The sequence below is a fragment of the Telmatherina bonti genome (assembly GCF_933228915.1).
Source record: "Telmatherina bonti genome assembly, chromosome: 14".
NCBI classification, from domain to species: Eukaryota; Metazoa; Chordata; class Actinopteri; order Atheriniformes; family Telmatherinidae; genus Telmatherina; species Telmatherina bonti.
This window is the reverse complement of record NC_136612.1, coordinates 3949030-4019790: the sequence shown is the minus strand read 5'-3', so window position 1 is coordinate 4019790 and position 70761 is coordinate 3949030. Positions and strand designations below refer to the sequence as shown.

Genomic DNA, 70761 nt, shown 5'->3' with positions numbered 1-70761 from the left:
GTGTGTTATAAGTCTGGTGTGTTAGATGTGTGTGTTATAAGTCAGGTGTGTTACAGAGATGTGTGTGTTATAAGTCAGGTGTGTTAGAGGTGTGTGTGTTAAAAGTCAGGTGTGTTAGAGAGATGTGTGTGTTATAAGTCAGGTGTGTTAGAGGTGTGTGTGTTATAAGTCAGGTGTGTCAGAGAGATGTGTGTGTTATAAGTCAGGTGTGTTAAACAGATGTGTGTGTTATAAGTCATGTGTGTTAGAGATGTATGTGTTATAAGTCAGGTGTGTTAGAGATGTGTGTGTTATAGGTCAGGTGTGTTAGAGATGTGTGTGTTATAAGTCAGGTGTTTTAGAGAGATGTGTGTGTGTTATAAGTCAGGTGTGTTAGAGATGTGTGTGTGTTATAAGTCAGGTGTGTTAGAGATGTGTGTGTTATAAGTCAGGTGTGTTAGAGATGTGTGTGTGTTATAAGTCAGGTGTGTTAGAGATGTGTGTGTTATAAGTCAGGTGTGTTAGAGATGTGTGTGTTATAAGTCAGGTGTGTTAGAGAGATGTGTGTGTTATAAGTCAGGTGTTTTAGAGAGATGTGTGTGTTATAAGTCAGGTGTGTTAGAGATGTGTGTGTTATAAGTCAGTTGTGTTAGATGTGTGTGTGTTATAAGTCAGGTGTGTTAGAGATGTGTGTGTTATAAGTCAGGTGTGTTAGAGATGTGTGTGTTATAAGTCAGGTGTGTTAGAGAGATGTGTGTGTTATAAGTCAGGTGTGTTAGAGATGTGTGTGTTATAAGTCAGGTGTGTTAGAGATGTGTGTGTTATAAGTCAGGTGTGTTAGAGAAGTGTGTGTTATAAGTCAGGTGTGTTAGAGATGTGTGTGTTATAAGTCAGGTGTGTTAGAGATGTGTGTGTTATAAGTCAGGTGTGTTAGAGAGATGTGTGTGTTATAAGTCAGGTGTGTTAGAGATGTGTGTGTTATAAGTCAGGTGTTTTAGAGAGATGTGTGTGTTATAAGTCAGGTGTGTTAGAGTGATGTGTGTGTTATAAGTCAGGTGTTTTAGAGAGATGTGTGTGTGTTATAAGTCAGGTGTGTTAGAGAGATGTGTGTGTGTTATAAGTCAGGTGTGTTAGAGTGATGTGTGTGTTATAAGTCAGGTGTTTTAGAGAGATGTGTGTGTGTTATAAGTCAGGTGTTTTAGAGAGATGTGTGTGTGTTATAAGTCAGGTGTTTTAGAGAGATGTGTGTGTGTTATAAGTCAGGTGTGTTAGAGATGTGTGTGTTATAAGTCATGTCTGTTAGAGAGATGTGTGTGTGTTATAAGTCAGGTGTGTTAGAGATGTGTGTGTTATAAGTCATGTGTGTTAGAGTGATGTGTGTGTTATAAGTCATGTGTGTTAGAGAGATGTGTGTGTTATAAGTCAGATGTGTTAGAGATGTGTGTGTTATAAGTCATGTGTGTTAGAGAGATGTGTGTGTGTTATAAGTCAGGTGTGTTAGAGATGTGTGTGTTATAAGTCATGTGTGTTAGAGTGATGTGTGTGTTATAAGTCAGGTGTGTTAGAGATGTGTGTGTTATAAGTCATGTGTGTTAGAGAGATGTGTGTGTTATAAGTCAGGTGTGTTAGAGATGTGTCTGTTATAAGTAATGTTTGTTAGAGAGATGTGTGTGTTATAAGTCAGGTGTGTTAGAGTGATTTGTGTGTTATAAGTCAGGTGTGTTAGAGATGTGTGTGTTATAAGTCAGGTGTGTTAGAGATGTGTGTGTTATAAGTCAGGTGTGTTAGAGATGTGTGTGTTATAAGTCAGGTGTTTTAGAGAGATGTGTGTGTGTTATAAGTCAGGTGTGTTAGAGATGTGTGTGTTATAAGTCATGTGTGTTAGAGAGATGTGTGTGTGTTATAAGTCAGGTGTGTTAGAGATGTGTGTGTTATAAGTCAGGTGTGTTAGAGATGTGTGTGTTATAAGTCATGTGTGTTAGAGTGATTTGTGTGTTATAAGTCAGGTGTGTTAGAGATGTGTGTGTTATAAGTCAGGTGTGTTAGAGATGTGTGTGTTATAAGTCAGGTGTGTTAGAGATGTGTGTGTTATAAGTCAGGTGTTTTAGAGAGATGTGTGTGTGTTATAAGTCAGGTGTGTTAGAGATGTGTGTGTTATAAGTCATGTGTGTTAGAGAGATGTGTGTGTGTTATAAGTCATGTGTGTTAGAGTTGTGTGTGTTATAAGTCAGGTGTGTTAGAGAGATGTGTGTGTTATAAGTCAGGTGTGTTAGAGAGATGTGTGTGTTATAAGTCAGGTGTGTTAGAGATGTGTGTGTTATAAGTCAGGTGTGTTAGAGAGATGTGTGTGTTATAAGTCAGGTGTTTTAGAGAGATGTGTGTGTTATTAGTCAGGTGTGTTAGAGATGTGTGTGTTATAAGTCAGGTGTGTTAGAGAGATGTGTGTGTTATAAGTCAGGTGTTTTAGAGACATGTGTGTGTGTTATAAGTCAGATGTGTTAGAGATGTGTGTGTTATAAGTCATGTGTGTTAGAGATGTGTGTGTTATAAGTCAGGTGTGTTAGAGAGATGTGTGTGTTATAAGTCAGGTGTGTTAGAGATGTGTGTGTTATAAGTCAAGTGTATTAGAGAGATGTGTGTGTTATAAGTCAGGTGTGTTAGAGGTGTGTGTGTTATAAGTCAGCTGTGTCAGATGTGTGTGTTATAAGTCAAGTGTGTTAGAGATGTGTGTTATAAGTCAGGTGTGTTAGATGTGTGTGTTATAAGTCAGGTGTGTTAGAGAGATGTGTGTGTTATAAGTCAGATGTGTTAGAGATGTGTGTGTGTTATAAGTCAGATGTGTTAGAGATGTGTGTGTGTTATAAGTCAGGTGTGTTAGAGATGTGTGTGTTATAAGTCAGGTGTGTTAGAGATGTGTGTGTTATAAGTCAGGTGTATTAGAGAGATGTGTGTGTTATAAGTCAGGTGTGTTAGATGTGTGTGTTATAAGTCAGGTGTGTTAGAGAGATGTGTGTGTTATAAGTCAGATGTGTTAGAGATGTGTGTGTGTTATAAGTCAGATGTGTTAGAGATGTGTGTGTGTTATAAGTCAGGTGTGTTAGAGATGTGTGTGTTATAAGTCAGGTGTGTTAGAGATGTGTGTGTTATAAGTCAGGTGTATTAGAGAGATGTGTGTGTTATAAGTCAGGTGTATTAGAGAGATGTGTGTGTTATAAGTCAGCTGTGTCAGATTTGTGTGTTATATGTCAGGTGTGTTAGAGATGTGTGTGTTATAAGTCAGGTGTGTTAGAGAGATGTGTGTGTTATAAGTCAAGTGTGTTAGAGAGATGTGTGTGTTATAAGTCAGGTGTGTTAGAGATGTGTGTGTTATAAGTCAGGTGTGTTAGAGATGTGTGTGTTATAAGTCAGGTGTATTAGAGAGATGTGTGTGTTATAAGTCAGCTGTGTCAGATGTGTGTGTTATAAGTCAAGTGTGTTAGAGAGATGTGTGTGTTATAAGTCAGGTGTGTTAGAGAGATGTGTGTGTTATAAGTCAGGTGTGTTAGAGAGATGTGTGTGTTATAAGTCAGGTGTGTTAGAGATGTGTGTGTTATAAGTCAGGTGTGTTAGAGAGATGTGTGTGTTATAAGTCAGGTGTGTTAGAGATGTGTGTGTTATAAGTCAGGTGTGTTAGAGAGATGTGTGTGTTATAAGTCTGGTGTGTTAGATGTGTGTGTTATAAGTCAGGTGTGTTAGAGGTGTGTGTGTTATAAGTCAGGTGTGGTAGAGGTGTGTGTGTTATAAGTCAAGTGTTTTAGATGTGTGTGTTATAAGTCAGGTGTGTTAAACAGATGTGTGTGTTATAAGTCAAGTGTGTTAGAGATGTGTGTGTTATAAGTCATGTGTGTTAGAGAGATGTGTGTGTTATAAGTCAGGTGTGTTAGAGATGTATGTGTTATAAGTCAGGTGTGTTAGAGATGTGTGTGTTATAAGTCAGGTGTTTTAGAGAGATGTGTGTGTGTTATAAGTCAGGTGTGTTAGAGATGTGTGTGTGTTATAAGTCAGGTGTGTTAGAGATGTGTGTGTTATAAGTCAGGTGTGTTAGAGATGTGTGTGTGTTATAAGTCAGGTGTGTTAGAGATGTGTGTGTTATAAGTCAGGTGTGTTAGAGATGTGTGTGTTATAAGTCAGGTGTGTTAGAGAGATGTGTGTGTTATAAGTCAGGTGTTTTAGAGAGATGTGTGTGTTATAAGTCAGGTGTGTTAGAGATGTGTGTGTTATAAGTCAGTTGTGTTAGATGTGTGTGTGTTATAAGTCAGGTGTGTTAGAGATGTGTGTGTTATAAGTCAAGTGTGTTAGAGATGTGTGTGTTATAAGTCAGGTGTGTTAGAGAGATGTGTGTGTTATAAGTCAGGTGTGTTAGAGATGTGTGTGTTATAAGTCAGGTGTGTTAGAGATGTGTGTGTGTTATAAGTCAGGTGTGTTAGAGATGTGTGTGTTATAAGTCAGGTGTGTTTGAGATGTGTGTGTGTCATAAGTCAGGTGTGTTAGAGATGTGTGTGTTATAAGTCAGGTGTGTTAGAGATGTGTGTGTGTTATAAGTCAGGTGTGTTAGAGATGTGTGTGTTATAAGTCAGGTGTGTTAGAGATGTGTGTGTTATAAGTCAGGTGTGTTAGAGATGTGTGTGTTATAAGTCAGGTACGTTAGAGAAGTGTGTGTTATAAGTCAGGTGTGTTAGAGATGTGTGTGTTATAAGTCAGGTGTGTTAGAGATGTGTGTGTGTCATAAGTCAGGTGTGTTAGAGATGTGTGTGTTATAAGTCAGGTGTGTTAGAGATGTGTGTGTGTTATAAGTCAGGTGTGTTAGAGATGTGTGTGTTATAAGTCAGGTGTGTTAGAGATGTGTGTGTTATAAGTCAGGTGTGTTAGAGATGTGTGTGTTATAAGTCAGGTGTGTTAGAGATGTGTGTGTTATAAGTCAGGTGTGTTAGAGAGATGTGTGTGTTATAAGTCAGGTGTGTTAGAGATGTGTGTGTTATAAGTCAGGTGTTTTAGAGAGATGTGTGTGTGTTATAAGTCAGGTGTGTTAGAGAGATGTGTGTGTTATAAGTCATGTGTGTTAGAGAGATGTGTGTGTGTTATAAGTCAGGTGTGTTAGAGATGTGTGTGTTATAAGTCATGTGTGTTAGAGTGATTTGTGTGTTATAAGTCAGGTGTGTTAGAGATGTGTGTGTTATACGTCAGGTGTGTTAGAGATGTGTGTGTTATAAGTCAGGTGTGTTAGAGATGTGTGTGTTATAAGTCAGGTGTTTTAGAGACATGTGTGTGTGTTATAAGTCAGGTGTGTTAGAGATGTGTGTGTTATAAGTCATGTGTGTTAGAGAGATGTGTGTGTGTTATAAGTCATGTGTGTTAGAGTTGTGTGTGTTATAAGTCAGGTGTGTTAGAGATGTGTGTGTTATAAGTCAGGTGTGTTAGAGAGATGTGTGTGTTATAAGTCAGGTGTGTTAGAGATGTGTGTGTTATAAGTCAGGTGTGTTAGAGAGATGTGTGTGTTATAAGTCAGGTGTGTTAGAGATGTGTGTGTTATAAGTCATGTGTGTTAGAGAGATGTGTGTGTGTTATAAGTCATGTGTGTTAGAGAGATGTGTGTGTGTTATAAGTCAGGTGTGTTAGAGATGTGTGTGTTATAAGTCATGTGTGTTAGAGTGATTTGTGTGTTATAAGTCAGGTGTGTTAGAGATGTGTGTGTTATACGTCAGGTGTGTTAGAGATGTGTGTGTTATAAGTCAGGTGTGTTAGAGATGTGTGTGTTATAAGTCAGGTGTTTTAGAGACATGTGTGTGTGTTATAAGTCAGGTGTGTTAGAGATGTGTGTGTTATAAGTCATGTGTGTTAGAGAGATGTGTGTGTGTTATAAGTCATGTGTGTTAGAGTTGTGTGTGTTATAAGTCAGGTGTGTTAGAGATGTGTGTGTTATAAGTCAGGTGTGTTAGAGAGATGTGTGTGTTATAAGTCAGGTGTGTTAGAGATGTGTGTGTTATAAGTCAGGTGTGTTAGAGAGATGTGTGTGTTATAAGTCAGGTGTGTTAGAGATGTGTGTGTTATAAGTCATGTGTGTTAGAGAGATGTGTGTGTGTTATAAGTCATGTGTGTTAGAGTTGTGTGTGTTATAAGTCAGGTGTGTTAGAGATGTGTGTGTTATAAGTCAGGTGTTTTAGAGAGATGTGTGTGTTATAAGTCAGGTGTTTTAGAGAGATGTGTGTGTTATAAGTCAGATGTGTTAGAGATGTGTGTGTTATAAGTCAGGTGTGTTAGAGAGATGTGTGTTTTATAAGTCAGGTGTTTTAGAGAGATGTGTGTGTGTTATAAGTCAGGTGTGTTAGAGATGTGTGTGTTATAAGTCATGTGTGTTAGAGATGTGTGTGTTATAAGTCAGGTGTGTTAGAGAGATGTGTGTGTTATAAGTCAGGTGTGTTAGAGATGTGTGTGTTATAAGTCAGGTGTATTAGAGAGATGTGTGTGTTATAAGTCAGGTGTGTTAGAGGTGTGTGTGTTATAAGTCAGGTGTGTTAGATGTGTGTGTTATAAGTCAGGTGTGTTAGATGTGTGTGTTATAAGTCAGGTGTGTTAGAGAGATGTGTGTGTTATAAGTCAGATGTGTTAGAGATGTGTGTGTGTTATAAGTCAGGTGTGTTAGAGATGTGTGTGTTATAAGTCAGGTGTGTTAGAGATGTGTGTGTTATAAGTCAGGTGTGTTAGAGATGTGTGTGTTATAAGTCAGGTGTATTAGAGAGATGTGTGTGTTATAAGTCAGGTGTGTTAGATGTGTGTGTTATAAGTCAGGTGTGTTAGAGATGTGTGTGTTATAAGTCAGCTGTGTCAGATTTGTGTGTTATATGTCAGGTGTGTTAGAGATGTGTGTGTTATAAGTCAGGTGTATTAGAGAGATGTGTGTGTTATAAGTCAGGTGTGTTAGAGATGTGTGTGTTATAAGTCAGGTGTATTAGAGAGATGTGTGTGTTATAAGTCAAGTGTGTTAGAGAGATGTGTGTGTTATAAGTCAGGTGTGTTAGAGATGTGTGTGTTATAAGTCAGGTGTGTTAGAGATGTGTGTGTTATAAGTCAGGTGTATTAGAGAGATGTGTGTGTTATAAGTCAGCTGTGTCAGATGTGTGTGTTATAAGTCAAGTGTGTTAGAGAGATGTGTGTGTTATAAGTCAGGTGTGTTAGAGAGATGTGTGTGTTATAAGTCAGGTGTGTTAGAGAGATGTGTGTGTTATAAGTCAGGTGTGTTAGAGATGTGTGTGTTATAAGTCAGGTGTGTTAGAGAGATGTGTGTGTTATAAGTCAGGTGTGTTAGAGATGTGTGTGTTATAAGTCAGGTGTGTTAGAGAGATGTGTGTGTTATAAGTCTGGTGTGTTAGATGTGTGTGTTATAAGTCAGGTGTGTTACAGAGATGTGTGTGTTATAAGTCAGGTGTGTTAGAGGTGTGTGTGTTATAAGTCAGGTGTGTTAGAGAGATGTGTGTGTTATAAGTCAGGTGTGTTAGAGATGTGTGTGTTATAAGTCAGGTGTGTCAGAGAGATGTGTGTGTTATAAGTCAAGTGTTTTAGATGTGTGTGTTATAAGTCAGGTGTGTTAAACAGATGTGTGTGTTATAAGTCAGGTGTGTTAGAGAGATGTGTGTGTTATAAGTCAGGTGTGTTAGAGATGTGTGTGTTATAAGTCACGTGTGTTAGATAGATGTGTGTGTTATAAGTCAGGTGTGTTAGAGGTGTGTGTGTTATAAGTCACGTGTGTTAGATAGATGTGTGTGTTATAAGTCAGGTGTGTTAGAGATGTGTGTGTGTTATAAGTCATGTGTGTTTGAGGTGTGTGTGTAATAAGTCAGGTGTGTTAGAGAGATGTGTGTGTTATAAGTCAGGTGTGTTAGAGATGTGTGTGTTATAAGTCAGGTGTGTTAGAGATGTGTGTGTTATAAGTCAGGTGTGTTAGAGATGTGTGTGTTATAAGTCAGGTGTATTAGAGAGATGTGTGTGTTATAAGTCAGCTGTGTCAGATGTGTGTGTTATAAGTCAAGTGTGTTAGAGAGATGTGTGTGTTATAAGTCAGGTGTGTTAGAGAGATGTGTGTGTTATAAGTCAGGTGTGTTAGAGAGATGTGTGTGTTATAAGTCAGGTGTGTTTGAGGTGTGTGTGTGTAATAAGTCAGGTGTGTTAGAGAGATGTGTGTGTTATAAGTCAGGTGTGTTTGAGGTGTGTGTGTTATAAGTCAGGTGTGTTAGAGATGTGTGTGTTATAAGTCAGGTGTGTTAGAGAGATGTGTGTGTTATAAGTCAGGTGTGTTAGAGATGTGTGTGTTATAAGTCAGGTGTGTTAGAGAGATGTGTGTGTTATAAGTCAGGTGTGTTTGAGGTGTGTGTGTGTTATAAGTCAGGTGTGTTAGAGATGTGTGTGTTATAAGTCAGGTGTGTTAGAGAGATGTGTGTGTTATAAGTCAGGTGTGTTAGAGAGATGTGTGTGTTATAAGTCAGGTGTGTTAGAGATGTGTGTGTTATAAGTCAGGTGTGTTTGAGGTGTGTGTGTAATAAGTCAGGTGTGTTAGAGAGATGTGTGTGTTATAAGTCAGGTGTGTTAGAGGTGTGTGTGTTATAAGTCAGGTGTGTTAGAGATGTGTGTGTTATAAGTCAGGTGTGTTAGAGAGATGTGTGTGTTATAAGTCAGGTGTGTTAGAGATGTGTGTGTTATAAGTCAGGTGTGTTAGAGAGATGTGTGTGTTATAAGTCAGGTGTGTTTGAGGTGTGTGTGTAATAAGTCAGGTGTGTTAGAGAGATGTGTGTGTTATAAGTCAGGTGTGTTAGAGGTGTGTGTGTTATAAGTCAGGTGTGTTAGAGATGTGTGTGTTATAAGTCAGGTGTGTTAGAGAGATGTGTGTGTTATAAGTCAGGTGTGTTAGAGATGTGTGTGTTCTAAGTCAGGTGTGTTAGAGAGATGTGTGTGTTATAAGTCACGTGTGTTAGAGAGATGTGTGTGTTATAAGTCAGGTGTGTTTGAGAGATGTGTGTGTTATAAGTCAGGTGTGTTAGAGATGTGTGTGTTATAAGTCAGGTGTGTTAGAGAGATGTGTGTGTTATAAGTCAGGTGTGTTAGACAGATGTGTGTGTTGTAAGTCAGGTGTGTTAGAGAGAAGTGTGTGTTATAAGTCAGGTGTGTTAGAGAGATGTGTGTGTTATAAGTCAGGTGTGTTTGAGGTGTGTGTGTAATAAGTCAGGTGTGTTAGAGAGATGTGTGTGTTATAAGTCAGGTGTGTTAGAGGTGTGTGTGTTATAAGTCAGGTGTGTTAGAGATGTGTGTGTTATAAGTCAGGTGTGTTAGAGATGTGTGTGTTATAAGTCAGGTGTGTTAGAGATGTGTGTGTTATAAGTCAGGTGTGTTAGGGAGATGTGTGTGTTATAAGTCAGGTGTGTTAGAGATGTGTGTGTTATAAGTCAGGTGTGTTAGAGATGTGTGTGTTATAAGTCAGGTGTGTTAGAGAGATGTGTGTGTTATAAGTCAGGTGTGTTAGAGAGATGTGTGTGTTATAAGTCAGGTGTGTTAGAGATGTGTGTGTTATAAGTCAGGTGTGTTAGAGAGATGTGTGTGTTATAAGTCAGGTGTGTTAGAGAGATGTTTGTGTTATAAGTCAGGTGTGTTAGAGGTGTGTGTGTTATAAGTCAGGTGTGTTAGAGATGTGTGTGTTATAAGTCAGGTGTGTTAGAGAGATGTGTGTGTTATAAGTCAGGTGTGTTAGAGATGTGTGTGTTCTAAGTCAGGTGTGTTAGAGAGATGTGTGTGTTATAAGTCAGGTGTGTTAGAGATGTGTGTGTTATAAGTCAGGTGTGTTAGAGAGATGTGTGTGTTATAAGTCAGGTGTGTTTGAGGTGTGTGTGTTATAAGTCAGGTGTGTTAGAGATGTGTGTGTTATAAGTCAGGTGTGTTAGAGAGATGTGTGTGTTATAAGTCAGGTGTGTTAGAGAGATGTGTGTGTTATAAGTCAGGTGTGTTAGAGAGATGTGTGTGTTATAAGTCAGGTGTGTTTGAGGTGTGTGTGTAATAAGTCAGGTGTGTAAGAGAGATGTGTGTGTTATAAGTCAGGTGTGTTAGAGGTGTGTGTGTTATAAGTCAGGTGTGTTAGAGATGTGTGTGTTATAAGTCAGGTGTGTTAGAGAGATGTGTGTGTTATAAGTCAGGTGTGTTAGAGATGTGTGTGTTATAAGTCAGGTGTGTTTGAGGTGTGTGTGTAATAAGTCAGGTGTGTTAGAGAGATGTGTGTGTTATAAGTCAGGTGTGTTAGAGGTGTGTGTGTTATAAGTCAGGTGTGTTAGAGATGTGTGTGTTATAAGTCAGGTGTGTTAGAGAGATGTGTGTGTTATAAGTCAGGTGTGTTAGAGATGTGTGTGTTGTAAGTCAGGTGTGTTAGAGAGATGTGTGTGTTATAAGTCAGGTGTGTTAGAGAGATGTGTGTGTTATAAGTCAGGTGTGTTTGAGGTGTGTGTGTAATAAGTCAGGTGTGTTAGAGAGATGTGTGTGTTATAAGTCAGGTGTGTTAGAGGTGTGTGTGTTATAAGTCAGGTGTGTTAGAGATGTGTGTGTTATAAGTCAGGTGTGTTAGAGATGTGTGTGTTATAAGTCAGGTGTGTTAGAGATGTGTGTGTTATAAGTCAGGTGTGTTAGGGAGATGTGTGTGTTATAAGTCAGGTGTGTTAGAGATGTGTGTGTTATAAGTCAGGTGTGTTAGAGATGTGTGTGTTATAAGTCAGGTGTGTTAGAGAGATGTGTGTGTTATAAGTCAGGTGTGTTAGAGAGATGTGTGTGTTATAAGTCAGGTGTGTTAGAGAGATGTGTGTGTTATAAGTCAGGTGTGTTAGAGAGATGTTTGTGTTATAAGTCAGGTGTGTTAGAGGTGTGTGTGTTATAAGTCAGGTGTGTTAGAGATGTGTGTGTTATAAGTCAGGTGTGTTAGAGAGATGTGTGTGTTATAAGTCAGGTGTGTTAGAGGTGTGTGTTTTATAAGTCAGGTGTGTTAGAGATGTGTGTGTTATAAGTCAGGTGTGTTAGAGGTGTGTGTGTTATAAGTCAGGTGTGTTAGAGATGTGTGTGTTATAAGTCACGTGTGTTAGAGAGATGTGTGTGTTATAAGTCAGGTGTGTTAGAGATGTGTGTGTTATAAGTCACGTGTGTTAGAGAGATGTGTGTGTTATAAGTCAGGTGTGTTAGAGAGATGTGTGTGTGTTATAAGTCAGGTGTGTTAGAGATGTGTGTGTTATAAGTCAGGTGTGTTAGAGATGTGTGTGTTATAAGTCACGTGTGTTAGAGATGTGTGTGTTATAAGTCAGGTGTGTTAGAGAAGTGTGTGTTATAAGTCAGGTGTGTTAGAGGTGTGTGTGTTATAAGTCAGGTGTGTTAGAGAGATGTGTGTGTTATAAGTCAGGTGTGTTAGAGGTGTGTGTGTGTTATAAGTCAGGTGTGTTAGAGAGATGTGTGTGTTATAAGTCAGGTGTGTTAGAGATGTGTGTGTTATAAGTCAGGTGTGTTAGAGAGATGTGTGTGTTATAAGTCAGGTGTGTTAGAGAGTTGTGTGTATTATAAGTCAGGTGTGTTAGAGATGTGTGTGTTATAAGTCAGGTGTTTTAGAGAGATGTGTGTGTTATAAGTCAGGTGTGTTAGAGATGTGTGTGTGTTATAAGTCAGGTGTGTTAGAGATGTGTGTGTTCTAAGTCAGGTGTGTTAGAGAGATGTGTGTGTTATAAGTCAGGTGTGTTAGAGATGTGTGTGTTATAAGTCAGGTGTGTTAGAGATGTGTGTGTTATAAGTCAGGTGTGTTAGAGATGTGTGTGTTATAAGTCAGGTGTGTTAGAGATGTGTGTGTTATAAGTCAGGTGTGTTAGAGAGATGTGTGTGTTATAAGTCAGGTGTGTTTGAGGTGTGTGTGTGTAATAAGTCAGGTGTGTTAGAGAGATGTGTGTGTGTTATAAGTCAGGTGTGTTAGAGGTGTGTGTGTTATAAGTCAGGTGTGTTTGAGATGTGTGTGTTATAAGTCAGGTGTGTTAGAGAGATGTGTGTGTTATAAGTCAGGTGTGTTAGACAGATGTGTGTGTTGTAAGTCAGGTGTGTTAGAGATATGTGTGTTCTAAGTCAGGTGTGTTAGACAGATGTGTGTGTTATGAGTCAGGTGTGTTAGAGATGTGTGTGTTATAAGTCAGGTGTGTTAGAGAGATGTGTGTGTTATAAGTCAGGTGTGTTAGAGATGTGTGTGTTATAAGTCAGGTGTGTTAGAGAGATGTGTGTGTTATAAGTCAGGTGTGTTAGAGATGTGTGTGTAATAAGTCAGGTGTGTTAGAGAGATGTGTGTGTTATAAGTCAGGTGTGTTAGAGGTGTGTGTGTTATAAGTCAGGTGTGTTAGAGATGTGTGTGTTATAAGTCAGGTGTGTTAGAGAGATGTGTGTGTTATAAGTCAGGTGTGTTAGAGATGTGTGTGTTCTAAGTCAGGTGTGTTAGAGAGATGTGTGTGTTATAAGTCACGTGTGTTAGAGAGATGTGTGTGTTATAAGTCAGGTGTGTTTGAGAGATGTGTGTGTTATAAGTCAGGTGTGTTAGAGATGTGTGTGTTATAAGTCAGGTGTGTTAGAGAGATGTGTGTGTTATAAGTCAGGTGTGTTAGAGGTGTGTGTGTTATAAGTCAGGTGTGTTAGAGATGTGTGTGTTATAAGTCAGGTGTGTTAGACAGATGTGTGTGTTGTAAGTCAGGTGTGTTAGAGAGATGTGTGTGTTATAAGTCAGGTTTGTTAGAGAGATGTGTGTGTTATAAGTCAGGTGTGTTTGAGGTGTGTGTGTAATAAGTCAGGTGTGTTAGAGAGATGTGTGTGTTATAAGTCAGGTGTGTTAGAGGTGTGTGTGTTATAAGTCAGGTGTGTTAGAGATGTGTGTGTTATAAGTCAGGTGTGTTAGAGATGTGTGTGTTATAAGTCAGGTGTGTTAGAGATGTGTGTGTTCTAAGTCAGGTGTGTTAGAGAGATGTGTGTGTTATAAGTCACGTGTGTTAGAGAGATGTGTGTGTTATAAGTCAGGTGTGTTAGAGAGATGTGTGTGTTATAAGTCAGGTGTGTTTGAGATGTGTGTGTTATAAGTCAGGTGTGTTAGAGAGATGTGTGTGTTATAAGTCAGGTGTGTTAGAGAGATGTGTGTGTTATAAGTCAGGTGTGTTAGAGAGATGTGTGTGTTATAAGTCAGGTGTGTTAGAGAGATGTTTGTGTTATAAGTCAGGTGTGTTAGAGAGATGTTTGTGTTATAAGTCAGGTGTGTTAGAGGTGTGTGTGTTATAAGTCAGGTGTGTTAGAGATGTGTGTGTTATAAGTCAGGTGTGTTAGAGAGATGTGTGTGTTATAAGTCAGGTGTGTTAGAGATGTGTGTGTTCTAAGTCAGGTGTGTTAGAGAGATGTGTGTGTTATAAGTCAGGTGTGTTAGAGATGTGTGTGTTATAAGTCAGGTGTGTTAGAGATGTGTGTGTGTTATAAGTCAGGTGTGTTAGAGATGTGTGTGTTATAAGTCACGTGTGTTAGAGAGATGTGTGTGTTATAAGTCAGGTGTGTTAGAGATGTGTGTGTTATAAGTCAGGTGTGTTAGAGATGTGTGTGTTATAAGTCAGGTGTGTTTGAGGTGTGTGTGTAATAAGTCAGGTGTGTTAGAGAGATGTGTGTGTTATAAGTCAGGTGTGTTAGAGATGTGTGTGTTATAAGTCAGGTGTGTTTGAGGTGTGTGTGTAATAAGTCAGGTGTGTTAGAGATGTGTGTGTTATAAGTCAGGTGTGTTAGAGAGATGTGTGTGTTATAAGTCAGGTGTGTTAGAGATGTGTGTGTTATAAGTCAGGTGTGTTTGAGGTGTGTGTGTAATAAGTCAGGTGTGTTAGAGAGATGTGTGTGTTATAAGTCAGGTGTGTTTGAGGTGTGTGTGTTATAAGTCAGGTGTGTTAGAGATGTGTGTGTTATAAGTCAGGTGTGTTAGAGAGATGTGTGTGTTATAAGTTAGGTGTGTTTGAGGTGTGTGTGTAATAAGTCAGGTGTGTTAGAGAGATGTGTGTGTTATAAGTCAGGTGTGTTAGAGGTGTGTGTGTTATAAGTCAGGTGTGTTAGAGATGTGTGTGTTATAAGTCAGGTGTGTTAGAGAGATGTGTGTGTTATAAGTCAGGTGTGTTAGAGATGTGTGTGTTATAAGTCAGGTGTGTTAGAGAGATGTGTGTGTTATAAGTCAGGTGTGTTTGAGGTGTGTGTGTAATAAGTCAGGTGTGTTAGAGAGATGTGTGTGTTATAAGTCAGGTGTGTTAGAGAGATGTGTGTGTTATAAGTCAGGTGTGTTAGAGATGTGTGTGTTATAAGTCAGGTGTGTTAGAGAGATGTGTGTGTTATAAGTCACGTGTGTTAGAGAGATGTGTGTGTTATAAGTCAGGTGTGTTAGACAGATGTGTGTGTTGTAAGTCAGGTGTGTTAGAGATGTGTGTGTTCTAAGTCAGGTGTGTTAGAGAGATGTGTGTGTTATAAGTCAGGTGTGTTAGAGATGTGTGTGTTATAAGTCACGTGTGTTAGAGAGATGTGTGTGTTATAAGTCAGGTGTGTTAGAGATGTGTGTATTATAAGTCAGGTGTGTTAGAGAGATGTGTGTGTTATAAGTCAGGTGTGTTAGAGATGTGTGTGTTATAAGTCAGGTGTGTTTGAGGTGTGTGTGTAATAAGTCAGGTGTGTTAGAGAGATGTGTGTGTTATAAGTCAGGTGTGTTAGAGATGTGTGTGTTATAAGTCAGGTGTGTTAGAGATGTGTGTGTTATAAGTCAGGTGTGTTAGAGATGTGTGTGTTATAAGTCAGGTGTGTTTGAGGTGTGTGTGTAATAAGTCAGGTGTGTTAGAGGTGTGTGTGTTATAAGTCAAGTGTGTTAGAGGTGTGTGTGTTATAAGTCAGGTGTGTTAGAGATGTGTGTGTTATAAGTCAGGTGTGTTAGAGAGATGTGTGTGTTCTAAGTGAGGTGTGTTAGAGAGATGTGTGTGTTATAAGTCAGGTGTGTTAGAGATGTGTGTGTTATAAGTCACGTGTGTTAGAGAGATGTGTGTGTTATAAGTCAGGTGTGTTAGAGATGTGTGTGTTATAAGTCAGGTGTGTTAGAGAGATGTGTGTGTTATAAGTCAGGTGTGTTAGAGATGTGTGTGTTATAAGTCAGGTGTGTTAGAGAGATGTGTGTGTTATAAGTCAGGTGTGTTAGAGATGTGTGTGTTATAAGTCAGTTGTGTTTGAGGTGTGTATGTAATAAGTCAGGTGTGTTAGAGGTGTGTGTGTTATAAGTCAGGTGTGTTTGAGGTGTGTGTGTAATAAGTCAGGTGTGTTAGAGAGATGTGTGTGTTATAAGTCACGTGTGTTAGAGAGATGTGTGTGTTATAAGTCAGGTGTGTTAGACAGATGTGTGTGTTGTAAGTCAGGTGTGTTAGAGATGTGTGTGTTCTAAGTCAGGTGTGTTAGAGAGATGTGTGTGTTATAAGTCAGGTGTGTTAGAGATGTGTGTGTTATAAGTCACGTGTGTTAGAGAGATGTGTGTGTTATAAGTCAGGTGTGTTAGAGATGTGTGTATTATAAGTCAGGTGTGTTAGAGAGATGTGTGTGTTATAAGTCAGGTGTGTTAGAGATGTGTGTGTTATAAGTCAGGTGTGTTTGAGGTGTGTGTGTAATAAGTCAGGTGTGTTAGAGAGATGTGTGTGTTATAAGTCAGGTGTGTTAGAGATGTGTGTGTTATAAGTCAGGTGTGTTAGAGATGTGTGTGTTATAAGTCAGGTGTGTTAGAGATGTGTGTGTTATAAGTCAGGTGTGTTTGAGGTGTGTGTGTAATAAGTCAGGTGTGTTAGAGGTGTGTGTGTTATAAGTCAAGTGTGTTAGAGGTGTGTGTGTTATAAGTCAGGTGTGTTAGAGATGTGTGTGTTATAAGTCAGGTGTGTTAGAGAGATGTGTGTGTTCTAAGTGAGGTGTGTTAGAGAGATGTGTGTGTTATAAGTCAGGTGTGTTAGAGATGTGTGTGTTATAAGTCACGTGTGTTAGAGAGATGTGTGTGTTATAAGTCAGGTGTGTTAGAGATGTGTGTGTTATAAGTCAGGTGTGTTAGAGAGATGTGTGTGTTATAAGTCAGGTGTGTTAGAGATGTGTGTGTTATAAGTCAGGTGTGTTAGAGAGATGTGTGTGTTATAAGTCAGTTGTGTTTGAGGTGTGTATGTAATAAGTCAGGTGTGTTAGAGGTGTGTGTGTTATAAGTCAGGTGTGTTTGAGGTGTGTGTGTAATAAGTCAGGTGTGTTAGAGAGGTGTGTGTGTTATAAGTCAGGTGTGTTAGAGATGTGTGTGTTATAAGTCAGGTGTGTTAGAGATGTGTGTGTTATAAGTCAGGTGTGTTAGAGATGTGTGTGTTATAAGTCAGGTGTGTTAGAGGTGTGTGTGTTATAAGTCAGGTGTGTTAGAGATGTGTGTGTTATAAGTCAGTTGTGTTTGAGGTGTGTATGTAATAAGTCAGGTGTGTTAGAGGTGTGTGTGTTATAAGTCAGGTGTGTTTGAGGTGTGTGTGTAATAAGTCAGGTGTGTTAGAGAGGTGTGTGTGTTATAAGTCAGGTGTGTTAGAGATGTGTGTGTTATAAGTCAGGTGTGTTAGAGATGTGTGTGTTATAAGTCAGGTGTGTTAGAGATGTGTGTGTTATAAGTCAGGTGTGTTAGAGGTGTGTGTGTTATAAGTCAGGTGTGTTAGAGATGTGTGTGTTATAAGTCAGGTGTGTTAGAGAGATGTGTGTGTTATAAGTCAGGTGTGTTAGAGAGATGTGTGTGTTATAAGTCAGGTGTGTTAGAGGTGTGTGTGTTATAAGTCAGGTGTGTTAGAGATGTGTGTGTTATAAGTCAGGTGTGTTAGAGGTGTGTGTGTTATAAGTCAGGTGTGTTAGAGATGTGTGTGTTATAAGTCACGTGTGTTAGAGGTGTGTGTGTTATAAGTCAGGTGTGTTAGAGATGTGTGTGTTATAAGTCAGGTGTGTTAGAGATGTGTGTGTTATAAGTCAGGTGTGTTAGAGATGTGTGTGTTATAAGTCAGGTGTGTTAGAGATGTGTGTGTTATAAGTCAGGTGTGTTAGAGATGTGTGTGTTATAAGTCAGGTGTGTTAGAGAGATGTGTGTGTTATAAGTCAGGTGTGTTAGAGGTGTGTGTGTTATAAGTCAGGTGTGTTAGAGATGTGTGTGTTATAAGTCAGGTGTGTTAGAGGTGTGTGTGTTATAAGTCAGGTGTGTTAGAGATGTGTGTGTTATAAGTCAGGTGTGTTAGAGGTGTGTGTGTTATAAGTCAGGTGTGTTAGAGATGTGTGTGTTATAAGTCAGGTGTGTTAGAGATGTGTGTGTTATAAGTCAGGTGTGTTAGAGAGATGTGTGTGTTATAAGTCAGGTGTGTTAGAGATGTGTGTGTTATAAGTCAGGTGTGTTAGAGAGATGTGTGTGTTATAAGTCAGGTGTGTTAGAGAGATGTGTGTGTTATAAGTCAGGTGTGTTAGAGATGTGTGTGTTATAAGTCAGGTGTGTTAGAGAGATGTGTGTGTTATAAGTCAGGTGTGTTAGAGAGATGTGTGTGTGTTATAAGTCAGGTGTGTTAGAGATGTGTGTGTTATAAGTCAGGTGTGTTAGAGAGATGTGTGTGTTATAAGTCAGGTGTGTTAGAGAGATGTGTGTGTTATAAGTCAGGTGTGTTAGAGATGTGTGTGTTATAAGTCAGGTGTGTCAGATGTGTGTGTTATAAGTCAAGTGTGTTAGAGGTGTGTGTGTTATAAGTCACGTGTGTTAGAGAGATGTGTGTGTTATAAGTCAGGTGTGTTAGAGGTGTGTGTGTTATAAGTCAGGTGTGTTAGAGATGTGTGTGTTATAAGTCAAGTGTGTTAGATGTGTGTGTTATAAGTCAGGTGTGTTAGAGAAATGTGTGTGTTATAAGTCACGTGTGTTAGCGAGATGTGTGTGTTATAAGTCAGGTGTGTTAGAGGTGTGTGTGTTATAAGTCAGGTGTGTTAGAGGTGTGTGTGTTATAAGTCAGGTGTGTTAGAGGTGTGTGTGTTATAAGTCAAGTGTGTTAGATGTGTGTGTTATAGGTCACGTGTGTTAGAGAGATGTGTGTGTTATAAGTCAGGTGTGTTAGAGATGTGTGTGTTATAAGTCAGGTGTGTTAGAGAGATATGTGTGTTATAAGTCAGGTGTGTTAGAGGTGTGTGTGTTATAAGTCAGGTGTGTTAGAGATGTGTGTGTTATAAGTCAGGTGTGTTAGAGGTGTGTGTGTTATAAGTCAGGTGTGTTAGAGATGTGTGTGTTATAAGTCACGTGTGTTAGAGATGTGTGTGTTATAAGTCAGGTGTGTTAGAGATGTGTGTGTTATAAGTCAGGTGTGTTAGAGAGATGTGTGTGTTATAAGTCAGGTGTGTTAGAGATGTGTGTGTTATAAGTCAGGTGTGTTAGAGAGATGTGTGTGTTATAAGTCAGGTGTGTTAGAGAGATGTGTGTGTTATAAGTCAGGTGTGTTAGAGATGTGTGTGTTATAAGTCAGGTGTGTTAGAGAGATGTGTGTGTTATAAGTCAGGTGTGTTAGAGATGTGAGTGTTATAAGTCAGGTGTGTTAGAGATGTGTGTGTTATAATTCAGGTGTGTTAGAGAGATGTGTGTGTTATAAGTCAGGTGTGTTAGAGATGTGAGTGTTATAAGTCAGGTGTGTTAGAGATGTGTGTGTTATAAGTCAGGTGTGTTAGAGATGTGTGTGTTATAAGTCAGGTGTGTTAGAGATGTGTGTGTTATAAGTCAAGTGTGTTAGAGAGATGTGTGTGTTATAAGTCAGGTGTGTTAGAGAGATGTGTGTGTTATAAGTCAGGTGTGTTAGAGAGATGTGTGTGTTATAAGTCAGGTGTGTTAGAGATGTGTGTGTGTTATAAGTCAGGTGTGTTAGAGAGATGTGTGTGTTATAAGTCAGGTGTGTTAGATGTGTGTGTGTTATAAGTCAGGTGTGTTAGAGATGTGTGTGTAATAAGTCAGGTGTGTTAGAGATGTGTGTGTGTTATAAGTCAGGTGTGTTAGAGAGATGTGTGTGTTATAAGTCAGGTGTGTTAGAGATGTGTGTGTGTTATAAGTCAGGTGTGTTAGAGAGATGTGTGTGTTATAAGTCAGGTGTGTTAGAGATGTGTGTGTGTTATAAGTCAGGTGTGTTAGAGAGATGTGTGTGTTATAAGTCAGGTGTTTTAGAGATGTGTGTGTTATAAGTCAGGTGTGTTAGAGATGTGTGTGTTATAAGTCAGGTGTGTTAGAGATGTGTGTGTGTTATAAGTCAGGTGTGTTAGAGATGTGTGTGTTATAAGTCAGGTGTGTCAGATGTGTGTGTTATAAGTCAAGTGTGTTAGAGGTGTGTGTGTTATAAGTCACGTGTGTTAGAGAGATGTGTGTGTTATAAGTCAGGTGTGTTAGAGGTGTGTGTGTTATAAGTCAGGTGTGTTAGAGATGTGTGTGTTATAAGTCAAGTGTGTTAGATGTGTGTGTTATAAGTCAGGTGTGTTAGAGAAATGTGTGTGTTATAAGTCACGTGTGTTAGCGAGATGTGTGTGTTATAAGTCAGGTGTGTTAGAGGTGTGTGTGTTATAAGTCAGGTGTGTTAGAGGTGTGTGTGTTATAAGTCAGGTGTGTTAGAGGTGTGTGTGTTATAAGTCAAGTGTGTTAGATGTGTGTGTTATAGGTCACGTGTGTTAGAGAGATGTGTGTGTTATAAGTCAGGTGTGTTAGAGATGTGTGTGTTATAAGTCAGGTGTGTTAGAGAGATATGTGTGTTATAAGTCAGGTGTGTTAGAGGTGTGTGTGTTATAAGTCAGGTGTGTTAGAGATGTGTGTGTTATAAGTCAGGTGTGTTAGAGGTGTGTGTGTTATAAGTCAGGTGTGTTAGAGATGTGTGTGTTATAAGTCACGTGTGTTAGAGATGTGTGTGTTATAAGTCAGGTGTGTTAGAGATGTGTGTGTTATAAGTCAGGTGTGTTAGAGAGATGTGTGTGTTATAAGTCAGGTGTGTTAGAGATGTGTGTGTTATAAGTCAGGTGTGTTAGAGAGATGTGTGTGTTATAAGTCAGGTGTGTTAGAGAGATGTGTGTGTTATAAGTCAGGTGTGTTAGAGATGTGTGTGTTATAAGTCAGGTGTGTTAGAGAGATGTGTGTGTTATAAGTCAGGTGTGTTAGAGATGTGAGTGTTATAAGTCAGGTGTGTTAGAGATGTGTGTGTTATAATTCAGGTGTGTTAGAGAGATGTGTGTGTTATAAGTCAGGTGTGTTAGAGATGTGAGTGTTATAAGTCAGGTGTGTTAGAGATGTGTGTGTTATAAGTCAGGTGTGTTAGAGATATGTGTGTTATAAGTCAGGTGTGTTAGAGATGTGTGTGTTATAAGTCAAGTGTGTTAGAGAGATGTGTGTGTTATAAGTCAGGTGTGTTAGAGAGATGTGTGTGTTATAAGTCAGGTGTGTTAGAGAGATGTGTGTGTTATAAGTCAGGTGTGTTAGAGATGTGTGTGTGTTATAAGTCAGGTGTGTTAGAGAGATGTGTGTGTTATAAGTCAGGTGTGTTAGATGTGTGTGTGTTATAAGTCAGGTGTGTTAGAGATGTGTGTGTAATAAGTCAGGTGTGTTAGAGATGTGTGTGTGTTATAAGTCAGGTGTGTTAGAGAGATGTGTGTGTTATAAGTCAGGTGTGTTAGAGATGTGTGTGTGTTATAAGTCAGGTGTGTTAGAGAGATGTGTGTGTTATAAGTCAGGTGTGTTAGAGATGTGTGTGTGTTATAAGTCAGGTGTGTTAGAGAGATGTGTGTGTTATAAGTCAGGTGTTTTAGAGATGTGTGTGTTATAAGTCAGGTGTGTTAGAGATGTGTGTGTTATAAGTCAGGTGTGTTAGAGATGTGTGTGTGTTATAAGTCAGGTGTGTTAGAGATGTGTGTGTGTTATAAGTCAGGTGTGTTAGAGAGATGTGTGTGTTATAAGTCAGGTGTTTTAGAGATGTGTGTGTGTTATAAGTCAGGTGTGTTAGAGAGATGTGTGTGTAATAAGTCAGGTGTGTTAGAGATGTGTGTGTGTTATAAGTCAGGTGTGTTAGAGAGATGTGTGTGTTATAAGTCAGGTGTGTTAGAGATGTGTGTGTGTTATAAGTCAGGTGTGTTAGAGAGATGTGTGTGTTATAAGTCAGGTGTGTTAGAGATGTGTGTGTGTTATAAGTCAGGTGTGTTAGAGAGATGTGTGTGTAATAAGTCAGGTGTGTTAGAGATGTGTGTGTGTTATAAGTCAGGTGTGTTAGAGAGATGTGTGTGTTATAAGTCAGGTGTGTTAGAGATGTGTGTGTGTTATAAGTCAGGTGTGTTAGAGAGATGTGTGTGTTATAAGTCAGGTGTGTTAGAGATGTGTGTGTGTTATAAGTCAGGTGTGTTAGAGAGATGTGTGTGTTATAAGTCAGGTGTTTTAGAGATGTGTGTGTTATAAGTCAGGTGTGTTAGAGATGTGTGTGTTATAAGTCAGGTGTGTTAGAGATGTGTGTGTTATAAGTCAGGTGTGTTAGAGATGTGTGTGTTATAAGTCAGGTGTGTTAGAGATGTGTGTGTTATAAGTCAGGTGTGTTAGAGAGATGTGTGTGTTATAAGTCAGGTGTGTTAGAGAGATGTGTGTGTTATAAGTCTGGTGTGTTAGAGATGTGTGTGTTATAAGTCAGGTGTGTTAGAGATGTGTGTGTTATAAGTCAGGTGTGTTAGAGATGTGTGTGTTATAAGTCAGGTGTGTTAGAGATGTGTGTGTTATAAGTCAGGTGTGTTAGAGATGTGTGTGTTATAAGTCAGGTGTGTTAGAGATGTGTGTGTGTTATAAGTCATGTGTGTTAGAGATGTGTGTGTTATAAGTCATGTGTGTTAGAGATGTGTGTGTTATAAGTCAGGTGTGTTAGAGAGATGTGTGTGTTATAAGTCAGGTGTGTTAGAGAGATGTGTGTGTTATAAGTCAGGTGTGTTAGAGAGATGTGTGTGTTATAAGTCAGGTGTGTTAGAGAGATGTGTGTGTTATAAGTCATGTGTGTTAGAGATGTGTGTGTTATAAGTCAGGTGTGTTCGAGAGATGTGTGTGTGTTATAAGTCATGTGTGTTAGATGTGTGTGTTATAAGTCAGGTGTGTTAGAGGTGTGTGTGTTATAAGTCAGGTGTGTTAGAGATGTGTGTGTTATAAGTCAGGTGTGTTAGAGAGATGTGTGTGTTATAAGTCATGTGTGTTAGAGATGTGTGTGTTATAAGTCAGGTGTGTTCGAGAGATGTGTGTGTGTTATAAGTCATGTGTGTTAGATTTGTGTGTTATAAGTCAGGTGTGTTAGAGAGATGTGTGTGTTATAAGTCAGGTGTGTTAGAGAGATGTGTGTGTTATAAGTCAGGTGTGTTAGAGAGATGTGTGTGTGTTATAAGTCAGGTGTGTTAGATGTGTGTGTTATAAGTCAGGTGTGTTCGAGAGATGTGTGTGTGTTATAAGTCATGTGTGTTAGATGTGTGTGTTATAAGTCAGGTGTGTTAGAGGTGTGTGTGTTATAAGTCAGGTGTGTTAGAGATGTGTGTGTTATAAGTCAGGTGTGTTAGAGGTGTGTGTGTTATAAGTCAGGTGTGTTAGAGATGTGTGTGTTATAAGTCACGTGTGTTAGAGATGTGTGTGTTATAAGTCAGGTGTGTTAGAGATGTGTGTGTTATAAGTCAGGTGTGTTAGAGAGATGTGTGTGTTATAAGTCAGGTGTGTTAGAGATGTGTGTGTGTTATAAGTCAGGTGTGTTAGAGAGATGTGTGTGTTATAAGTCAGGTGTGTTAGAGAGATGTGTGTGTTATAAGTCAGGTGTGTTAGAGAGATGTGTGTGTGTTATAAGTCAGGTGTGTTAGAGATGTGTGTGTTATAAGTCAGGTGTGTTAGAGATGTGTGTGTGTTATAAGTCAGGTGTGTTAGAGAGATGTGTGTGTTATAAGTCAGGTGTGTTAGAGAGATGTGTGTGTTATAAGTCAGGTGTGTTAGAGAGATGTGTGTGTGTTATAAGTCAGGTGTGTTAGAGATGTGTGTGTTATAAGTCAGGTGTGTTAGAGATGTGAGTGTTATAAGTCAGGTGTGTTAGAGATGTGTGTGTTATAATTCAGGTGTGTTAGAGAGATGTGTGTGTTATAAGTCAGGTGTGTTAGAGATGTTAGTGTTATAAGTCAGGTGTGTTAGAGATGTGTGTGTTATAAGTCAGGTGTGTTAGAGATGTGTGTGTTATAAGTCAAGTGTGTTAGAGAGATGTGTGTGTTATAAGTCAGGTGTGTTAGAGAGATGTGTGTGTTATAAGTCAGGTGTGTTAGAGATGTGTGTGTGTTATAAGTCAGGTGTGTTAGAGAGATGTGTGTGTTATAAGTCAGGTGTGTTAGATGTGTGTGTGTTATAAGTCAGGTGTGTTAGAGATGTGTGTGTTATAAGTCAGGTGTGTTAGAGATGTGTGTGTGTTATAAGTCAGGTGTGTTAGAGAGATGTGTGTGTTATAAGTCAGGTGTGTTAGAGATGTGTGTGTGTTATAAGTCAGGTGTGTTAGAGAGATGTGTGTGTTATAAGTCAGGTGTGTTAGAGATGTGTGTGTGTTATAAGTCAGGTGTGTTAGAGATGTGTGTGTTATAAGTCAGGTGTGTTAGAGATGTGTGTGTGTTATAAGTCAGGTGTGTTAGAGAGATGTGTGTGTTATAAGTCAGGTGTGTTAGAGATGTGTGTGTGTTATAAGTCAGGTGTGTTAGAGAGATGTGTGTGTTATAAGTCAGGTGTGTTAGAGATGTGTGTGTGTTATAAGTCAGGTGTGTTAGAGAGATGTGTGTGTTATAAGTCAGGTGTGTTAGAGATGTGTGTGTGTTATAAGTCAGGTGTGTTAGAGAGATGTGTGTGTTATAAGTCAGGTGTTTTAGAGATGTGTGTGTTATAAGTCAGGTGTGTTAGAGATGTGTGTGTTATAAGTCAGGTGTGTTAGAGATGTGTGTGTTATAAGTCAGGTGTGTTAGAGATGTGTGTGTTATAAGTCAGGTGTGTTAGAGAGATGTGTGTGTTATAAGTCAGGTGTGTTAGAGATGTGTGTGTTATAAGTCAGGTGTGTTAGAGATGTGTGTGTTATAAGTCAGGTGTGTTAGAGATGTGTGTGTTATAAGTCAGGTGTGTTAGAGATGTGTGTGTGTTATAAGTCATGTGTGTTAGAGATGTGTGTGTTATAAGTCATGTGTGTTAGAGATGTGTGTGTTATAAGTCAGGTGTGTTAGAGAGATGTGTGTGTTATAAGTCAGGTGTGTTAGAGAGATGTGTGTGTTATAAGTCAGGTGTGTTAGAGAGATGTGTGTGTTATAAGTCATGTGTGTTAGAGATGTGTGTGTTATAAGTCAGGTGTGTTAGAGAGATGTGTGTGTGTTATAAGTCAGGTGTGTTAGATGTGTGTGTTATAAGTCAGGTGTGTTCGAGAGATGTGTGTGTGTTATAAGTCATGTGTGTTAGATGTGTGTGTTATAAGTCAGGTGTGTTAGAGATGTGTGTGTTATAAGTCAGGTGTGTTAGAGAGATGTGTGTGTTGTAAGTCAGGTGTGTTAGAGATGTGTGTGTTATAAGTCAGGTGTGTTAGAGATGTGTGTGTTATAAGTCAGGTGTGTTAGAGAGATGTGTGTGTTATAAGTCAGGTGTGTTAGAGAGATGTGTGTGTTATAAGTCAGGTGTGTTAGAGATGTGTGTGTTATAAGTCAGGTGTGTTAGAGATGTGTGTGTTATAAGTCAGGTGTGTTAGAGATGTGTGTGTTATAAGTCAGGTGTGTTAGAGAGATGTGTGTGTTATAAGTCAGGTGTGTTAGAGAGATGTGTGTGTTGTAAGTCAGGTGTGTTAGAGATGTGTGTGTGTTATAAGTCAGGTGTGTTAGAGAGATGTGTGTGTTATAAGTCAGGTGTGTTAGAGAGATGTGTGTGTTATAAGTCAGGTGTGTTAGAGAGATGTGTGTGTGTTATAAGTCAGGTGTGTTAGAGAGATGTGTGTGTGTTATAAGTCAGATGTGTTAGAGAGATGTGTGTGTTATAAGTCAGGTGTGTTAGAGATGTGTGTGTTATAAGTCAGGTGTGTTAGAGATGTGTGTGTTATAAGTCATGTGTGTTAGAGATGTGTGTGTTATAAGTCAGGTGTGTTAGATGTGTGTGTTATAAGTCAGGTGTGTTAGATGTGTGTGTTATAAGTCAGGTGTGTTAGAGATGTGTGTGTTATAAGTCATGTGTGTTAGAGAGATGTGTGTGTTATAAGTCAGGTGTGTTAGAGAGATGTGTGTGTTATAAGTCAGGTGTGTTAGAGAGATGTGTGTGTTATAAGTCATGTGTGTTAGAGATGTGTGTGTTATAAGTCAGGTGTGTTAGAGATGTGAGTGTTATAAGTCATGTGTGTTAGAGATGTGTGTGTTATAAGTCAGGTGTGTTAGATGTGTGTGTTATAAGTCAGGTGTGTTAGAGAGATGTGTGTGTTATAAGTCATGTGTGTTAGAGATGTGTGTGTTATAAGTCAGGTGTGTTAGATGTGTGTGTTATAAGTCATGTGTGTTAGATTTGTGTGTTATAAGTCAGGTGTGTTAGAGAGATGTGTGTGTTATAAGTCAGGTGTGTTAGAGAGATGTGTGTGTTATAAGTCAGGTGTGTTAGAGAGATGTGTGTGTTATAAGTCAGGTGTGTTAGAGAGATGTGTGTGTGTTATAAGTCAGGTGTGTTAGATGTGTGTGTTATAAGTCAGGTGTGTTCGAGAGATGTGTGTGTGTTATAAGTCATGTGTGTTAGAGATGTGTGTGTTATAAGTCAGGTGTGTTAGAGGTGTGTGTGTTATAAGTCAGGTGTGTTAGAGATGTGTGTGTTATAAGTCAGGTGTGTTAGAGGTGTGTGTGTTATAAGTCAGGTGTGTTAGAGATGTGTGTGTTATAAGTCACGTGTGTTAGAGATGTGTGTGTTATAAGTCAGGTGTGTTAGAGATGTGTGTGTTATAAGTCAGGTGTGTTAGAGAGATGTGTGTGTTATAAGTCAGGTGTGTTAGAGATGTGTGTGTGTTATAAGTCAGGTGTGTTAGAGAGATGTGTGTGTTATAAGTCAGGTGTGTTAGAGAGATGTGTGTGTTATAAGTCAGGTGTGTTAGAGAGATGTGTGTGTGTTATAAGTCAGGTGTGTTAGAGATGTGTGTGTTATAAGTCAGGTGTGTTAGATATGTGTGTGTGTTATAAGTCAGGTGTGTTAGAGAGATGTGTGTGTTATAAGTCAGGTGTGTTAGAGAGATGTGTGTGTTATAAGTCAGGTGTGTTAGAGAGATGTGTGTGTGTTATAAGTCAGGTGTGTTAGAGATGTGTGTGTTATAAGTCAGGTGTGTTAGAGATGTGAGTGTTATAAGTCAGGTGTGTTAGAGATGTGTGTGTTATAATTCAGGTGTGTTAGAGAGATGTGTGTGTTATAAGTCAGGTGTGTTAGAGATGTGTGTGTTATAAGTCAGGTGTGTTAGAGATGTGTGTGTTATAAGTCAAGTGTGTTAGAGAGATGTGTGTGTTATAAGTCAGGTGTGTTAGAGAGATGTGTGTGTTATAAGTCAGGTGTGTTAGAGATGTGTGTGTGTTATAAGTCAGGTGTGTTAGAGAGATGTGTGTGTTATAAGTCAGGTGTGTTAGATGTGTGTGTGTTATAAGTCAGGTGTGTTAGAGATGTGTGTGTTATAAGTCAGGTGTGTTAGAGATGTGTGTGTGTTATAAGTCAGGTGTGTTAGAGAGATGTGTGTGTTATAAGTCAGGTGTGTTAGAGATGTGTGTGTGTTATAAGTCAGGTGTGTTAGAGAGATGTGTGTGTTATAAGTCAGGTGTGTTAGAGATGTGTGTGTGTTATAAGTCAGGTGTGTTAGAGAGATGTGTGTGTTATAAGTCAGGTGTGTTAGAGATGTGTGTGTGTTATAAGTCAGGTGTGTTAGAGAGATGTGTGTGTTATAAGTCAGGTGTTTTAGAGATGTGTGTGTTATAAGTCAGGTGTGTTAGAGATGTGTGTGTTATAAGTCAGGTGTGTTAGAGATGTGTGTGTTATAAGTCAGGTGTGTTAGAGATGTGTGTGTTATAAGTCAGGTGTGTTAGAGAGATGTGTGTGTTATAAGTCAGGTGTGTTAGAGATGTGTGTGTTATAAGTCAGGTGTGTTAGAGATGTGTGTGTTATAAGTCAGGTGTGTTAGAGATGTGTGTGTTATAAGTCAGGTGTGTTAGAGATGTGTGTGTGTTATAAGTCATGTGTGTTAGAGATGTGTGTGTTATAAGTCATGTGTGTTAGAGATGTGTGTGTTATAAGTCAGGTGTGTTAGAGAGATGTGTGTGTTATAAGTCATGTGTGTTAGAGATGTGTGTGTTATAAGTCAGGTGTGTTAGAGAGATGTGTGTGTGTTATAAGTCAGGTGTGTTAGAGAGATGTGTGTGTTGTAAGTCAGGTGTGTTAGAGAGATGTGTGTGTTATAAGTCAGGTGTGTTAGAGAGATGTGTGTGTTATAAGTCATGTGTGTTAGAGATGTGTGTGTTATAAGTCAGGTGTGTTAGAGAGATGTGTGTGTGTTATAAGTCAGGTGTGTTAGATGTGTGTGTTATAAGTCAGGTGTGTTAGAGATGTGTGTGTTATAAGTCAGGTGTGTTAGAGAGATGTGTGTGTTGTAAGTCAGGTGTGTTAGAGATGTGTGTGTTATAAGTCAAGTGTGTTAGAGATGTGTGTGTTATAAGTCAGGTGTGTTAGAGAGATGTGTGTGTTATAAGTCAGGTGTGTTAGAGAGATGTGTGTGTTATAAGTCAGGTGTGTTAGAGATGTGTGTGTTATAAGTCAGGTGTGTTAGAGATGTGTGTGTTATAAGTCAGGTGTGTTAGAGAGATGTGTGTGTTATAAGTCAGGTGTGTTAGAGAGATGTGTGTGTTATAAGTCAGGTGTGTTAGAGATGTGTGTGTTATAAGTCAGGTGTGTTAGAGATGTGTGTGTTATAAGTCAGGTGTGTTAGAGATGTGTGTGTTATAAGTCAGGTGTGTTAGAGAGATGTGTGTGTTATAAGTCAGGTGTGTTAGAGAGATGTGTGTGTTGTAAGTCAGGTGTGTTAGAGATGTGTGTGTGTTATAAGTCAGGTGTGTTAGAGAGATGTGTGTGTTATAAGTCAGGTGTGTTAGAGAGATGTGTGTGTTATAAGTCAGGTGTGTTAGAGAGATGTGTGTGTGTTATAAGTCAGGTGTGTTAGAGAGATGTGTGTGTGTTATAAGTCAGATGTGTTAGAGAGATGTGTGTGTTATAAGTCAGGTGTGTTAGAGATGTGTGTGTTATAAGTCAGGTGTGTTAGAGATGTGTGTGTTATAAGTCATGTGTGTTAGAGATGTGTGTGTTATAAGTCAGGTGTGTTAGATGTGTGTGTTATAAGTCAGGTGTGTTAGATGTATGTGTTATAAGTCAGGTGTGTTAGAGATGTGTGTGTTATAAGTCATGTGTGTTAGAGAGATGTGTGTGTTATAAGTCAGGTGTGTTAGAGAGATGTGTGTGTTATAAGTCAGGTGTGTTAGAGAGATGTGTGTGTTATAAGTCATGTGTGTTAGAGATGTGTGTGTGTTATAAGTCAGGTGTGTTAGAGATGTGTGTGTTATAAGTCATGTGTGTTAGAGATGTGTGTGTTATAAGTCAGGTGTGTTAGATGTGTGTGTTATAAGTCAGGTGTGTTAGAGAGATGTGTGTGTTATAAGTCATGTGTGTTAGAGATGTGTGTGTTATAAGTCAGGTGTGTTAGATGTGTGTGTTATAAGTCAGGTGTGTTAGAGAGATGTGTGTGTTATAAGTCATGTGTGTTAGAGATGTGTGTGTTATAAGTCAGGTGTGTTAGAGATGTGTGTGTTATAAGTCAGGTGTGTTAGATGTGTGTGTTATAAGTCAGGTGTGTTAGAGAGATGTGTGTGTTATAAGTCATGTGTGTTAGAGATGTGTGTGTTATAAGTCATGTGTGTTAGAGATGTGTGTGTTATAAGTCAGGTGTGTTAGATGTGTGTGTTATAAGTCAGGTGTGTTAGAGAGATGTGTGTGTTATAAGTCATGTGTGTTAGAGATGTGTGTGTTATAAGTCAGGTGTGTTAGAGATGTGTGTGTTATAAGTCAGGTGTGTTAGATGTGTGTGTTATAAGTCATGTGTGTTAGAGATGTGTGTGTTATAAGTCATGTGTGTTTGAGATGTGTGTGTTATAAGTCAGGTGTGTTAGAGAGATGTGTGTGTTATAAGTCAGGTGTGTTAGAGAGATGTGTGTGTTATAAGTCAGGTGTGTTAGAGAGATGTGTGTGTTATAAGTCATGTGTGTTAGAGATGTGTGTGTGTTATAAGTCAGGTGTGTTAGAGATGTGTGTGTTATAAGTCAGGTGTGTTAGAGATGTGTGTGTTATAAGTCAGGTGTGTTAGAGAGATGTGTGTGTTATAAGTCAGGTGTTTTAGAGATGTGTGTGTTATAAGTCAGGTGTTTTAGAGATGTGTGTGTTATAAGTCAGGTGTGTTAGAGATGTGTGTGTTATAAGTCAGGTGTGTTAGAGAGATGTGTGTGTTATAAGTCAGGTGTGTTAGAGATGTGTGTGTTATAAGTCAGGTGTGTTAGAGATGTGTGTGTTATAAGTCAGGTGTGTTAGAGAGATGTGTGTGTTATAAGTCAGGTGTGTTAGAGATGTGTGTGTTATAAGTCAGGTGTTTTAGAGATGTGTGTGTTATAAGTCAGGTGTGTTAGAGATGTGTGTGTTATAAGTCAGGTGTGTTAGAGAGATGTGTGTGTTATAAGTCAGGTGTGTTAGAGATGTGTGTGTTATAAGTCAGGTGTGTTAGAGATGTGAGTGTTATAAGTCAGGTGTGTTAGAGATGTGTGTGTTATAAGTCAGGTGTGTTAGAGATGTGTGTGTTATAAGTCATGTGTGTTAGAGATGTGTGTGTTATAAGTCAGGTGTGTTAGAGAGATGTGTGTGTTATAAGTCAGGTGTTTTAGAGAGATGTGTGTGTGTTATAAGTCAGGTGTGTTAGAGAGATGTGTGTGTTATAAGTCAGGTGTGTTAGAGATGTGTGTGTTATAAGTCAGGTGTGTTAGAGATGTGAGTGTTATAAGTCAGGTGTGTTAGAGATGTGTGTGTTATAAGTCAGGTGTGTTAGAGATGTGTGTGTTATAAGTCAGGTGTGTTAGAGATGTGTGTGTTATAAGTCAGGTGTGTTAGAGATGTGTGTGTTATAAGTCAGGTGTGTTAGAGAGATGTGTGTGTTATAAGTCAGGTGTGTTAGAGATGTGTGTGTTATAAGTCAGGTGTGTTAGAGAGATGTGTGTGTTATAAGTCAGGTGTGTTAGAGATGTGTGTGTTATAAGTCAGGTGTGTTAGAGATGTGTGTGTTATAAGTCAAGTGTGTTAGAGAGATGTGTGTGTTATAAGTCAGGTGTGTTAGAGAGATGTGTGTGTTATAAGTCAGGTGTGTTAGAGAGATGTGTGTGTTATAAGTCAGGTGTGTTAGAGATGTGTGTGTGTTATAAGTCAGGTGTGTTAGAGATGTGTGTGTTATAAGTCAGGTGTGTTAGAGATGTGTGTGTGTTATAAGTCAGGTGTGTTAGAGAGATGTGTGTGTTATAAGTCAGGTGTGTTAGAGAGATGTGTGTGTTATAAGTCAGGTGTGTTAGAGATGTGTGTGTTATAAGTCAGGTGTGTTAGAGATGTGTGTGTTATAAGTCAGGTGTGTTAGAGATGTGTGTGTTATAAGTCAGGTGTGTTAGAGATGTGTGTGTGTTATAAGTCATGTGTGTTAGAGATGTGTGTGTTATAAGTCAGGTGTGTTAGATGTGTGTGTTATAAGTCAGGTGTGTTAGAGATGTGTGTGTTATAAGTCAGGTGTGTTAGAGAGATGTGTGTGTTATAAGTCAGGTGTGTTAGAGAGATGTGTGTGTGTTATAAGTCAGGTGTGTTAGAGAGATGTGTGTGTTATAATTCAGGTGTGTTAGAGATGTGTGTGTTATAAGTCAGGTGTGTTAGAGATGTGTGTGTTATAAGTCAGGTGTGTTAGAGAGATGTGTGTGTTATAAGTCAGGTGTGTTAGAGATGTGTGTGTTATAAGTCAGGTGTGTTAGAGAGATGTGTGTGTTATAAGTCAGGTGTGTTAGAGATGTGTGTGTTATAAGTCAGGTGTGTTAGAGAGATGTGTGTGTTATAAGTCAGGTGTGTTAGAGAGATGTGTGTGTTATAAGTCAGGTGTGTTAGAGATGTGTGTGTTATAAGTCAGGTGTGTTAGAGATGTGTGTGTTATAAGTCAGGTGTGTTAGAGATGTGTGTGTTATAAGTCAGGTGTGTTAGAGAGATGTGTGTGTTATAAGTCAGGTGTGTTAGAGATGTGTGTGTTATAAGTCAGGTGTGTTAGAGATGTGTGTGTTATAAGTCAGGTGTGTTAGAGATGTGTGTGTTATAAGTCAGGTGTGTTAGAGATGTGTGTGTTATAAGTCATGTGTGTTAGAGATGTGTGTGTTATAAGTCAGGTGTGTTAGAGAGATGTGTGTGTTATAAGTCAGGTGTGTTAGAGAGATGTGTGTGTTATAAGTCAGGTGTGTTAGAGAGATGTGTGTGTTATAAGTCAGGTGTGTTAGAGAGATGTGTGTGTTATAAGTCATGTGTGTTAGAGATGTGTGTGTTATAAGTCAGGTGTGTTAGATGTGTGTGTTATAAGTCAGGTGTGTTAGAGAGATGTGTGTGTTATAAGTCATGTGTGTTAGAGATGTGTGTGTTATAAGTCAGGTGTGTTAGATGTGTGTGTTATAAGTCAGGTGTGTTAGAGATGTGTGTGTTATAAGTCAGGTGTGTTCGAGAGATGTGTGTGTTATAAGTCATGTGTGTTAGAGATGTGTGTGTTATAAGTCAGGTGTGTTAGAGATGTGTGTGTTATAAGTCAGGTGTGTTAGAGAGATGTGTGTGTTATAAGTCATGTGTGTTAGAGATGTGTGTGTTATAAGTCAGGTGTGTTAGAGATGTGTGTGTTATAAGTCAGGTGTGTTAGAGAGATGTGTGTGTTATAAGTCATGTGTGTTAGAGATGTGTGTGTTATAAGTCAGGTGTGTTAGAGAGATGTGTGTGTTATAAGTCAGGTGTGTTAGATGTGTGTGTTATAAGTCAGGTGTGTTAGAGAAATGTGTGTGTTATAAGTCAGGTGTGTTAGAGAGATGTGTGTGTGTTATAAGTCAGGTGTGTTAGAGAGATATGTGTGTTATAAGTCAGGTGTGTTAGAGATGTGTGTGTTATAAGTCAGGTGTGTTAGAGATGTGTGTGTTATAAGTCAGGTGTGTTAGAGAGATGTGTGTGTGTTATATGTCAGGTGTGTTAGAGAGATATGTGTGTTATAAGTCAGGTGTGTTAGAGATGTGTGTGTTATAAGTCAGGTGTGTTAGAGATGTGTGTGTTATAAGTCAGGTGTGTTAGAGAGATGTGTGTGTGTTATAAGTCAGGTGTGTTAGAGAGATGTGTGTGTTATAAGTCAGGTGTGTTAGAGAGATGTGTGTGTTATAAGTCAGGTGTGTTAGAGAGATGTGTGTGTGTTATAAGTCAGGTGTGTTAGAGAGATGTGTGTGTGTTATAAGTCAGGTGTGTTAGAGAGATGTGTGTGTGTACATTGTACAGCAGCAGAACTAAAGGCATGTCTGATGGAGGGATGGTCGCTCCACATCTTGTCCAGCTGGTCTTCTTCCCCACCGCTGGAGAGGAGGGTCTGAAGGAGCCAACAGAAACAAAATCTGCAGACCCAATCCCACGTCCCCCAACATGGACACAGTACTGGTCCCAGTTCTAAATGAACAGGAGTATGAGGTCATGGTACCCCACACTCCTGGAGTACCTCCCCGCCCCCATGCCGCCTCCAGGACCTTGAAGAGGGTTTAGAGCTGGTCCACTGCTCCTCCTCAATTTGGGGTTTAACTATCCAACAGACCCTCCTCTCCAGGACCCTGAATAGACCTTACCGGGGAGGCTGAGGAGTGTGATCCACTGCAGACCAGGGCACCAGTCCAGTCCAGTCCACTGCAGACCAGGGCACCAGTCCAGTCCAGTCCACTGCAGACCAGGGCACCAGTCCAGTCCAGTCCACTGCAGACCAGGGCACCAGTCCAGTCCAGTCCACTGCAGACCAGGGCACCAGTCCAGTCCAGTCCACTGCAGACCAGGTCACCAGTCCAGTCCAGTCCACTGCAGACCAGGGCACCAGTCCAGTCCAGTCCACTGCAGACCAGGGCACCAGTCCAGTCCAGTCCACTGCAGACCAGGGCACCAGTCCAGTCCAGTCCACTGCAGACCAGGGCACCAGTCCAGTCCAGTCCACTGCAGACCAGGGCACCAGTCCAGTCCAGTCCACTGCAGACCAGGGCACCAGTCCAGAGGTCCAGTCACTGATGTCCACGTGTTACTGGAGAGGTGTCCCAAGGAGCCCTGAGGAAAAGCTCCAGTGGTTGAAGTTCTGGGAGCGAAGTGAGCAGATGACGATCCTCTCAGGAGGATGTGTAAAAAAGCAACACGATGGGTGTTTGTGAAACATTTATTTGAAAAAAAGAAGTGACAGATTTAACTGTTTTGGTTTGGAAAATCTGTGATGATTAAAATTCCTTCAAGCCAAAGAGACGATCCTGGCCTTTCAGCTCGTTCCAGTGATAGTTACTCTCCTATCTGTAAGACAGCTGCTTGTTTCCACCACACACATACTGAGAGAGAAAACACATGTAAAAGAACAAGATACATGCTCGGCTTTGCAGTTAGATGTAAAGAGAAAGTCAGCGTACCCCCCCCCATCCCAGAAGCTAGCATCACATCAACGTAGACGTGCTTCAGCAGCAAACTTTCACATGGTATTTTCTAAAAGGCAGATTAAAGGCTGTTCTGGTGTAACTAAAATTCATTGTTATTCTACGTTAAAAGCAGAGATTACAGCTTAAGAAGCGTCAGAGTGGCACATCATCCGTGTACGTCATTCATGCCGACAAACCGCAGCGATCCAGAGTTTCTCATCAGGTGAACGTCATGTTGTTCCTCTTCATCTCGCTGCGCAGCACTCGGCTGCGGTATTTCCACCAACGCACTGAGCTTGGTGTTCTACCATAAGTCCAGATTCTCCGTGTTGGCAAAGCCCGGGTCATTCCGGATCTCCCAGTAGGTTCCGTTAGAAAGCCACACCTCTCGTCCAGCTTCATCCAGGGCCTTCCTGTCAGAAGAAATATGAGACAACGATCAACAAATGAAAATAATCTGCTTTTTTTCTGCTCAAGGTGAAGCTGGATGTGATCAATGCATCTGCCTGATGTCCACCTTCCATTCTAACATGTAGTGGCCATCCAGCCGCTTGTTCTCCTTCTCCTGGCGTGTGACTAACCTTCTCCGACTGCAGGGACAACTGCCTGTTGGACTACTTTTGTTTATATTTCAGCTTTAAAACAGTTTATCTGCTTTATTTGACATAATTCCTTTCGCCACAACCTCACAGTGAACTTCTCTATCCATATGCCTACTGTATTAACACACTGGACCCAAATAACACAAAACATCAAATCCGAGGAGGAAAAGGTTTGATCTTTTTGGTGAGACTGACTCAAAATAACTTAGTTTATAATTCGATACTGTCTGAGACTTAACACCCTGTTGTACACAAGGTTGGATTGTTGTTTCCTGCTCTATGTTGGACACCTTTTCTCTAACATAAATGGCAATATTGCTACTTTTAGTGTGTTTTGTTACACAACTAATTACAGAAAAATCAGCTGGTCCTCCCGCCCACAGGGGGCGGGAATCAGGTATTCTGACATCCGTCCCAGTTCCTGGTTGTGGAAATAAAAACCCATCCTGCCCTGGCTCAGCTGGATGCCTTGGTGGTGGTGGGGGGGGGGCTCAATGCTTGTTCCAGATGTCTCAGTTCCCAACGCTGAGCAGGTTGTGTGGCGCATATATTTGATAAACTGCATAAATCAACAACTTGATGGGAAAACATTGGCTGCTGGTTTGATTCCAGGTTTAACTGGAAAGGTTTCTCAGCTAATCCTAGAGGAGGGTTAGACTGGTTCCAGGCTGATCTGCTGGGGTTTGGTCATAACCAGCGTCTCATCGCAGCAGTAAACCTGACATGGCGGTGAAAGGAAGGTAAAGCTCTCACCTGAAGAACCTTGGGACATGCTCCTCCCCTCTCTTCGCCATCTCCTTCCTCCCGTCTCTCTGCTTCTGTTCCACCTCATCCTTCCTTTTATCTGCCTCGGCAGGCTTCCCGTCCTCCAGCAGCCTTGCAGCAGGCAGGAGAGCAGACCCAGACATCAGACAGCCGTTTCAGCGGACAGATCCATAATAAGGTGTAGTTTGTACCTTTGGTCGGGTCGGAATCGGGTGTCTGTGGGTGGGAGGACACCTCTCAGGTCTGGAGTCAGTTCATTGAGTTCTCGGGCATAGCGTGAGAAACCGTAGAACTGGAAGTGGTCATCAGGCTGGACATCTGGAGAGGAACAAATGGGTCATGGTCTTTGCTCTCACCTGATTGGCAGTCAGCTGTTAAAGGCGACGCGTTGCTGCATGAGAGGCGACGTTTTCTCTGCCAGCTCCCAACCAGACCCAGACTTTACCGATTTAATCCCAGTTAGCCGGAGACAAAGCCAGTCCTGCTTCCAGTTGTCTGGGATCGGCTCACGGGGCAACAGAGCCGGAAAACCCAGACTCCCCTCATCAGCTCATCCTGAGGAGTCCCCAGTCCACACCTGTACATCGTGGTGGAGGGGCATCGCCGCATCCTTTTCCGCTTGATTAAATAAATCCCACTTGGAATCTCATTTAACCATCGGATGAATAATTGATCTTACTGGGTCAATCTGAAGAGTTTGATGGAAAACCATTAAGAGACCGGACACCAGCGACACCACTCTGCTCCACTGCATGGTTCATTAAAAAACTACCAATCCCATCAATCAGGCAGCAGTTTGTCTACAATACGGCAACCCTGCAGGGACATATCACAATGTTAACAAACCAGCTGATCATTACAGTCATATCTGGATTTATCAGTCATAAATCATTTCCATTGTCCACGCCAACTTTCCGGTCTTCCTACACGTCCCTCCCCGTAAATGTTTCTCCTCACGAGTCTGGATGCTCCTCATACCTGGAAATCAGTAAGTTAGATGATCCATGGTGGTTTCCCCCTCCCCAACAACGCACAGGGATTAACGCTAAAACACAAAAGGCTGACCAGCCCGTACCTTTCAGCTGCACTGTTCAGACATGCTGATGCAACATGGCCGCCCTCTGTTGGGTGGCCCGCGTCTACTTCTGTATAAATCCCTCATTCTGAGCTACGAGAGGCTTTTATTTTGATGGGATTGGGATTAGACTTTGGTAAAATATGTATTTATAGAAGCAAGTCTTAATTTTTGCTAAAAAACCAAAATTAGTTACAGTGTAACTTTAAGCTCCCTGAAAACAAACCAAACCGCGAACGCAACCAACGCAGGACGGATTAAACTGTCCTTCCGTCCGCGCGTCCGTACCCTGCGTCCAGCAGGACGGGACCTTCCGCTGTGAAAGGAATGAAAGCAGGGCTACTCACTGGGCTTCCAGATGCACTGCGGTGTGGACAGAGTGTCACAGAAGATGCCTTCATGCCAGAGGCCTCCAAAGCGATGGACCACCTCTCCAGCCCGGTCCAGAACTACACCCTGCACCTCATTCTTACTGTTGTCTGAACTCCAGTAGCGAGACTGGGAAATGTAGGGGAGAACAAGGCTGACGTCAGCTTCCAGATCAACGTTATCTGTTAACGGCCATTTCTCTGAATTTCTGGGACACTAGACCAGGTAGGACCAGGTCTGACCGGACCCGGGTATGACCAGGTAAGACCAGGTCTGACCGGACCCGGGTATGACCAGGTAGGACCAGGTTAAACCAGGTCTGAACTGGTCCAGTTTCACTGAAATATCCAGAATATGAAGCAGGTTCATGAAAACAGTTTGATTTGTGGAACCTTTGACTAGCACGGTGGGCGTCGTTTGGCTAGTGCATTAGCTGCAGGGTGCGTTAGCTGCAGGGTGCGTTAGCTGCAGGGTGCGACCAGCAGGGTGCGACCAGCAGGGTGCGACCAGCAGGGTGCGACCAGCAGGGTGCGACCAGCAGGGTGCGGACCTCTCCACTCTGTTTTTACATCCCACCCTCTGAAAGTTTTTGCCCTCGGTGGGCAGGAGTTTCTCTAAATTACCCCCAGTGGTCACAAAACTAACGTCAGAAAAACAAAGCAATACTTTGTTTTCACAGATATGCACACTGTGCAGAACATGTCAGTCTGGGTCTGAAGTGTTGTCGTTAAATTGGGACCCGGTTCGCTTCGGTCCGGCACCCAAAAACATCCTAAAATTTGTATCTTCACAAATGAAATAAAGGTTTCACAGATCAGAAAATGTGTTGTAATGAACCTGCATAGTATGTAGTATATTTTACTGGTTAAACAGGGATGAAACCAGTGCACGTGCATCGTTACCTTGACAAAGGTGATCTTGCAGGTGCACACATCACTGCGTGTGTTTTTGATGACCACCTCGCCGTAGTGCTCCAGCCAACGCTGCTGACTCAGCACGTTGTGGATGCAGATCACCGCCTTGTTCCACTCGTAGTGGTCGCCGTACCTGCAGAGCACAGACACATTCAGTCATCTGCCTGCGTTAGAGATGCATGTCCACGTGGTCGTCATGGAACCAGTCAGACTCCAGTCTGCAGCAGAGGAACAGATATCAGGCTGGTCGCCACTAAAGCCACGCGGTGGACCCGTAAAGAAAAGGTGCATCAACTTTCCTTCGTCTGGATAAACAAACTGTATTTTATTCCCGATTCAGAACCAGCTCACATGCAACAACGTCTTTTCCAGTATCTTCTACTGGGAAGAAACAGATCCCATTCAGAGCGCTGGAAGCTCATGGAGGGGGGGGGGGGGGAGGGGGGGGGGGGGGGTAAATAATCCATATATTTTGACATTGTTGGTGTTTGATGTTTTTCCTCGTTGCATTGCAGCAGCAGCAGCATGGTGGTCTGGCTGCCGGTTGTTTTTTCCCCTCACTGAAATGAAGAAAAGTTACGAGCAAAAAAAGTTTTCTACATTTTTTTTGTTTTTGCTCCACAAAAAAAAAAAAATAAATAAAAAAAATCAGCAACATGGAAGAATTGTGAGAATCGCAATATTGGGACCAAAATATTGCAATAAAATCAGAAGCGCCACAGCCCTGAAGCTCACGGTGCGGCGGCTCTGATTGGCTGCAGCAACTCACCGAGGGAGAGTAACGTTGACGAGGCCGCTGGAGATGATTTCCACAGATTTCCCCCAGAACTTGTACTTCCATCTCTGATCTGAAAGCAGAAGCGGCGGATCAGAGGCGGGGTCAGAGGCCCGGCGGGTCGGGGACGTTCAGAGGCTGACACGCGGCTCCTACCTTGCCAGAACGTGAAGTTTTCCGACTCTGCGTGGCAGGCGGAGATGGGGGGGTGATGGCTCACCTGGGAACAGACACCACCGCCTGATTACACACGTTGTCCAGCAGCTAGAAGCCACATGATTACCTGCCGGGTGTTCACCTGCTCGCTGATGAAACGAAATCCTCTGTCTTCTCTGTGGTTCTCGTACGTTTCTCCCAGGACGGGGTTGAAGGGCTTGTAGCGATACCGCCAGGATGCCCAGGCATAACCGGAGATGGAGAACGCTGCGACATACACCTAGGGACACGGACAGACGTGTCAGCCTCCGACTGGATCTGCTGCCACGCGGCCAGCCAGCGACCTACCATCCTCTCGTACGGGTCATCGATGCGGTTGGCGGTGTCCAGCAGCGACGAGTACTCCAGCTCTTCACTGAGCCTCTGCAGCAGAGACAGCGGCTCGTTCAGGACCACCGGCATGGAGACTCTGGACAGGTCTTTCCCGATGTTGTTGTACAGGATGGTCATGATGCCGATGTGGCTGTTGTCTGCTCCTGGGGAGGGAAGGCTGGTTCGACGACCTGCATCACAGCAGAACACCGTTTATCCAGGTCGCTGCTCCTCCAACATATGAAGCATGATTTAAACACAGAGCTCTCCATGAAGCAGCGCTGAAGGCACGATGACCAGCTACGTTGTGTTGGGAATAAAACTATTATTAGATGCAGGGCCGGACTAAAAGTGCAGAGGCCCCTGGGCCCAGAGTGTTCCAGCCCCCCCCCCCCCCCCCCCCCACCTCAACACTGTGACACATTTCTAACGTCTCTCAGTGGAACCAGTAGCAACACACCAGACCCTGGTGGAACTGTCTGACTCATTATGGACCCATGACGCCCACTGGAGAACCCGGCCCCTGGACCCATGACGCCCACTGGAGAACCCGGCCCCTGGACCCATGACGCCCACTGGAGAACCCGGCCCCTGGACCCATGACGCCCACTGGAGAACCCGGCCCCTGGACCCATGACGCCCACTGGAGAACCCGGCCCCTGGACCCATGACGCCCACTGGAGAACCCGGCCCCTGGACCCATGACGCCCACTGGAGAACCCCGGCCACTGGACCCATAACGCCCACTGGAGAACCCGGCCCCTGGACCCATGACGCCCACTGGACCCATAACGCCCACTGGACCCATAACGCCCACTGGAGAACCCGGCCCCTGGACCCATGACGCCCACTGGAGAACCCGGCCACTGGACCCATAACGCCCACTGGAGAACCCGGCCCCTGGACCCATAACGCCCACTGGACCCATAACGCCCACTGGAGAACCCGGCCCCTGGACCCATAACGCCCACTGGACCCATAACGCCCACTGGAGAACCCGGCCCCTGGACCCATAACGCCCACTGGACCCATAACGCCCACTGGAGAACCCGGCCCCTGGACCCATAACGCCCACTGGACCCATAACGCCCACTGGAGAACCCGGCCCCTGGACCCATAACGCCCACTGGACCCATAACGCGCACTGGAGAACCCGGCCTGGGTCTGTCTACACGCCTTTGCTCTGTCACATGATACTGCATCGTACCACACCGTATTGTATCGTATTGTTCTATACCATATCGTACCGCATCGTACCGCATCGTACTTCATTGTATTGTATCGTATTCTGTACCATATCGTACCGCATCGTACTTCATTGTATTGTATCTTATTGTTCTGTACCATATCGTACCGCATCGTACCGCATCGTACTTCATTGTATTGTATCTTATTGTTCTGTACCATATCGTACCGCATCATACCGCATCGTACAGCATTGTATTGTATCGTATTGTTCTGTACCATATCGTAACACATAGTACCGCATCGTACCGCAATGTACTGAATCGTACCGCACTGTATTGTATCGTATTGTTCTGTACTATATCGTACCGCATTGTACCGCATCGTACCGCATCGTACGGAATCGTACGGAATCGTACTGCATTGTATTGTATCGTATTGTTCTGTACCATATCGTACCGCATCGTACCGCATCGTACTTTATTGTATTGCATCGTACTGCATCGTACCGTATCGTACTGCATTGTACCGTATAGTACTGCCTCATATCTCATCATATTGCATTGTATTGTATCGTATTGTTCTGTAACATATCGTAACGCATAGTACCGCATCGCACCGCATCGCACTGCATCGTATTGTATCGTACCGCATTGTTCTGCATCGTACCGCATCGTACCGCATCGTACCGCATCGTACCGCATCGTACCGCATCGTACCGTATCGTACTGCATCATACCGCATCGTACCGCATCGTACTTTATTGTATTGTATCGTACTGCATCATACCGCATCGTACCGCATCGTACTGCATTGTACCGTATCGTACTGCATCATACCGCATCGTACCGCATCGTACTGCATTGTATTGTATCGTATTGTTCTGTACCATATCGTACCGTATCGTACCGCATCGTACCACATCGTACTGTATCGTACCGCATCGTACCGCATCGTACCGCATCGTACCGCATCGTACCGCATCGTACCGCATCGTACCGCATCGTACTCCATTGTACCGCATTGTATTGTATCATATTGTTCAGTACCATATCGTACCGTATCGTACTGCATCACACTGCATTGTACCTCATCGTACCGCATCGTACTGTATTGTACCGCATTCTACTGCATCGTACCGTATTGTATTGGATCATACTGCATCGTACCGCATCGTACCGCATCGTACCGCATCGTACCGCATCGTACTTCATTGTATTGTATCTTATTGTTCTGTACCATATCGTACCGCATCGTACCGCATCGTACTTCATTGTATTGTATCTTATTGTTCTGTACCATATCGTACCGCATCGTACCGCATCGTACCGCATCGTACTTCATTGTATTGTATCTTATTGTTCTGTACCATATCGTACCGCATCGTACCGCATCGTACTTCATTGTATTGTATCTTATTGTTCTGTACCATATCGTACCGCATCTTACCGCATTGTACTGTATTGTACTGCATCGTACCGCATCATACCGCATCGTACAGCATTGTATTGTATCGTATTGTTCTGTACCATATCGTAACACATAGTACCGCATCGTACCGCAATGTACTGAATCGTACCGCACTGTATTGTATCGTATTGTTCTGTACCATATCGTAACACATAGTACCGCATCGTACCGCAATGTACTGAATCGTACCGCACTGTATTGTATCGTATTGTTCTGTACTATATCGTACCGCATTGTACCGCATCGTACCGCATCGTACGGAATCGTACGGAATCGTACTGCATTGTATTGTATCGTATTGTTCTGTACCATATCGTACCGCATCGTACCGCATCGTACTTTATTGTATTGCATCGTACTGCATCGTACCGTATCGTACTGCATTGTACCGTATAGTACTGCCTCATATCTCATCATATTGCATTGTATTGTATCGTATTGTTCTGTAACATATCGTAACGCATAGTACCGCATCGCACCGCATCGCACTGCATCGTATTGTATCGTACCGCATTGTTCTGCATCGTACCGCATCGTACTTTATTGTATTGTATCGTACTGCATCATACCGCATCGTACCGCATCGTACTGCATTGTACTGCATTGTATTGTATCGTATTGTTCTGTACCATATCGTACCATATCGTACCGCATCGTACCACATCGTACTGTATCGTACCGCATCGTACCGCATCATACCGCATCGTACCGCATCGTACTGCATTGTATTGTATCGTATTGTTCTGTACCATATCGTACCATATCGTACCGCATCGTACCACATCGTACTGTATTGTACCACATCGTACCGCATCGTACCGCATCGTACTCCATTGTACCGCATTGTATTGTATCATATTGTTCAGTACCATATCGTACCGTATCGTACTGCATCACACTGCATTGTACCTCATCGTACCGCATCGTACCGCATCGTACTGTATTGTACCGCATTCTACTGCATCGTACCGTATTGTATTGGATCATACTGCATCGTACCGCATCGTACCGCATCGTACTGCATCGTACCGCATCGTACCACATCGTACTGCATTGTATTGTATCGTATTGTTCTGTACCATATCGTACCGCATCGTACCGCATCGTACTGCATTGTATTGTATCGTGTTGTTCTGTACCATATTGTACTGCATCGTACCGCATTGTACCATATCGTACCGTATTGTACTGTATCGTACTGCATCGTACCGTATTGTACTGCATTTTACCGCATCTTACTGCATTGTATTGTATCGTATTGTTCTGTACCGCATCGTACCGCATCGTACCGCATCGTACCGCATCGTACCGCATCGTACCGCATCTTACCGCATCTTACTGCATTGTATTGTATCGTATTGTTCTGTACCATATCGTACCGCATCGTACCGCATCGTACCGCATCGTACCGCATCGTACCACATCTTACTGCATTGTATTGTATCGTATTGTTCTGTACCATATCGTACCGCATCGTACCGCATCGTACCGTATCGTACCACATCTTACTGCATTGTATTGTATCGTATTGTTCTGTACCATATCGTACCGCATCGTACCGCATCGTACCGTATCGTACCACATCGTACCGCATCTTACTGCATTGTATTGTATCGTATTGTTCTGTACCATATCGTACCGCATCGTACCACATCGTACCATATCGTACCGCATCGTACCATATCGTACCGCATCGTACCATATCGTACCGCATCGTACCGCATCGTACCGCATCGTACCGCATCGTACCGCATCGTACCGCATCATACAGCATCGTATTGTTCTGTACCATATCGTACCGCATCATACAGCATCGTACTGCATTGTATTGCATCGTATTGTTCTGTACCATATCGTACCGCATCGTACCACATCGTACTGTATCGTACTGCATCGTACTGCATCGTACTGCATCATACAGCATCGTACTGCATTGTATTGTATCATATTGTTCTGTACCACATCGTACCGTACCGTAAAGCATCGTACTGCATTGTATTGTATCGTATTGTCCTGTACCATATCGTACCGCATCGTACTGTATCGTACCGCATCGTACTCCATTGTACCGCATTGTATTGTATCATATTGTTCTGTACCATATCGTACCGCATCGTACCGTACCGTAAAGCATCGTACTGCATTGTATTGTATCATATTGTTCTGTACCATATCGTACCGCATACTCTTCGTGGCCTGTGATTGGCTGCACGCTGTTCCAGCCAGACTAAACTTTTTAACTTGAACATATTAAAGCTGGTTCAGATGCTTCCACGGTGGCGCCGAGTGACACGGCGGCTTTACCGGTATCTGCGGGCGCCGCGCTGGGCTTCTCGCTGGCGCTGCTCAGGCTGGCTCGGTAGTTCAGGGTGGCCGCAGCTGAGAAGAAAGAGGACCAGGTCAGTTTCCACTCCTCTCTCTGCGGCTTCTGATCAGGAAAGGGGGAAAGTTCTCACAGTGTCCTTCTTCAGGCTCCGAGGTGGTGGTGTTGGTGATGTCACTCAGGCCCGACTCATCGGAAGCTTCCGCCTCGGACGACGTCTCGCAGACTATCACCTCACTGGCATCAAAATACTCCTGCAAGGAGTCCGCCACCGAGGGGGGGCGCTGAGCGTGGCGAGCCATGGACGGCGTCCTCTGGAAGGACATGCAAACCAAGAGTCAGAAGAGACGCTAGACAGCAGATCTGGCAGCAGACAGGAACCAGTAGAGGAGCTCGGAGGGTCGATTCCCACCGAAAGAATAAAAGATAGTTGGAGGAACCGCACCTGGTCTGGACGCACGGTGCAGAAGGATTCCTCCGTAGAGTCAGAGGACAAGGAAAGCGAGTGGACTTTGGTCAGATGAGACTGCACGTCAAGCTACACACACACACACACACGCCATGCAGAAGGAAGAAGAAGCAACACATGAATAGACGCCATGCAGAAGACGCAGCCTGGTAATGTTCCCATCACCCTTCACAGCAGCCAGAAGTCACAGGTTTGATTCCGTTTTACACCAAACCACTGATTCTAAGAGGACGTTGGTCTTTTATGTGTTCCAGTTACTTCCAGCCTTTTGTAGTCCCAGTTCAGCAGACCCGCAGCATACTGGTCAAACGTCCCCGTCTGATGTCCCGGACCACGTACGGGTCCGAACAGCGGGACCAGATGGTGGACCGAACCGGATCCGTCACCGCTTCATATTATCTTAGCCAAGTCAAGCGTTCCTCACAAGCATGCAGGCAGGTAGAGACCCTCACCCGTCAGCAGGCCGAAGGACCGTCACCATGGAAACAAACATCTCTGAAAACACGGCTGCTGAACGCTGAAGTGTAAGTGTGTGTGTGTGTGTGTGTGTGTGTGTGTGTGTGAGAGAGAGAGAGGTGTGTTCCTGATCCTCCCTAAAACAGCCCGAACCTGCTGAGCAGGGTTTGGTTTCTGTTGCTCCGACAGGTCCGGACTGATTCCTCTCCAGTACAAACTGGTGAAAGACCAGATGAGTTCTAACTGGTTTGGGACTCGGCTGTGTGTGCGTTTCCCACACGCGGGATGGGAATGCCCTGTGTGGCGTCCGCTAGCAGAACCAGGTGAGTCTTACCTCCGACAGGGTGCTGCAGAGCGTGGCCAGCTGGTGCGAGGTGTTCTGCCGTAGGTCCGGCCCAGCCCAGGCCTGCCTCAGACGCTCCCTCTCCAGGGTCAGAACCTCGTGGACAGACTTCAGAGAGGCATGGACTGCAGCATTCAGAACATGGAGTTAAGCCACCAGCTTTCCTTCCCGAGCCAAGCGGCGCGTTGGAGATCTCACCTCTCTGAGAAACAGCACAGATGTCCTGATGGAGCTTCTTGGCTTCCGGCGAGGTGACCTGAGGGTTGGACAGCTGCGAGTAGACGTAGTCGGGGATGGACTGGACAGACGCTGCTAAACCAGAGCTGCTGTTGGTGCTCAGGTGGCTGGAGGTGAACTGGGGGAGGAACAGCCGTTACTGCCTAAAACTACGGAAAACCTTCGGTTTCACTGCTCCATCAGCGAGCCGGTACCAGTCCAGAACCCTCTGTGGGTCCAGTCACCAGCACACGACCCTGAGAACCAGTGTGTGAAACGGATCAGACGCTTCCACGTAACCCTGAAGGTCACCAAGGATCCCCGTCAGGACCTGAACCAGTTCCAAATTTAACACACTGACCAGCTGTGTCCACCAGGACGAGGACTGGCCCTAAGCCAGACCAGGGTTCTTCCGCATATGCTCTTAACTATGGAATAATTTATGATTATTATGGGATGTTTCAAGTTCTTACCGTCCCCCCCATGGCTTCAACACGGGACAATGTCCTGGAATGACCCACAGCCTTGCCACTCTTCTTTTTGGGTTTCTCCAGAGAGAGATTCTGTAAAGGATTAAACATAAACATGATTAAACGGCTGCTAAAAGCCCACATGGACAAATGACACGATTCAGAAAGGCAAGTCCAGTCAGAGCCGTTCGGTTCTGCGGGTGAGTCATTCGGAACAGTTCAGGTCTGTTTGAGTCATTCGGAGTGGTTTAGCCCCTACCTGCATGCTGATCCTCATCTCCAGGTCTGTGTTGGTGATGGGCAGGCCTCCCTCCAGCCAATGAAGTCTCTGGATGAGCTGAGCCAGCTCGGTCAGGTCTGCCTGGCAGCGAACCAGGTCTGAAAGTCATCCAAGCAATACTTCATGATCCGGATGATTTGGTTAATGAGGAAACATGGCCTCCAGCAAAGCCTTGCTTTGTGGATGCAGGTTAGGTGAAGTGCCCACCGTTTGAGGTAGCGTCGATGTCGTGGGTCTGCTGCAGCCAGGCCGACACCTTGCTGGTCGCCCCCGGGTACGTGGGCACTGGCGCCGGACTTCCCATCTCTGGGATGTAGACGGAGGATGAGCTGGCATAATGAGCCGACTAAGAAACCAAAGTTGGAGTTGAAGTTTTGAAAAAGACCAGAATGGAAATGTGTTGACGGAGTTTTCTCTCCTCATCAGTTCCAGATGAAACTAGATTTTATTGCGGTTTGTTTTGAGAAAAAAGCCTGTTAAAGTGAAAGCAGGAAGTGGAGCCGGACTCACCCTGGTTCTGTTCTGCTGAGCGAACAGGGACATAGCCGGCAGGGTGCTCTGGCCCAGAGACAACGCGTGGAGGACACCATGATGAACGCTCATCGCTTCATTCTTCCTAAAAACACGGTGGGCGCACAGCTTGGTCAGCCATATGTAGAAGATGTTGCTGTCCTTTGTCTGATGGGAGAAAAGAAACACAAGGAGAAAATGATGAGAGAACTTCCCTCAGTTAGACCCGCTGCAAGGAGCAGGATCACGGAGGTCACCTTGAGGTGGTAGAGGTTGTCTCCAGCATCCAGGTCAATGCGTTTGGACTTCTTGTTGACAGACATGACTGCCAAGCTGACGTCCATGGAGCCGTGGAGCTTTCCTCTTTGAATCTAAAAGCAACCAGAGTCTCTTTAACATGTTCTGACAGCTGAAGACCAGATGAAGACCAGCTGTGTTGAGGACTCACGTCTTGCTGCGTCTTTGAATACTTGAGAATTCCTTTCTCCAACAGGAAGTACCTCTGAAAAACGACAGCAGTTAGAAACACTCTGAATTAAATAATAGCTTCATCTAAACCCTCCATCTGTATCTTAGACCCTCTCCCAACGAGCCTCTTTAAGGACATTTTCCCTTTAATTAATACATCACTACTAAATCTTATCAATATGTCTTTAGTGACAGGATATGTACCACAATCATTTAAAACTGCTGGAATCAAGCCTTTACTTAAAAAGCAATCTCTGGATCCAGAGGTGATAGCAAATTATAGACCTATATCTAACCTCCCGTTTATGTCCAAAATTCTGGAGAAAATAGTTTCAGCTCAGCTACATGCCCACCTGAGCAGAAATAATTTATTTGAAGAGTTTCAGTCAGGATTTAGAGCTCATCATAGCACTGAGACGGCATTGGTGAAAGTTACTAATGACCTTCTTATGGCCTCAGACAAAGGACTTGTGTCCGTACTTATCTTGCTTGATCTTAGTGCTGCATTTGATACAGTCGATCATAACATTCTGTTACAGAGACTAGAACAGGTGGTTGGAATTACAGGTACAGCATTAAGCTGGTTTAAATCATATTTATCTGATAGACTTCAGTTCGTTCATGTAAATGACAAGTCCTCCTCACAAGCTACAGTAAGTCATGGAGTTCCTCAAGGTTCTGTACTTGGACCAATACTCTTCACGCTATATATGCTCCCTTTAGGCAAAATTATTAGACAGCATGGAATAAACTTTCATTGTTATGCAGATGATACTCAACTATACTTATCCTTTAAACCAGATGAAACAAATCAGCCCAATAGGCTACAAAATTGTCTCATAGACAAAGACTTGGATGTCTAGAAATTTTCTCCTCTTAAACTCAGATAAGACTGAAGTAATTCTTGTTGGATCTGAAAAACTCAGAGCTAAATTTTCCGGTTTTGTAATGAACCTGGATGGCATTACTTTAGCTTCCAGTGCTACAGTGAGAAACCTTGGAGTAATATTTGACCCTGACCTGTCCTTTGGTCCACATATTAAGCAGGTTACTAAAACAGCCTTCTTTCATTTACGTAATATAGCCAAAATTAGGGACATTCTGTCTCAGAGTGATGCAGAAAAACTGGTTCATGCTTTTGTTACTTCGAGACTAGATTACTGTAACTCTCTATTACTGGGCTGTCCTAAATATGCCCTGAAAAGCCTTCAGCTGATCCAGAATTCTGCAGCCAGAGTCCTGACCAGAACCAGCAGGAGAGATCATATTTCCCCAGTTTTAGCCTCTCTTCATTGGCTGCCTGTTGAATCTAGAATAGAATTTAAAATCCTTCTTCTTACATATAAAGCCCTCCACAACCAGGCACCACTATATATCAAAGACCTCATAGTTCCTTATATACCAAGCAGAGTACTTCGTTCCCAGACTGCAGGCTTACTTGTGGTTCCTAGAGTCTCAAAGAGCCGAGCAGGAGGCAGAGCCTTTGGTTATCAGGCCCCTCTCTTATGGAATAAGCTCCCAGTTAGTGTTAGGGAAGCAGACACCCTCCCCACCTTTAAGACTAGGCTGAAGACTTATCTTTTTGATAAGTCCTATAGCTAGGGATGGTTAGCATCCCTTAGTTATGCTGCTATAGGTTTAGACTGCTGAGGGACATTTCCTGATACACTGAGCTTCTTTCTCTTTATCTCTCTCCTTTACCCCCCCCCCCCATAACAGTGTTGCATCATTAACATGTATGTCTCCTGTCTCAGCAGGTCTCCCTGGCTGGGAGTAGCAGTTCCTGTTGTCTGTTGTCTTTCTGTCCTCTTCCCCCCACACAGCAGAGGCAGATGGCTGCCTGTCCTGAGCCGGGTTCTGCCGGAGGTTTCCTTCCTGTTAAAAGGGAGTTTTTTCCTTCCCACTGTCGCCAGTGTGCTTGTTCAGGATGGGAGATTGAGTTGGACTCAACTCAATCTGCTGGTTTCCTTATATAGGCTGTTATGAATTGGCTTTCATTATGTTTTCCCCTCTGTCTGTAAAGCGTCTTGAGATGGGATTGCCGTGATTTGACGCTATATAAATAAAGTTGAATTGAAAACTGTGTGGTCCAACCAGTCGAGACTCAAAGTGAGAAACGATAAGACAACAAAGAGTCCGTTTGGGCCGAAGTGGTCAGCTCCATCAGCTTCTACACCCACTAAATGGATCATTTACACATCACATGACCTCAACGTACTGGTTTCTGGTGGTCCATATGCAGAAGACCAGTGGATGAAAGTTAAGGTACCATTAAAAAAAAAAAAAAAACAAAAACAAAACGATTCTTCTCTTCACATGTAAAGCTCAGTTATCTGTGTGAAACCAGCTCCTAGGTGGGCTTCAGGAATCAATCAGCTCGGCTTGGTTTCTGGGGCCGTCCACACATGTCCCGACTAAAGTTTTCCTCACACAATGACAAACTTTTGAGAGAACTTGTAACTTGTTGACAGGATGACCATCGTTCGACCGGTTTAGGATGCACTGCCATCTGTGTGGCATCACGTGCCGTGAACTCATTTGTTTCCATGGTAATGGAAGATTTAGCTGATCATGCTAATTGTGCTAGCAGAACTTTCTCAGCAACTGACCGAAGGCCTCACAGCGAGTTACTGAGGAACATTTAGATGATCCATTCATCTGGGCCGAGAGACATCGGCAGCATCAACATTTAACACGTGAAAAACCAAAACTTTACACAATAATAACTAAATAAAATCAGAACATTAACAGCCAGAAGGGTTCATGTCTGTCCGCAGAATCTCTGAATTTCAGCCCATTTCCACTGGAATCCACCCAGCCGGCCAAATCCCTTCTCAGCACCAACCATGTGGGACAAGTACAAGGAATCTCTGTAAACCACAGGATTTATCCTCAGAAATCATAAGCTGGTTTCACTGGGAGGAACATGAGGATTCGTCCCCCAACATCTTTCCTCAGAAGTTAATCCTGATTCCATCATTCCAGATCTGCCAGAACCGACTGTGTTCCAGTTCTGCTGAGGTGGACCTGATGTCAGGTGGGGTTCCCCAGGTACCACCGACAGGTTACTGGAGAAGGACAGAAACATCGTCCCAGACCTGTCTGGCCACAAGTTTGTGTAATAATCATTGATCCTTGTCTCCATGTCACATTTCTAGTTGGAGATTTTAACCCTTTGCAGACACAATGTTACATCAGGCTAGTGTTAGCATGAAGCCACATCACAGTGCTAATCTAGTTCTATGCTGGTGGTGGATTAGCTTTAAGCTAATGTGGGAAACCATTTAATATATTAGTTTTCAGTAGTGTATTTAGAGAAGACACATAACTCAGTTCATCAAGATTTTTTACACTGGAGCTGAAAAATTATGAAGACGCTCAAATATTAGCGTAACGGTGACTAAGCTAGTGCTACATGATCATTTAAACCAGCTAGGTATGCTAGCTGGTTTTAAAGTAGCTATAAAAAGCATGAAAATATGGAAAAATGTATCCTTGAACCAAATCAGGATCCAGTCTACCACCAGACTGTAGACCAGACCTGATCCCCCTAAAACCACATCAGGATCCAGTCCTCCACCAGACTGCGGACCAGACCTGAACCCCCTAAAACCACATCAGGATCCAGTCTATTGCCAGACTGCGGACCAGACCTGAACCCCCTAAAACCACATCAGGATCCAGTCTATTGCCAGACTGTAGACCAGACCTGAACCCCCTAAAACCACATCAGGATCCAGTCTACCACCAGACTGTAGACCAGACCTGATCCCCCTAAAACCACATTAGGATCCAGTCCACCACCACCAGACTGTAGACCAGACCTGATCCCCCTAAAACCACATCAGGATACAGTCTATTGCCAGACTGTAGACCAGACCTGAACCCCCTAAAACCACATCAGGATCCAGTCTACCACCAGACTGTAGACCAGACCTGATTCCCCTAAAACCACATCAGGATACAGTCTATTGCCAGACTGTAGACCAGACCTGAACCCCCTAAAACCACATCAGGATCCAGTCTACCACCAGACTGTAGACCAGACCTGATCCCCTTAAAACCACATTAGGATCCAGTCCACCACCACCAGACTGTAGACCAGACCTGATCCCCCTAAAACCACATTAGGATACAGTCTATTGCCAGACTGTAGACCAGACCTGATCCCCCTAAAACCACATCAGGATCCAGTCTACCACCAGACTGTAGACCAGACCTGAACCCCCTAAAACCACATCAGGATCCAGTCCACCACCAGATTGTAGACCAGACCTAAACCCCCTAAAACCACATTAGGATCCAGTCTACCGCCAGACTGTAGACCAGACCTGATCCCCCTAAAACCACATCAGGATCCAGTCCACCACCAGACTGTAGACCAGATCTGATCCCCCTAAAACCACATTAGGATCCAGTCCACCACCAGACTGTAGACCAGAACTGAACCCCCTAAAACCACATTAGGATCCAGTCCACCACCAGACCGTAGACCAGATCTGATCCCCCTAAAACCACATCAGGATCCAGTCCTCCACCAGACTGTAGACCAGACCTGATCCCCCTAAAACCACATCAGGATCCAGTCCTCCACCAGACTGTAGACCAGACCTGATCCCCCTAAAACCACATCAGGATCCAGTCGACCACCAGACTGTAGACCAGACCTGATCCCCCTAAAACCACATCAGGATCCAGTCTACCACCAGACTGTAGACCAGACCTGATCCCCCTAAAACCACATCAGAATCCAGTCCTCCACCAGACTGTAGACCAGACCTGATCCCCCTAAAACCACATTAGGATCCAGTCCACCACCAGACTGTAGACCAGATCTGAACCCCCAAAAACCACATCAGGATCCAGTCTACCACCAGACTGTAGACCAGACCTGATCCCCCTAGAACCACATCAGGATCCAGTCCCTCACCACCAGACTGTAGACCAGACCTGATCCCCCTAAAACCACATCAGGATCCAGTCCTCCACCAGACTGTAGACCAGACCTGATCCCCCTAAAACCACATTAGGATCCAGTCCTCCACCAGACTGTAGACCAGACCTGAACCCCCTAAAACCACATCAGGATCCAGTCTACCACCAGACTGTAGACCAGAACTGAACCCCCTAAAACCACATCAGGATCCAGCCCACCACCAGACTGTAGACCAGACCTGAACCCCCTAAAACCACATCAGGATCCAGTCCTCCACCAGACTGTAGACCAGACCTGATCCCCCTAAAACCACATCAGGATCCAGTCTACCACCAGACTGTAGACCAGACCTGATCCCCCTAAAACCACATCAGGATCCAGTCTACCACCAGACTGTACACCAGGTCTCAGGTTCTGTAGGTTTATCCAGCAACAGCTTGGTCCTGGTTCAGACACCTTGCTGGGCTGCATGTCGACCAGGTGACCACTCACCTTGTGCCAGCCTTTGAGCGGGTACTTCCTCCTCTTCAACAAGAAGCCTTCACAGATCCCAGGTATGCTGAGGTCTAGAGTGGATCCAGGAACCAAACCAGCATCCAGATTCTGCAGGTCGTCCATCACCTCCCAGTTTCGAGACTGACAGAGAGACAGAACCGGTTAGTTCAGGTCCTTCAGCTCCACGCCGCTGTGATGGCGTCACATTAAACTGTAAACATCCAGATTCTTCTAGAAGCAGGAGACGCAGCAGATCACCTGTTTGGAGTGCCTGGAAGAGCCAGTGCTGCTGCTGCGCGAGTGTCCTGGTTTAAACGTGCTGGCCGGAGAGCGCTCATGGCCGCTGCTGATGGACTGGTTGCTGGCTGCAGCCGATGGACACACCTGCTGGTCCATGAATCCGCCGACGAGCAGATCTACGTTTGGAGGAGAGCTGTGATCTTCAGGGAAGGACGAAGCTGGTGACAAAGAAAAGGCAGCTCTGTGGAGGTTCAGCAGAAACCCAACCAAAAAGAAAGGGTGATTATCCACCGCTGTGTTTAAGGCGACAGCAAACATTACAGGCTTCCTTTTCCAACATGAAGAATCTGTTTTTATCCTTCATTTCTGTTTCTCTGCTTGTCTGTCAGAAAGGTGAGAAGAGTTTGTCTGCACAAAGCCGAAGCACGTCTGCTGGGTTTTTCTCTAATGTGTGTTTGGTGGATTATTTCTCTTCCTTTCTGTCGTCATCCCAGATGGACAGAAACTTCATGAGTCACCATTACAAGCATGTAGATCTGCTGATGATGGAGCTAGTGTGGAACGTGGAGGTGGGGATTCTTGTTTTCAGCTGCGTGGTTACGTATTGGCTGCCATCACTCAGGTGTTTTTTCCACCCATGTAGAAAACCACTTGCTAGAAATAATCCACCATTTCCTTATTTTTTGTGCAGAGTTTATTTAAGTGGAAATTCCTCCCAAAAGCACCTGGAATGTTGAAATGAGACCACCGGGTCTGGTCATTTACTGCCATGGTGGAGCAGGGGTCTAAACGCTGAGCAGGTGGCTTTATTTAAAACGCAGTAAAGAAAGATCCTGGAGAAACCTGGGATTTAGTCTGAGTTCAGACCATCTCATCTCACCTGAAAACATCTTATCTCCACAAAACAAAAACAAAGAGAGACCAAGAGAAACGAAGAGGAGAAAAGCACCATGAAGGTGTTTCGGTACGAGGGGTAACGTTATGGAAGGGTTGAAGAAATGTCCAAATATAATACAATTTAAAAAACATATTTGCCAGGTACATGGGTGCAGGAGAGAGTTAATATTTAGCAAGGGTCACTGACAATGCTATGTATTTTTGTTGTTGTTTGTTTATTTGTCTGTTTATGTACAGATGTGAAGAACAGTTAAAATTATTATTTAACACATGTATGTGTGTGTGTGTGTGTATGAATACGTAGGCAAAGGGGTGGGGTTTAATATGTTTCTTACTTCTGCCCACTCCTTTTCAAGCATGTCTGGTTTTGTTTTGTTTTTTTAAGTTTATTTTATTGGACATTTATCGAAATAAACTTTTAAAAGAGGTAAAACCTAAAGGAGACGGAAGCAGCTTCAGTTTATCATTTATTTTATGCTTCCAGTTTAAAATTCTTTGTTTATTTTCTGAACAGCTGTAACATCTGTACATGTTTAACCCTTTACTGAGCAAATGACCAGATTTGTTCCCTTGACTGGACACGCAGAACGCCTTTCCATGCCGCGTTCATCACCAACCATCAAACCTTACCTCCATGACATCAGTATTCAGAATAACACTGAAATAAAAACTACCAATAACTACTGCAGAAAACCCTGTTTTAAAATCCAGTAATATACTCCAATATTCTAATAACATTCTTTTCTATTGATTAAAGGAACATTTGCAAGTATTTCCCTGCGTGAAGGGGCAAAGAAGACCCCAGTCCACAGAGCCTTCCTGCTCTTCCAGCTCAACACCGGCTGAGGAGGAAGTCTTTGCTCAAATTCCAGACTGCACTTTCCAGAAGTCGGACCAGATTCTGGTGGCAGGAAGCCAGATTTTATCACAAGATTACGGTGCACTCAGATCTCACATAAAACAGGAAGAAATGTGATTTAAACAAAGAAGTTTCCATCTTCAGGTTTTCTCTGGATACTTCACCTTCACAAAGTATCCTGAAGAAACACGCAGGTAAAAGCCAAACCTGGTCCAAATGAAACACACTTGTGCAATCCAGATGTCCCAGGCCGCTTGTGTCCTCCAGTCCCGCGGTTTCAGGCTGGAAAAGTCCTCGTGCCGCCCTGGAGCTCCGAGCCGCAGCGGTACGAGCAGGCGTCCCGGGTTCCACACCTGAATGGCGAGTCCTGCTCAGAAAGCTGCCTATGAAAGGCCGCCAGGTATCTGGGCGGGGCCGATCCACCTGAACCGACAGGTCGGTCCAGTTCGTCATTACAGAGCTGCCAGAAGCAAGCAGCGTGTCACTTGTCATCTGGCAAGACTCCACACACGCACGCGCGCACACGCACACACATCTGCGTGTTGAAGAATTTATTCACCCCTCCTTCAACTGAGACATGAAATAAGTAGAACCGGAGCAAAGTTATCAGACATGAGTAGAACCGGAGCAAAGTTATCAGAGACGAGTAGAACCGGAGCAAAGTTATCAGAGACGAGTAGAACTAGAGAAAAGTTATCAGAGATGAGTAGAACCGGAGCAAACTTATCAGACATGAGTAGAACGGGAGCAAAGTTATCAGAGACGAGTAGAACCAGAGAGAAGTTATCAGAGATGAGTAGAACCGGAGCAAAGTTATCAGAGACGAGTAGAACCGGAGAAAAGTCATCAGACATGAGTAGAACAGGAGCAAAGTTATCAGACATGAGTAGAACCCGTGAAAAGTTATGAGAGACGAGTAGAACCGGAGGAAAGTTATCAGAGACGAGTAGAACCAGAGCAAAGTTATCAGAGACGAGTAGAACCGGAGCAAAGTTATCAGACGTGAGTAGAACCGGAGCAAAGTTATCAGAGACGAGTAGAACCGGAGCAAAGTTATCAGAGATGAGTAGAACCGGAGCAAAGTTATCAGACATGAGTAGAACCGGAGCAAAGTTATCAGACATGAGTAGAACCGGAGAAAAGTTATCAGACATGAGTAGAACCGGAGCAAAGTTATCAGACATGAGTAGAACCAGAGCAAAGTTATCAGAGACGAGTAGAACCGGAGAAAAGTTATCAGACATGAGTAGAACCAGAGCAAAGTTATCAGAGACGAGTAGAACCGGAGAAAAGTTATCAGAGGCGAGCAGAACCGGAGCAAAGTTATCAGACGGGAGTAGAACCGGAGCAAAGTTATCAGAGACGAGTAGAACCGGAGAAAAGTTATCAGACATGAGTAGAACCGGAGCAAAGTTATCAGAGATGAGTGGAACCAGGGCAAAGTTATCAGAGACGAGTAGAACCAGAGAAAAGTTATCAGAGATGAGTAGAACCGGAGCAAAGTTATCAGAGACGAGTAGAACCGGAGCAAAGTTATCAGACATGAGTAGAACCGGAGCAAAGTTATCAGAGACGAGTAGAACCGGAGCAAAATTATCAGAGACGAGTAGAACCGGAGCAAAGTTATCAGAGATGAGTAGAACTGGAGAAAAGTTATCAGAGATGAGTAGAACCGGAGCAAAGTTATCAGAGACGAGTAGAACCGGAGCAAAGTTATCAGACATGAGTAGAACCGGAGCAAAGTTATCAGAGACGAGTAGAACCGGAGCAAAATTATCAGAGACGAGTAGAACCGGAGCAAAGTTATCAGACACGAGTAGAACCGGAGCAAAGTTATCAGAGACGAGTAGAACCGGAGCAAAATTATCAGAGACGAGTAGAACCGGAGCAAAATTATCAGAGACGAGTAGAACTGGAGAAAAGTTATCAGAGACGAGTAGAACCGGAGCAAAGTTATCAGAGACAAGTAGAACCGGAGCAAAGTTATCAGACATGAGTAGAACCGAAGAAAAGTTATCAGAGACGAGTAGAACCAGAGCAAAATTATCAGAGACGAGTAGAACCGGAGCAAAGTTATCAGACACGAGTAGAACTGGAGCAAAGTTATCAGAGACGAGTAGAACTGGAGAAAAGTTATCAGACATGAGTAGAACCGGACAAAAGTTATCAGACATGAGTAGAACCGGAGCAAAGTTATCAGAGATGAGTGGAACCAGGGCAAAGTTATCAGAGACGAGTAGAACCGGAGCAAAGTTATCAGAGACGAGTAGAACCGGAGCAAAGTTATCAGACATGAGTAGAACCGGAGCAAAGTTATCAGAGACGAGTAGAACCGGAGCAAAATTATCAGAGACGAGTAGAACCGGAGCAAAGTTATCAGACACGAGTAGAACTGGAGAAAAGTTATCAGAGATGAGTAGAACCGGAGCAAAGTTATCAGAGACGAGTAGAACCGGAGCAAAGTTATCAGACATGAGTAGAACCGGAGCAAAGTTATCAGAGACGAGTAGAACCGGAGCAAAATTATCAGAGACGAGTAGAACCGGAGAAAAGTTATCAGAGACGAGTAGAACCGGAGAAAAGTTATCAGAGACGAGTAGAACCGGAGAAAAGTTATGAGAGACGAGTAGAACCGGAGCAAAGTTATCAGACATGAGTAGAACCGAAGCAAAGTTATCAGACATGAGTAGAACCGGAGCAAAGTTATCAGAGACGAGTAGAACTGGAGAAAAGTTATCAGAGATGAGTAGAACCGGAGCAAACTTATCAGACATGAGTAAAACCGGAGCAAAGTTATCAGAGACGAGTAGAACTGGAGAAAAGTTATCAGAGATGAGTAGAACCGGAGCAAACTTATCAGACATGAGTAGAACCGGAGAAAAGTTATCAGACATGAGTAGAACCGGAGCAAAGTTATCAGAGACGAGTAGAACCGGAGCAAAGTTATCAGAGACGAGTAGAACCGGAGAAAAAGTTATCAGAGACGAGTAGAACCGGAGCAAAGTTATCAGAGACGAGTAGAACCGGAGCAAAGTTATCAGACATGAGTAGAACCGGAGCAAAGTTATCAGAGACGAGTAGAACCAGAGCAAAGTTATCAGAGACGAGTAGGACCGGAGCAAATTTATCAGAGACGAGTAGAACCGGAGCAAAGTTATCAGAGACGAGTAGAACCGGACCAAAGTTATCAGAGACGAGTAGAACCGGAGCAAAGTTATCAGATACGAGTTGAACCGGAGAAAAGTTATCAGACATGAGTAGAACTGGAGCAAAGTTATCAGACATGAGTAGAACCGGAGAAAATTTATCAGACATAAGTAAAACCGGAGAAAAGTTATCAGAGACAAGTAGAACCGGAGAAAAGTTATCAGAGACGAGTAGAACCGGAGCAAAGTTATCAGAGACGAGTAGAACCGGAGCAAACTTATCAGACACGAGTAGAACTGGAGAAAAGTTATCAGAGACGAGTAGAACTGGAGCAAACTTATCAGACACGAGTAGAACTGGAGAAAAGTTATCAGAGACGAGTAGAACCTTAGCAAACTTATCAGACATGAGTAGAACCGGAGAAAAGTTATCAGAGACGACTAGAACCAGAGAAAAGTTATCAGAGACGTGCAGAACCGGAGCAAAGTTATCAGAGACGAGTAGAACCGGAGCAAAGTTATCAGACATGAGTAGAACCGGAGAAAAGTTATCAGACATGAGTAGAACCGGAGCAAAGTTATCAGAGATGAGTAGAACTGGAGAAAAGTTATCAGAGATGAGTAGAACTGGAGCAAAGTTATCAGAGACTAGTAGAACCGGAGCAAAGTTATCAGACATGAGTAGAACCGGAGCAAAGTTATCAGAGACGAGTAGAACCGGAGCAAAGTTATCAGACATGAGTAGAACTGGAGCAAAGTTATCAGACAGGAGTAGAACCGGAGAAAAGTTATCAGAGACGAGTAGAACCGGAGCAAAGTTATCAGAGACGAGTAGAACCGGAGAAAAGTTATCAGACATGAGTAGAACCGAAGCAAAGTTATCAGACATGAGTAGAACCGGAGCAAAGTTATCAGAGACGAGTAGAACTGGAGAAAAGTTATCAGACATGAGTAGAACCGGAGCAAACTTATCAGACATGAGTAGAACCGGAGAAAAGTTATCAGACATGAGTAGAACTGGAGAAAAGTTATCAGAGATGAGTAGAACCGGAGCAAACTTATCAGACATGAGGAGAACCGGAGCAAAGTTATCAGACATGAGCAGAACCTGATCAAAGTTATCAGAGACGAGTAGAACCGGAGAAAAGTTATCAGAGACGAGTAGAACCGGAGCAAAGTTATGAGAGACGAGTAGAACCGGAGCAAAGTTATCAGACATGAGTAGAACTGGAGAAAAGTTATCAGAGACGAGTAGAACCGGAGAAAAGTTATCAGAGACGAGTAGAACCGGAGCAAAGTTATGAGAGACGAGTAGAACCGGAGCAAAGTTATCAGACATGAGTAGAACCGGAGCAAAGTTATCAGACATGAGTAGAACCGGAGCAAAGTTATCAGAGACGAGTAGAACTGGAGAAAAGTTATCAGAGATGAGTAGAACCGGAGCAAAGTTATCAGACATGAGTAGAACCGGAGAAAAGTTATCAGAGATGAGTAGAACCGGAGCAAAGTTATCAGAGACGAGTTGAACCGGAGCAAAGTTATCAGACACGAGTAGAACCGGAGCAAAGTTATCAGAGACGAGTAGAACCGGAGCAAAGTTATCAGAGACGAGTAGAACCGGAGCAAAGTTATCAGACATGAGTAGAACCGGAGCAAAGTTATCAGAGACGAGTAGAACCGGAGCAAAATTATCAGAGCCGAGTAGAACCGGAGCAAAGTTATCAGACACGAGTAGAACTGGAGAAAAGTTATCAGAGACGAGTAGAACCGGAGCAAACTTATCAGACATGAGTAGAACCGGAGAAAAGTTATCAGACATGAGTAGAACCGGAGCAAAGTTATCAGAGATGAGTTGAACCGGAGAAAAGTTATCAGAGATGAGTAGAACTGGAGCAAAGTTATCAGAGACGAGTAGAACCGGAGCAAAGTTATCAGACATGAGTAGAACCGGAGCAAAGTTATCAGAGACGAGTAGAACCGGAGCAAAGTTATCAGACATGAGTAGAACTGGAGCAAAGTTATCAGACAGGAGTAGAACCGGAGAAAAGTTATCAGAGACGAGTAGAACCGGAGCAAAGTTATCAGAGACGAGTAGAACCGGAGAAAAGTTATCAGACATGAGTAGAACCGAAGCAAAGTTATCAGACTTTAGTAGAACCGGAGAAAAGTTATCAGACATGAGTAGAACCGGAGAAAAGTTATCAGAGACGAGTAGAATCGGAGCAAAGTTATGAGAGACGAGTAGAACCGGAGAAAAGTTATCAGAGACGAGTAGAACTGGAGAAAAGTTATCAGAGATGAGTAGAACCGGAGCAAACTTATCAGACATGAGTAGAACCGGAGAAAAGTTATCAGAGATGAGTGGAACCAGGGCAAAGTTATCAGAGACGAGTAGAACCAGAGAAAAGTTATCAGAGATGAGTAGAACCGGAGCAAAGTTATCAGAGACGAGTAGAACCGGAGCAAAGTTATCAGACATGAGTAGAACCGGAGCAAAGTTATCAGAGACGAGTAGAACCGGAGCAAAATTATCAGAGACGAGTAGAACCGGAGCAAAGTTATCAGAGATGAGTAGAACTGGAGAAAAGTTATCAGAGATGAGTAGAACCGGAGCAAAGTTATCAGAGACGAGTAGAACCGGAGCAAAGTTATCAGACATGAGTAGAACCGGAGCAAAGTTATCAGAGACGAGTAGAACCGGAGCAAAATTATCAGAGACGAGTAGAACCGGAGCAAAGTTATCAGACACGAGTAGAACCGGAGCAAAGTTATCAGAGACGAGTAGAACCGGAGCAAAATTATCAGAGACGAGTAGAACCGGAGCAAAATTATCAGAGACGAGTAGAACTGGAGAAAAGTTATCAGAGACGAGTAGAACCGGAGCAAAGTTATCAGAGACAAGTAGAACCGGAGCAAAGTTATCAGACATGAGTAGAACCGAAGAAAAGTTATCAGAGACGAGTAGAACCAGAGCAAAATTATCAGAGACGAGTAGAACCGGAGCAAAGTTATCAGACACGAGTAGAACTGGAGCAAAGTTATCAGAGACGAGTAGAACTGGAGAAAAGTTATCAGACATGAGTAGAACCGGACAAAAGTTATCAGACATGAGTAGAACCGGAGCAAAGTTATCAGAGATGAGTGGAACCAGGGCAAAGTTATCAGAGACGAGTAGAACCGGAGCAAAGTTATCAGAGACGAGTAGAACCGGAGCAAAGTTATCAGACATGAGTAGAACCGGAGCAAAGTTATCAGAGACGAGTAGAACCGGAGCAAAATTATCAGAGACGAGTAGAACCGGAGCAAAGTTATCAGACACGAGTAGAACTGGAGAAAAGTTATCAGAGATGAGTAGAACCGGAGCAAAGTTATCAGAGACGAGTAGAACCGGAGCAAAGTTATCAGACATGAGTAGAACCGGAGCAAAGTTATCAGAGACGAGTAGAACCGGAGCAAAATTATCAGAGACGAGTAGAACCGGAGAAAAGTTATCAGAGACGAGTAGAACCGGAGAAAAGTTATCAGAGACGAGTAGAACCGGAGAAAAGTTATGAGAGACGAGTAGAACCGGAGCAAAGTTATCAGACATGAGTAGAACCGAAGCAAAGTTATCAGACATGAGTAGAACCGGAGCAAAGTTATCAGAGACGAGTAGAACTGGAGAAAAGTTATCAGAGATGAGTAGAACCGGAGCAAACTTATCAGACATGAGTAAAACCGGAGCAAAGTTATCAGAGACGAGTAGAACTGGAGAAAAGTTATCAGAGATGAGTAGAACCGGAGCAAACTTATCAGACATGAGTAGAACCGGAGAAAAGTTATCAGACATGAGTAGAACCGGAGCAAAGTTATCAGAGACGAGTAGAACCGGAGCAAAGTTATCAGAGACGAGTAGAACCGGAGAAAAAGTTATCAGAGACGAGTAGAACCGGAGCAAAGTTATCAGAGACGAGTAGAACCGGAGCAAAGTTATCAGACATGAGTAGAACCGGAGCAAAGTTATCAGAGACGAGTAGAACCGGAGCAAAATTATCAGAGACGAGTAGAACCGGAGCAAAGTTATCAGAGATGAGTAGAACTGGAGAAAAGTTATCAGAGATGAGTAGAACCGGAGCAAAGTTATCAGAGACGAGTAGAACCGGAGCAAAGTTATCAGACATGAGTAGAACCGGAGCAAAGTTATCAGAGACGAGTAGAACCGGAGCAAAATTATCAGAGACGAGTAGAACCGGAGCAAAGTTATCAGACACGAGTAGAACCGGAGCAAAGTTATCAGAGACGAGTAGAACCGGAGCAAAATTATCAGAGACGAGTAGAACCGGAGCAAAATTATCAGAGACGAGTAGAACTGGAGAAAAGTTATCAGAGACGAGTAGAACCGGAGCAAAGTTATCAGAGACAAGTAGAACCGGAGCAAAGTTATCAGACATGAGTAGAACCGAAGAAAAGTTATCAGAGACGAGTAGAACCAGAGCAAAATTATCAGAGACGAGTAGAACCGGAGCAAAGTTATCAGACACGAGTAGAACTGGAGCAAAGTTATCAGAGACGAGTAGAACTGGAGAAAAGTTATCAGACATGAGTAGAACCGGACAAAAGTTATCAGACATGAGTAGAACCGGAGCAAAGTTATCAGAGATGAGTGGAACCAGGGCAAAGTTATCAGAGACGAGTAGAACCGGAGCAAAGTTATCAGAGACGAGTAGAACCGGAGCAAAGTTATCAGACATGAGTAGAACCGGAGCAAAGTTATCAGAGACGAGTAGAACCGGAGCAAAATTATCAGAGACGAGTAGAACCGGAGCAAAGTTATCAGACACGAGTAGAACTGGAGAAAAGTTATCAGAGATGAGTAGAACCGGAGCAAAGTTATCAGAGACGAGTAGAACCGGAGCAAAGTTATCAGACATGAGTAGAACCGGAGCAAAGTTATCAGAGACGAGTAGAACCGGAGCAAAATTATCAGAGACGAGTAGAACCGGAGAAAAGTTATCAGAGACGAGTAGAACCGGAGAAAAGTTATCAGAGACGAGTAGAACCGGAGAAAAGTTATGAGAGACGAGTAGAACCGGAGCAAAGTTATCAGACATGAGTAGAACCGAAGCAAAGTTATCAGACATGAGTAGAACCGGAGCAAAGTTATCAGAGACGAGTAGAACTGGAGAAAAGTTATCAGAGATGAGTAGAACCGGAGCAAACTTATCAGACATGAGTAAAACCGGAGCAAAGTTATCAGAGACGAGTAGAACTGGAGAAAAGTTATCAGAGATGAGTAGAACCGGAGCAAACTTATCAGACATGAGTAGAACCGGAGAAAAGTTATCAGACATGAGTAGAACCGGAGCAAAGTTATCAGAGACGAGTAGAACCGGAGCAAAGTTATCAGAGACGAGTAGAACCGGAGAAAAAGTTATCAGAGACGAGTAGAACCGGAGCAAAGTTATCAGAGACGAGTAGAACCGGAGCAAAGTTATCAGACATGAGTAGAACCGGAGCAAAGTTATCAGAGACGAGTAGAACCAGAGCAAAGTTATCAGAGACGAGTAGGACCGGAGCAAATTTATCAGAGACGAGTAGAACCGGAGCAAAGTTATCAGAGACGAGTAGAACCGGACCAAAGTTATCAGAGACGAGTAGAACCGGAGCAAAGTTATCAGATACGAGTTGAACCGGAGAAAAGTTATCAGACATGAGTAGAACTGGAGCAAAGTTATCAGACATGAGTAGAACCGGAGAAAATTTATCAGACATAAGTAAAACCGGAGAAAAGTTATCAGAGACAAGTAGAACCGGAGAAAAGTTATCAGAGACGAGTAGAACCGGAGCAAAGTTATCAGAGACGAGTAGAACCGGAGCAAACTTATCAGACACGAGTAGAACTGGAGAAAAGTTATCAGAGACGAGTAGAACTGGAGCAAACTTATCAGACACGAGTAGAACTGGAGAAAAGTTATCAGAGACGAGTAGAACCTTAGCAAACTTATCAGACATGAGTAGAACCGGAGAAAAGTTATCAGAGACGACTAGAACCAGAGAAAAGTTATCAGAGACGTGCAGAACCGGAGCAAAGTTATCAGAGACGAGTAGAACCGGAGCAAAGTTATCAGACATGAGTAGAACCGGAGAAAAGTTATCAGACATGAGTAGAACCGGAGCAAAGTTATCAGAGATGAGTAGAACTGGAGAAAAGTTATCAGAGATGAGTAGAACTGGAGCAAAGTTATCAGAGACTAGTAGAACCGGAGCAAAGTTATCAGACATGAGTAGAACCGGAGCAAAGTTATCAGAGACGAGTAGAACCGGAGCAAAGTTATCAGACATGAGTAGAACTGGAGCAAAGTTATCAGACAGGAGTAGAACCGGAGAAAAGTTATCAGAGACGAGTAGAACCGGAGCAAAGTTATCAGAGACGAGTAGAACCGGAGAAAAGTTATCAGACATGAGTAGAACCGAAGCAAAGTTATCAGACATGAGTAGAACCGGAGCAAAGTTATCAGAGACGAGTAGAACTGGAGAAAAGTTATCAGACATGAGTAGAACCGGAGCAAACTTATCAGACATGAGTAGAACCGGAGAAAAGTTATCAGACATGAGTAGAACTGGAGAAAAGTTATCAGAGATGAGTAGAACCGGAGCAAACTTATCAGACATGAGTAGAACCGGAGCAAAGTTATCAGACATGAGCAGAACCTGATCAAAGTTATCAGAGACGAGTAGAACCGGAGAAAAGTTATCAGAGACGAGTAGAACCGGAGCAAAGTTATGAGAGACGAGTAGAACCGGAGCAAAGTTATCAGACATGAGTAGAACTGGAGAAAAGTTATCAGAGACGAGTAGAACCGGAGAAAAGTTATCAGAGACGAGTAGAACCGGAGCAAAGTTATGAGAGACGAGTAGAACCGGAGCAAAGTTATCAGACATGAGTAGAACCGGAGCAAAGTTATCAGACATGAGTAGAACCGGAGCAAAGTTATCAGAGACGAGTAGAACTGGAGAAAAGTTATCAGAGATGAGTAGAACCGGAGCAAAGTTATCAGACATGAGTAGAACCGGAGAAAAGTTATCAGAGATGAGTAGAACCGGAGCAAAGTTATCAGAGACGAGTTGAACCGGAGCAAAGTTATCAGACATGAGTAGAACCGGAGCAAAGTTATCAGAGACGAGTAGAACCGGAGCAAAGTTATCAGAGACGAGTAGAACCGGAGCAAAGTTATCAGACATGAGTAGAACCGGAGCAAAGTTATCAGAGACGAGTAGAACCGGAGCAAAATTATCAGAGCCGAGTAGAACCGGAGCAAAGTTATCAGACACGAGTAGAACTGGAGAAAAGTTATCAGAGATGAGTAGAACCGGAGCAAACTTATCAGACATGAGTAGAACCGGAGAAAAGTTATCAGACATGAGTAGAACCGGAGCAAAGTTATCAGAGATGAGTTGAACCGGAGAAAAGTTATCAGAGATGAGTGGAACTGGAGCAAAGTTATCAGAGACGAGTAGAACCGGAGCAAAGTTATCAGACATGAGTAGAACCGGAGCAAAGTTATCAGAGACGAGTAGAACCGGAGCAAAGTTATCAGACATGAGTAGAACTGGAGCAAAGTTATCAGACAGGAGTAGAACCGGAGAAAAGTTATCAGAGACGAGTAGAACCGGAGCAAAGTTATCAGAGACGAGTAGAACCGGAGAAAAGTTATCAGACATGAGTAGAACCGAAGCAAAGTTATCAGACTTTAGTAGAACCGGAGAAAAGTTATCAGACATGAGTAGAACCGGAGAAAAGTTATCAGAGACGAGTAGAACCGGAGCAAAGTTATCAGAGACGAGTAGAACCGGAGAAAAGTTATCAGAGACGAGTAGAACCGGAGCAAAGTTATCAGAGACGAGTAGAACCGGAGCAAAGTTATCAGACATGAGTAGAACCGGAGCAAAGTTATCAGACATGAGTAGAACCAGAGCAAAATTATCAGAGACGAGTAGAACCGGAGCAAAGTTATCAGAGACGAGTAGAACCGGAGCAAAGTTATCAGACACGAGTAGAACCGGAGCAAAGAAATCAGAGACGAGTAGAACTGGAGAAAAGTTATCAGAGATGAGTAGAACCGGAGCAAACTTATCAGACATGAGTTAAACCGGAGCAAAGTTATCAGAGACGAGTAGAACTGGAGAAAAGTTATCAGAGATGAGTAGAACCAGAGCAAACTTATCAGACATGAGTAGAACCGGAGAAAAGTTATCAGACATGAGTAGAACCTTAGCAAAGTTATCAGAGACGAGTAGAACCGGAGCAAAGTTATCAGAGATGAGTAGAACCGGAGCAAAGTTATCAGAGATGAGTAGAACTGGAGAAAAGTTATCAGAGATGAGTAGAACCGGAGCAAACTTATCAGACATGAGTAAAACCGGAGCAAAGTTATCAGAGACGAGTAGAACTGGAGAAAAGTTGTCAGAGATGAGTAGAACCAGAACAAACTTATCAGACATGAGTAGAACCGGAGAAAAGTTATCAGACATGAGTAGAACCTTAGCAAAGTTATCAGAGACGAGTAGAACCGGAGCAAAGTTATCAGACATGAGTAGAACCGGAGCAAAGTTATCAGACATGAGTAGAACCGGAGCAAAGTTATCAGAGACGAGTAGAACTGGAGAAAAGTTATCAGAGATGAGTAGAACCGGAGCAAACTTATCAGACATGAGTAGAACCGGAGAAAAGTTATCAGACATGAGTAGAACCGGAGCAAAGTTATCAGAGACGAGTAGAACCGGAGCAAAGTTATCAGAGACGAGTAGAACCGGAGAAAAGTTATCAGAGACGAGTAGAACCGGAGCAAAGTTATCAGAGACGAGTAGAACCGGAGCAAAGTTATCAGACATGAGTAGAACCGGAGCAAAGTTATCAGACATGAGTAGAACCAGAGCAAAATTATCAGAGACGAGTAGAACCGGAGCAAAGTTATCAGAGACGAGTAGAACCGGAGCAAAGTTATCAGACACGAGTAGAACCGGAGCAAAGTTATCAGAGACGAGTAGAACTGGAGAAAAGTTATCAGAGATGAGTAGAACCGGAGCAAACTTATCAGACATGAGTTAAACCGGAGCAAAGTTATCAGAGACGAGTAGAACTGGAGAAAAGTTATCAGAGATGAGTAGAACCAGAGCAAACTTATCAGACATGAGTAGAACCGGAGAAAAGTTATCAGAGATGAGTAGAACCGGAGCAAAGTTATCAGAGACGAGTAGAACTGGAGAAAAGTTATCAGAGATGAGTAGAACCGGAGCAAACTTATCAGACATGAGTAAAACCGGAGCAAAGTTATCAGAGACGAGTAGAACTGGAGAAAAGTTATCAGAGATGAGTAGAACCAGAACAAACTTATCAGACATGAGTAGAACCGGAGAAAAGTTATCAGACATGAGTAGAACCTTAGCAAAGTTATCAGAGACGAGTAGAACCGGAGCAAAGTTATCAGACATGAGTAGAACCGGAGCAAAGTTATCAGAGACGAGTAGAACTGGAGAAAAGTTATCAGAGATGAGTAGAACCAGAGCAAACTTATCAGACATGAGTAGAACCGGAGAAAAGTTATCAGACATGAGTAGAACCTTAGCAAAGTTATCAGAGACGAGTAGAACCGGAGCAAAGTTATCAGAGACGAGTAGAACCGGAGCAAAGTTATCAGAGACGAGTAGAACCGGAGCAAAGTTATCAGAGACGAGTAGAACTGGAGCAAAGTTATCAGACATGAGTAGAACCGGAGCAAATTTATCAGAGACGAGTAGAACCGGAGCAAAGTTATCAGAGACGAGTAGAACCGGAGCAAAGTTATCAGACGAGTAGAACCGGAGCAAAGTTATCAGATACGAGTTGAACCGGAGAAAAGTCATCAGACATGAGTAGAACCGGAACAAAGGTAGCAGACATGAGTAGAACCGGAGAAAAGTTATCAGACATAAGTAAAACCGGAGAAAAGTTATCAAAGACAAGTAGAACCGGAGAAAAGTTATCAGAGACGAGTAGAACCGGAGCAAAGTTATCAGAGACGAGTAGAACCGGAGCAAACTTATCAGAGACGAGTAGAACCGGAGCAAAATTATCAGAGACGAGTAGAACCGGAGCAAAGTTATCAGACACGAGTAGAACTGGAGAAAAGTTATCAGAGACGAGTAGAACCGGAGCAAAGTTATCAGAGACGAGTAGAACCGGAGAAAAGTTATCAGAGACGAGTAGAACCGGAGAAAAGTTATCAGACATGAGTTGAACCGGAGCAAAGTTATCAGACATGAGTAGAACCGGAGCAAAGTTATCAGAGACGAGTAGAACCAGAGAAAAGTTATCAGAGATGAGTAGAACCGGAGAAAAGTTATCAGAGACGAGTAGAATCGGAGAAAAGTTATCAGAGATGAGTAGAACCGGAGCAAAGTTATCAGAGACGAGTAGAACCGGAGAAAAGTCATCAGACATGAGTAGAACCGGAACAAAGTTATCAGAGACGAGTAGAACCGGAGAAAAGTTATCAGACATGAGTAGAACCGGAGCAAAGTTATCAGAGATGAGTAGAACCGGAGAAAAGTTATCAGACATGAGTAGAACCGGAGCAAAGTTATCAGAGATGAGTGGAACCAGAGCAAAGTTATCAGAGACGAGTAGAACCAGAGAAAAGTTATCAGAGACGAGTAGAATCGGAGAAATGTTATCAGAGACGAGTAGAATCGGAGAAAAGTTATCAGACATGAGTAGAACCGGAGAAAAGTTATCAGACATGAGTAGAACCGGAGCAAAGTTATCAGAGATGAGTGGAACCAGAGCAAAGTTATCAGAGACGAGTAGAACCAGAGAAAAGTTATCAGAGATGAGTAGAACCGGGGCAAAGTTATCAGAGACGAGTAGAACCGGAGCAAAGTTATCAGACATGAGTAGAACCGGAGCAAAGTTATCAGACATGAGTAGAACCGGAGCAAAGTTATCAGACATGAGTAGAACTGGAGCAAAGTTATCAGACAGGAGTAGAACCGGAGAAAAGTTATCAGAGACGAGTAGAACCGGAGCAAAGTTATCAGAGACGAGTAGAACCGGAGAAAAGTTATCAGACATGAGTAGAACCGAAGCAAAGTTATCAGACATGAGTAGAACCGAAGCAAAGTTATCAGACATGAGTAGAACCGGAGAAAAGTTATCAGAGATGAGTAGAACCGGAGCAAAGTTATCAGAGACGAGTAGAACCGGAGCAAAGTTATCAGACATGAGTAGAACCGGAGCAAAGTTATCAGAGACGGGTAGAACCGGAGCAAAATTATCAGAGACGAGTAGAACCGGAGCAAAGTTATCAGACACGAGTAGAACTGGAGAAAAGTTATCAGAGACGAGTAGAACCGGAGCAAAGTTATCAGAGACGAGTAGAACCGGACCAAAGTTATCAGAGACGAGTAGAACCGGAGAAAAGTCATCAGACATGAGTAGAACCGGAACAAAGTTATCAGAGACGAGTAGAACCAGAGAAAAGTTATCAGACATGAGTAGAACCGGAGCAAAGTTATCAGACATGAGTAGAACCGGAGAAAAGTTATCAGACATGAGTAGAACCGGAGCAAAGTTATCAGAGATGAGTGGAACCAGAGCAAAGTTATCAGAGACGAGTAGAACCAGAGAAAAGTTATCAGAGATGAGTAGAACCGGAGAAAAGTTATCAGAGACGAGTAGAACCGGAGCAAAGTTATGAGAGACGAGTAGAACCGGAGCAAAGTTATCAGACATGAGTAGAACTGGAGAAAAGTTATCAGACATGAGTAGAACCGGAGCAAACTTATCAGACATGAGTAGAACCGGAGAAAAGTTATCAGACATGAGTAGAACTGGAGAAAAGTTATCAGAGATGAGTAGAACCGGAGCAAACTTATCAGACATGAGTAGAACCGGAGCAAAGTTATCAGACATGAGCAGAACCTGATCAAAGTTATCAGAGACGAGTAGAACCGGAGAAAAGTTATCAGAGACGAGTAGAACCGGAGCAAAGTTATGAGAGACGAGTAGAACCGGAGCAAAGTTATCAGACATGAGTAGAACTGGAGAAAAGTTATCAGAGACGAGTAGAACCGGAGAAAAGTTATCAGAGACGAGTAGAACCGGAGCAAAGTTATGAGAGACGAGTAGAACCGGAGCAAAGTTATCAGACATGAGTAGAACCGGAGCAAAGTTATCAGACATGAGTAGAACCGGAGCAAAGTTATCAGAGACGAGTAGAACTGGAGAAAAGTTATCAGAGATGAGTAGAACCGGAGCAAAGTTATCAGACATGAGTAGAACCGGAGAAAAGTTATCAGAGATGAGTAGAACCGGAGCAAAGTTATCAGAGACGAGTTGAACCGGAGCAAAGTTATCAGACATGAGTAGAACCGGAGCAAAGTTATCAGAGACGAGTAGAACCGGAGCAAAGTTATCAGAGACGAGTAGAACCGGAGCAAAGTTATCAGACATGAGTAGAACCGGAGCAAAGTTATCAGAGACGAGTAGAACCGGAGCAAAATTATCAGAGCCGAGTAGAACCGGAGCAAAGTTATCAGACACGAGTAGAACTGGAGAAAAGTTATCAGAGATGAGTAGAACCGGAGCAAACTTATCAGACATGAGTAGAACCGGAGAAAAGTTATCAGACATGAGTAGAACCGGAGCAAAGTTATCAGAGATGAGTTGAACCGGAGAAAAGTTATCAGAGATGAGTGGAACTGGAGCAAAGTTATCAGAGACGAGTAGAACCGGAGCAAAGTTATCAGACATGAGTAGAACCGGAGCAAAGTTATCAGAGACGAGTAGAACCGGAGCAAAGTTATCAGACATGAGTAGAACTGGAGCAAAGTTATCAGACAGGAGTAGAACCGGAGAAAAGTTATCAGAGACGAGTAGAACCGGAGCAAAGTTATCAGAGACGAGTAGAACCGGAGAAAAGTTATCAGACATGAGTAGAACCGAAGCAAAGTTATCAGACTTTAGTAGAACCGGAGAAAAGTTATCAGACATGAGTAGAACCTTAGCAAAGTTATCAGAGACGAGTAGAACCGGAGCAAAGTTATCAGAGATGAGTAGAACCGGAGCAAAGTTA

The 70761-nt window shown here is 42.9% G+C and overlaps 1 protein-coding gene across 1 annotated transcript; it reads right to left on the bottom strand.

Moving 5' to 3' along the window:
* Nucleotides 1-34183: 34183 nt before the first annotated feature.
* LOC306765238 (oxysterol-binding protein-related protein 7-like) lies at nt 34184-55016 on the bottom strand (the record flags this gene model as incomplete). Its single annotated transcript, XM_079252640.1, has 23 exons — nt 34184-34292; nt 35235-35357; nt 35438-35564; nt 36669-36819; nt 37593-37737; nt 38374-38452; nt 38536-38599; nt 38678-38815; nt 38884-39098; nt 43867-43941; nt 44019-44199; nt 44331-44423; nt 45145-45278; nt 45352-45508; nt 45843-45932; nt 46099-46217; nt 46327-46465; nt 46630-46797; nt 46887-47000; nt 47078-47131; nt 52526-52669; nt 52787-52986; nt 54752-55016. 23 exons carry the CDS (start codon nt 55014-55016, stop codon nt 34184-34186), a joined length of 3084 nt encoding a protein of 1027 aa, XP_079108766.1.
* Between the last annotated feature and the right edge of the window lie 15745 nt (nt 55017-70761).